Source organism: Sceloporus occidentalis, unplaced genomic scaffold, assembly GCF_023333645.1.
Source record: "Sceloporus occidentalis isolate IW3139 unplaced genomic scaffold, rSceOcc1.0.p SCAF_34, whole genome shotgun sequence".
In the NCBI taxonomy this organism is placed as follows: Eukaryota; Metazoa; Chordata; class Lepidosauria; order Squamata; family Phrynosomatidae; genus Sceloporus; species Sceloporus occidentalis.
In genome coordinates, this window is record NW_028317014.1 from 9,011,703 (window position 1) to 9,083,791 (window position 72,089).

The 72,089-nt window shown below is 37.1% G+C and overlaps 1 protein-coding gene across 2 annotated transcripts; it reads right to left on the minus strand.

Moving 5' to 3' along the window:
• Nucleotides 1-5,593: 5,593 nt before the first annotated feature.
• Nucleotides 5,594-39,834, minus strand: LOC149298233 (5-hydroxytryptamine receptor 2A-like). 2 transcript variants are annotated; one of them, XM_089487750.1, is made up of 4 exons: nucleotides 39,804-39,834; nucleotides 37,941-38,129; nucleotides 10,929-11,129; nucleotides 5,594-6,429 (listed from the first exon to the last, which is right to left on the minus strand). In XM_089487750.1, exons 1-4 carry the CDS (start codon nucleotides 39,820-39,822, stop codon nucleotides 5,594-5,596), a joined length of 1,245 nt encoding a protein of 414 aa, XP_089343876.1. In that variant the 5' UTR covers nucleotides 39,823-39,834. The 2 variants fall into 2 exon arrangements, with proteins under 2 accessions (XP_089343876.1, XP_089343875.1); XM_089487749.1 differs by lacking the exon at nucleotides 39,804-39,834 and having other exon boundaries at nucleotides 37,941-38,322.
• Nucleotides 39,835-72,089: the final 32,255 nt, after the last annotated feature.

A 72,089-nucleotide genomic window follows, 5' to 3' on the forward strand; every position in this document is an offset into this window, starting at 1 on the left:
AGAAGCATTAGCGATTTGCTATGCTTGGAGATTTCGAATGGGGAACATTGGATTGGAAAGATCCGAGGCAATTCTAAGAGACATATAGCAAGCTATCAAACTTTGTTCTCCGTGAAGATGTTTTCAGACACACAAAAACTGATGTGGCCTTAACAGAAATTGAGGGTGAGACTAACTCAGCTAAGAAAACACTCCAGTAGCTCGCCTTACTCCAAACCCTTTGTTAGGAGAATCTCAAAATGTAGTTCCAAATAACAATGGTCTAGATCTGAAATACAAAGGTGTTACAGCAGCATCAGATAATTAATATTATTATTGTTATTTATATAGCGCCAACAATTTACACAGCGCCAATTACAGTCCATACATTCAAAAGGTGTGGCAAAACTAGAATTGACAGACTAAAGAGTTAAGAGGACCCTGATCTCAAGTTTACAATGTCATATTATTATACACTGTTTTACTCATTTGTGATTTAAGTTGAAACCCTTAAATCTCTTGTTTCTTCTGTCGCACTCCAGGAAGAGGTATGTAGCCCCTTCCCTCCCTGGCATCAACCAAGGGAGAGCCCCATCTTCTTATTCCTCCTCTGAAAAGCAGAGCCAGTAAAGTCTTCTATGAGACATGGGATCCAAAAGGTAAATTAATGCACAGCTTTCATTACAGACACTGAAATGATTAAATTTGCATATTAATCATGTGCTGTTAGATAGTATTTATAAGATTATTTTTATAAGACTTGCTCCCCTGCCCATAAAGCGTATGTTTAGCTTAAATAGTGTTATGGAAAGACGTGGCTACCTGGAGGCCAGGTCAGTGATTTGAGTAGCTTCCTAGGTTTCCTTTGTCATGGGACTGGCTTTGGACTTAACAAATGCAATAGATTTTCAAGAAATAGGGATTATTAGTGTAAATGCATATATTCAATATACATGTAATCTTTCAAGGTTAACTAATGGAAGAAAAAGGTTATTTGCTACAATAGATTGTTTTTTTCAATTACTGCTTAAAAATAATCTATGTGTGCTAATGAATGCAAGAGCTGATTTTACAATCGATTTATTTGGTGACTAATTATACTGTATTTCTTATTTAAAGTCATGTTTGTTTGGTTTATTTCCAATGAAAAATAAAACACCATATTTGCAGCCCTTATAACTGAGTATAGAAAACTGAGTTAGTAGTCCAGGTGAGTGCAAGCTCACATGAGATGGACAAAATCCCATATTTATTCAACTAAGCTCAAACTCAACTCACATCAGCTCGACTGAGCAACTCGGAGATCTGTTAACCCCTAAACTACTGCCTAGTTGCCGTCAAGATGAAACAACAATATCTAACCTGATTCAATAAATAAAGTAACGGAAAAAAATCCAGAGACTACTGAAAACACAGGGAGAGAGCGACTTGGTACACCCCTCTTCCCCAATGCCATGTGAATAAAAGTGAAAATGAACCCTATGAAGGCCATGCTTCCAAAGTCATGTTTCCTACCTCCAACCTTGTGGAGGGGGTTCAAATGGTCTTAAGAGGCCATGGGTGCATCTTACTTGAAGGAACTAAGAACCCCTAGGTGCATATGCATCCCTTGATTAGCCTCACAGTCGGAGGATGCTTTTTGATTCTTAGAAACAGCCCCTAGATTCTTAAAAACCGCAAATAATTATCAACTAAGCTCCTAAGCTATCATTTTCGCTTCTTAAACAAAAAGTTCGGTCCCTCTTTAAAAAATAAAGGGAATCGAGGCATTGACTTACATCCTTTAGGTGGACTGTGTCTGCACATTGCTGATATGTTCTATAAAGGGTTAATTGCGTATATGAGGTTCCTGCAGTACCAGCTCAGAATACTCAATTGCTCTGGTTTTGTCACAACATCACTATATATATTATTAATGTCAAAAGTGCCAACTGGACTGCATACAGACTGATCATTTCTGGATGAAATGTACATATAGTATATTTATTACCTCCTTCTCTGTAATAAGACTTTAGGCTCAAAGTATCTAGTGGTTAGCTCACATTTTCTTGTATTGTAGATGTAAAGCTTGTATTCTTCAATGCAGGAAAATGAGCATATTTCAATTAAAAGTAGCCCAGTTCTGGAAGAGCATTCTATGGACAAATGAAACTAAGATCAACCTGTACCAGAATGATGGAAAGAAAAAAAGTATGGATAAGGCTTAGAACGGCTCATGACCCCGAACCTGATCTCTACCCAATAAATCATGCATTTCACTTACTGAGGACAAAACTTAAGGCAGAAAGTCCCACAAACAAACAACAATCAAGAACAGATGCAGTAAAGGCCTGGCAAAACACCACAAAGGAGGAAACCCAGCGTTTGGTGGTGTCCATGTGTTCCAGACTTCAAGCAGGCATTGCCTGCAAAGGATTCTCAACCAAACATTAACGATGAAAATTTGTGTTGATTTATCCATTTACATTTGAGCCCTTCAAATAAGGGGATTGTGTATGAAAACGATTGCAATTCCTAAATGTGTCATATGATATTTTTGTTCAACCCCTTAAATTAAAGCTGAAAGTCTGTACTTCAATAGCATCTCGGTTGTTTCATTTCAATCCATTGTGGTGGCATACAAAGCCAAAATTATGAAAATAGTGTCAGTGTCCAAATATTTGTGGACCCAACTGTATATATATATATATATCATTCACACATCAATAATTCTAAGCATTGTAAGTTGTTCTTTACTTTACATTCTGTTATTATTGGATTTCTTGTACATCCATATATTTGAATAAATGTTACCCCCTCCACAGCATAAAAATAATTGCGCACCCAGATATATGTCCTTTCTTCAAAACTGTGAATGTCGGAAGATTGCTTTGGTCCTTGAGATCCGGAGACACTGTTATTATTAATTTGCAGATTCTCTTCTCTTAGAGGATATGTGTAGATTATACGAGAAGTGGTCTGACATGTGTCACTGTGGTGCAATGAATACATTCACATAAACACATAAATAACATTGTATTTGATTATGTTAGATAGCAAGTGATAGCTGAGACCTGTGGTGCTTTCAATCTTTTTTTTTCTCACACCATTCAATTGCTTACACGGCATCTTCTTCAACTAAAATACTTCTATTTATCTTTGGACTAAGTGACATTTTGAAGTCCATATTGGTAAAAATACTATCCCAATTAAAACAATGATACATACATCACATCTTTGTGAGATGACCAGGTATATCAAAAGCAAGCCAGTGAAGTACACCACATTTTGACCCCCTAGAGGGTCAGATCTATCACAGACCTCCAGCTATAGTATCTCAGTATTAAGGTGAAAGGAACAGGTATTTCACCGATGTAAACGCGAGGGTAAACTATACTATTGTACGCCCATGGTGGCCACTGGGTTTAAAGTCTTCATTTTCAAAGTCACGCCCTTTCCTTGCCTCCTTGGCCAAAATACCAGGACATTCTGAAATCTTCCAGGACCTATCTGCCACAGTTACCAGTGCATACTTTTTGAAAAAAACATTAAACTAGAAATAGGGAAAGGTACATGTAAAAGGGTACTTGGTACTACTGATGAACTTATCTGTTCCAGTTTGTGTAGAAGGCACCAATACTATATCACACTCTGGCTGTCGCTTCCTTAAATTTTAAGATCAGGATTATTTCATTTTTTCTTTTTATAAGGATATCTCAGGTTTCCTTGCACCTTCAGCCTGAATCACCCACCTAAGTGATCCAGAGCTGGACTACCCTGTTACCATTAGGGAAAAATGTGCGCACTAAATATGTCTTTCATGTCTAACCAAGCGGAGAAAACCAAGACATTGTGGAGAGCCAGGTCTCACTTCTTTATCTTCTGAATTTGAAGGAGGTTCTTCAATGGGTCATTTTTTGCTTGATTTTGCTTAGTGTGAGGCTAGTTATCCTTGAGGAATGTTTACAGTGTTTACACACTCCTCAACAACATAACCAATGAATGTTCAATGTGTGTATAGATAATCATAACAACAGTACATCTAAACATATGTAAGCCCCGTACTAAGAAGCAGCACAGCACGAACAACTGAGCGTATATTCACACAAGACTCAGAACATGGAAGCAAAAGTAACAGTAAAATGTTGAACAGTTCCAGGAGCTCAAATATGTGGGTTCACTGCAGGAATGACACCTGGGGATGAGGAAAAGGTGAAGGGGTTACAATAAAAGTCCAAGGGCTGTTCTTCCTCTACTTGTCAAGAGACCAAAAAGACAGCTGGAGCATCAACTTCTCACTGAAGTGGAAGGTCACTGACATCTTCTTCTTCTTTTAGCAAGAGTGGCAGTCTGAAGGTCAGCTCCCACTACGAAGGCATGGGGAAAATTCATGGTAACGGGCTACACTGTTATAGTCTTCTGCAAACTCTCCACAATGAACGAGAATCATGCACTACATTTCTTAAATAAGAAACTATATGTTATGGGAAGGAAGTGTATTAGCAGTGGACCATTGAAAATATTTCTTGCAAGCTCTATAAAAAAAAAAAAAAAAAATTGATGAAAAATTAATGATCTGCAGCCCAACAGGACACTAAAAAAAAGTTTTAAAAATGTTCAGGCTATGTGGTTTAACGTATGTTTACCAGTGACTAGTTGAAGTTTTGCCAAGATACAGATGTAAAGTTACATAAACTTCCCCAGAGATCTTTTTCGAGGCTGATTTTATAAAAGACCCAACCTTTTTTTAAGGCACTTCCTACATCGAATACTGGGAAAAGCGAGACGAGAGAGAGAGAGAGAGAGAGAGAGAAGAGAGAAAGAGGAGAGAGAGAGAAGAGAGAAAGAGGAGAGAGAGAGAAGAGAGAGATCAGAGAATTGTTCTCACTACAAAAGAAAACCTTTTATTAGAATAACAGTCGAATCCCATTGACAACTGCTTTCCTGAAATGAAGTGCATTCTTTGTCTGAATGTGCAACCTTGATGTAGAATCCACAACTACCTATAAATCCTAAAAAATGCAAATGACTACAAACTATCTTATAAAGAGAGAGCCCTTTGAAAATGCTTTGTTTACTTGTCATATTAAACTGATCATAAATGTAGTGTAGCAGGTGTTTTTACAAATACTTCTGACCACTCACAGCTTCATTCACAATCCACCCAATTTAATTCATACGCACACTCATTTGTTGGCTGTAGGTTTTGTACCTATGGGTGCTGGGTGGGTTATTCTGCCCCTCCTTGTGCATGCATGGAATCCAACCAATCAGTGGATATCATCAATTTCAACAGTAACAGTCTTCATTTCATATGCTTTAATGTACCAATATAATTTATGAATAGTTGCAACATTTCGGTGTCTTTCAAACATCACCCGATGATGTAATCAGAGCAGCACGTCATGCATTTGAAGAGAAAGCTAAACATTCCGTCCATTTTGTTACCAAAATAATCTCTACTTTGTCTATTACAACAAGAAATATTTTCTTAACAATATTATTTTAAGCAATGGACTGCTGAGATGTCATATAAAATGTCTTTGTTCTGATAAATATTTACATTATTTTTTTGACATAACTTATTTATTTCATACTCGACCTAGGGTTTAAAAAGGCCCATTTGGCCTTTTTTTTAAACACTGCTCACTCTTTCGCTTACAACATTAGAACTGTTTATTGATAATTCTGAAGTCCCTGGCTGCATTTCAATTGCTTCTTCTGTCTCGTCCATATCCATGCTGGTTAGTTCATTGCCATTTCGGAAACTGTTCAGATTAAGGTCCTTTCCGTACATTGCTGTTGGTGCAGCATTATGATGGCACTGATTCTGTTGCAAGATCGTTTTTCTGCTGTTGTTATACTGACAGCGGATGTAATTGGAAAAGGCTCTGCGATATGTTCTGTTAAAAAGTGTATAGACCAAAGGGTTGATCCCTGAAGAAACATATCCGACCCAGACAAACACATTCAAAAGTTCTACCATAAGGTCTTTGTCACATGTCTCTTTACATAATACAGCCATAATGTTTGTGATGAAGAAAGGACACCACATAATGAGAAACAAGAAGAAGACAATCCCAAGGACTTTTGAGGCTCTACGCTCATTGTTTATAGACTGCATGGTCCCTTTACGGAACAGAGCCGCCTCTTTATTGATAGGGGAGTTTAGGTGGGAGGATGCCTCATGATTCTGGATCATTGAAATATTTTCAGTGTTGCTGTCTTTCTTGAGACCGCTAGCGCTACTTCGTCTTTGCTTTGGCACTTCTTCATACATGAATACGGTGGCTTGCTTCTGGAGCACCTGGATAGTCAGGCAGTAAGTAAACACCATAATAATGAGCGGGATAAAAAACGCCACAAAAGATCCAAGTAGTACAAAATTATCATCGTTTAATACGCAACTTCCATTTACAAATACTCTAGAATCATCTTGGAGGCCAATCACAGGAATAGGCATTGAAATACCTAGAAAAAAAAGAGCGATAAAATTAAAATAAATTTACATTCTAAATATATTCGCAAAAAGAAATACTTCAACTATACTCAATTTGCTGGACAACTCACAAAACTATATATACATTAAAAGGTGTCTTTCTAATCCTTTATTTAATTGCGTATGATGTCACCATATTATAATTTCTTTAAATTAAATACGAAATGGCTAATTTACCTATGGGGCCTATTTACTAAAGTCATTTGGCAAAGTTTCAGACGTTGGATTTATCTCTAAGCTACTTGTCAATACTCTACTAAGTAAGCTAAACAATTTGTCTGTTCATGAAAACTCAAAGTAATTGTTGAGCTGAACTGGTGCTCTCAACGTTGACACTCTGAGTCTCCATTTGAGTTCTGTCAAGTTGCTGTTGAAGTGGACAAAACTGATATGGATCTTAAGTCAAACTCTACTGGTGTCCATTTGATTCTTCGGTCTGTCAGTGGAGTTTGTGAAGTAGGTTCATCAGCCAAGGTAGCTGCCTAGTCAATCTTCACAACTTCTTTTTATTTTATCTGGACTAAATTGAATTGAATCAAGTCAAATTGAACCACAGTTCCTTGTCGAGTTTGCATTTGTGAATATGTGAAGTAGATATTTTGCCCAATTTGAGCGGATTTGCCATTGCAAACCCAGTTTAACTGAACTCCTTCTTATAGGAATTTATCCATGAAATGAAACCTAAGCTGAAGGTACATATTCATTTTAGCATATGGACCAATTATCCAAATTGCATAGTGATTGATGCCAACTTGCACATTCAACAGCATCTCATCTTGACTCAACTGACTGCATTACATGACAACAGTATGTGCAACTACCGTATGTGTTAATATGTAACACCGTGGACTGGTGCACAAACCCGGTGATTCACATGCTGTTTGTCTTATGTACTTAATGACCTGATCCGAGCATAAAAAATGGCTATGTTTGTACATATGTAGCAGTTTGGTTTAAAGTAAGCTTTATTAAAAAAAAGTTACTTAGAATTAATAGATTTTCCTGTATTCTCTGTACTTCAAACATTAATAAATTAAGCAGCAAGTCACATGCAAACCATCAGCCATTGCATATCGTTTAATGTGTTCACTGTAGGAACAAAACTATTGCATTAATGAAAGGAAAAAGGAATGTATGTTTAAACTGTGTTTTGTATCAAAAATTAGCACAATTTGCAAAGCTAAATCAAACCTGGAAATGAAAGCTTGCGAGCAGGGCCCTCTCCACCTAATGTATCGGTTTGTCTTAGTCTGTCAATTCTCGTCTTTCCATACCCCTTTAATATATGTATTGTAAGACTCGCTGCGTAAATAATAATAATAATAATAATAATAATAATAATAGTAATAAATAGTTCTTTACAAATAAGGTGCATTCCAACTATATCTGTTTTGCTGTTTTAGCTGTTGATTTTCAAGCTACGGAATTTCTCTACAAATAAACTGGAGTGGTTCGATAAGAATAATAATAATAATAAGCACCGTTGACTAAGGGACAGGGCTTTACCACTGTGTCTTTTGTGACCTCTTTATAGCTAGTTGCACAAATAGTTGCTTCCTGTGCTTTACCGGAGGAAGGCACTGAGAAGAAGAATAATATATTTTATTTCACAGTTTGGTTTATAAATATATTTTCTGTTGTTTCTAGACACATTCTTGGATTTATAGGGCTGTAGAACACGATATGTCCATAACAACAAACATTCTGGGCTCCTTGAAAAGGCATGTCTGCCTCGTTAACTTCAGGTATAATGTATAATTTATCATACTTTGTTACATGCTAGATATGAAACCAACATGTCATCATTTGCTGGGTGTGTGCTGATCCCTGCTTTGCTGTAAAATTGTGTAAAGAACATAGTCATACTAACATGTATCTGCCTTATAGCTCCTAAAATCTGAGTTTCATGAGAATATCATGCTCAAGGATCTTTTATCCAAGAACATCCCTGTGACACTTCCCGAGCCTTTGGATCTTGAAGTTCATTTTTGCTTTTATTTAGTAAAGATTACGGCCCCCACTCATAAGGCATAGATCACCTCTATATCACCAGTAGCAAAACTATCCTCAAAGACTTAAAATTCTTGGTTTTAGTCTATTTTAATTGTATGGCGCACAAGTGGTTTTCTCTAGAGCTGTGCGTGATATATGGCAGCTGCAGATTCAATAAATCTATGGTAGAATTCCAACTGCATTAAGAAGTGATAAACTTTACAACAGAACCGCAAACTTGCAATCAAAACCTAGGAAAGCAAAATAAATGAGAACTCTCACCAAGCAAGAAACAATTAGCTTCCTCGTGTCCTGGGTCAATTTGAAATTGATTATCATTCAGACTGGCTCAGTAACAATTAGCTCTGAGTGTCTTCTGTATGGCCAGAATTTAAATTATTTTGTTGTCTGTGTACCCAAAAAGTAAAATATTACTATGTGTTAGTAAATATAATTCATGTTGTACTTAAGCAGCCAACTTTTAAATAGGAAATCATAATAAGATTTGTTTTTCTTTGAAACAAAGGCACATCAGTTTTCTTTAAAGTGGAATATACCTAGGTACAGGCATAGTCCTATGTGTTCTTCAGGGTGTGAAGTAGAGGTATGTTTTATAAAAGTTTGAATAGTTCCATAAACCAAATAAGTGGAAGTTGACCCCTACAATCTGTTTTTGTGAAAGTAAGAAATAATTGAGTATTTTGCCAATTTCTACTAATTACAGAAATTACAGTTTACTGTCCGTGACAAAGAAGAATGCATATTAAAGTACTTTAACCTGAATTCTTTACAAATGAATAAATTAAACTTAGTACCTATCTAAGATGCAGCTCTCCACCTCCTCCATGGTCTAGGAAGACACCACCCATGGAAAGGGTTAACCAAGCCAGCCCTACAGTTGATTGGTGGCAAGTATATAATGTGACAGGATATGCCGTATACATCTCCTACATGGAAAATAGCTTTGGGGGAGGTCAAAGGCGAAAATGCATATAGGGGGATTCTGCAGAATTCCCTATGCATTTGAAAGGGGGACACCACTCAACTTTTATATGCATAAATTTATAAAGCATTAAGCAATTTTGTGGTTTATTATGAGAATTGGTTTTCATCTATTTATGGCTCTTGCTCTACTGTGCTTAGGAAGCAAAAAAAGCAGAAAACATGTATTTAGTAGACTTGTGCAAATGGAACAAAAACAATTTGGGCACATTTTCCGTTTCATTTTTGGTCCATTCGTTCTCGGACCACACATTTAGTTTCCTCCCCTTTCGGTTCAAATGAAATTTGGAGGGAGTTTTCCATCTGGAAATTAAATTGATTGTCACTCACCTTTATTCACTCTCTCATACCTTCTCGTGCTCTCTCACACTCTCTCACACTCTCATTCACCTTTTTCCACACTCTCATGCACTCTGGCAGGAAAACCAAATTCTTCTGGTTTCAGCAAATACATTTGCAAAATATATCATTTCAGTAAAGCAAAATGATGAAAAAAAGAATGACGTGATACATAGATTGTCATTAGTAGTCTTGTAATATTTGTTTTTCCTGATTTTATATTTGCTAAAACACTTAAGAAACAGTGAAACCAGCCTCCTGTTTAGCAAAATAAACTTCAGCCCATCTTGTTTTCAAAGCAGCCAAATCCTATTCTCGAGGACAGTTCACACATCATTAGTCTTGTCATTATATTGTCGTTAGTTGTGTATCAAGGATTTAAGAATCTATTTTTAAGTACTCATCTATATACAAATACTGTTAGATGGGAAATTCCATGTCCGGTGTTGTTCCTATTAAAATGACTATTTTGCTACAAATGTACTTTATTTCTAAGCAGAAACAATAGGTTATAACAGGAGGAAATGCTCATTTTTAATACTCTTTAGTATGGGATCAAGGTTCTTAATACATTTACAACAGTTTAACAAAACTACATGTAGGGTTTATGTTAGGTGGACAGCAATGGTATTTTATCTACAGTATATATGTCCCTGTCACTTAAACTCAGGATTTCCTAAATTATGTTTTATGAGCTGCTGTTTTTTGTAGAAAATTCTAATTTTCAATATTAATATTTAATGACTACTGTCAGACTCGGACTGGACATCTGGAACACCAGGCAAATGCCCAATGGGCAACACACTGGAGCAGCAGATCAGGTACCGTAATGCTCTGCTGGCGGATGAATATGCCCAGCTGCACATGCATATCCATCCGCCGGCCGCCGTTACATCATCAGGCGCCCGTTGGCCTTAAAGTGCCCTGGCCGCCCTGTCACTGTCAATCATCACGGTCATCTAGTGTTACCAAATTTATTAGTGCATTTTTTATGTTTTAGGGTTGCAACCCTTTTCTCAATGCACAAGTCCTGTGGAGAGAGAAACACCTTGCAGGTTAATGAATTAAGAATTAGGATTGAGAATGAACTGTAAAGTAACAGCTCTCCCTTCAACCAAGGACCGTACTTCTCGCTTACCCATTGATATAGTCCAAACAGCAGCAATTTTCATCATAGCTTTCGTGCGGGAGTTGAAGCGGCTGTGCTCTATGGGGTTTCGTATTGCTACATACCGATCGAGAGAGATTGCACAAAGATGCATAATAGATGCAGTAGAAAACAGTACATCCAATGAAATCCATATAGGACATAGTTTCTGTGGCAAAGGCCAAGCGTAATCTACAATGGAGAAAAAAATAAAAATAAAACAATCGTTATCATGGTACTTATTCAAAACCATGAATCATATTATTTATCACCCTGTATTTTCCTTCCGGCATCCAATCTAATCATGTACTAGCTCACCCAGAGATACATCATAATATTTTTTTTTATTTGTGCTTATCATTAACTCATACAAGATGAAAATGTAGCCGGTATAGAAAATATGCAGCTTTTCACTATTTTATAACTAAAACGTCCTCAACAACAATAAAAAAGTACGTACAATCACAACAACATACAACTATAGGTCATATAAAACATGAATATATTGGGCTGTGTAGCAATAGTGGATAGACGGTGAAAAACAGTATTTTTCTCATTGAGAATAAAATCCAATGCCGTATACAGTAATGTAGTTATGACAGAAACCTGATTTTTTCTCCTTTGTGCCAATAAACTTCCTTTATCTGCAAACATGGAGGCAGCCATAGTTGTCTGTTATGTGATATTTTGGGTGGATTGTTCCTGTTCAAACACATCACTGAGCTGATCTATAATCGACAGACTAGATGGGGTGAATGTTTCTTATTTGCTGTCAAATGCTATGTTGCTATGTTTGTGGCAATGTTAGTGAAGTCTGTTCCTCTACAGACTTTCATTAGTCAGGGTGTCCTGCTGGGTGATTAAGTATGAGCCATTCTATTCTTTACCACAAGGCTGTATGATAACTACTCAGGTTATTTATCCAGGAGACTAAAATAACAGAGCGAGAACACATTCAGCACAAATGGCTAGTGTGCAGCTACCTAAACATTCTGTTTTGCAAAATCTAGAACTTTTTTTTAGAAAACCACACAATATTTATGAAAATAGATTCTTAATCTGATATTGGTAATTTTATGTCCAGTGACATATAAATAAATCATAGCCACTTTCTTGTTATCTAGAAAAGATTTTGCAGAGTAGTGATACAAGCTAAAGGAGTTCACTGGCCCCTCGAGCAAATACAGGTAAGCTCTGTCAGGCATCGGCTCACCTGGCATTTGCCTGTTTGGCCATATGGCAGGGCCAGTCTGGCAATGTCGATGACATAATAGCAGCTGACGGCTGGATACATGTGGCTGCATCCTACACTTTTATGCTTATATAACATGCGGCCGGCCATCTTCAGCCACTAGTCACACGCCAGTGTGTGGTAGTGTCTGCCACCGGCCCACCGGGCATTTGCCTTATGTGCCAGATGGCCAGTCTGGGCCTGAATTCAGGTCTAATGGGTAGTCTTCAAAATAATTCACTAGTTCTTTTTATCATTCATTTTATCATTCATTACATTTTTATCAGCCAATCATTAGGAAGTGTCCAGCTGTAATGTAAAGTAATGAAATTTCCAGATTGTGACTATTAAATATTTTAAAAAGAAGATGACCAGTTTGTATTATGTTAACACAATGCTCAGACTGTTTTATGCTTTGGTAAATGTCTTTACCTAATGTCTTTAGGAGACAGATCTAAAATAAGTGTCTGTAAAAATGCAATATAGATGTCTAAAATAAAATAGACGTTTAGAAACATTAGTAACTTAAACGAATAGAAGCAGAAAATTGAGTAAATAATTCAATAGGGAATAATATTCTACCATCACTTTTTTTCTAAACTGGAGATTAAAAGATTTAAAATTACACAGTCTAATCAGTAAATCCTACGGATTGAGACTGGTCCAGTGACATATTGTATAACAATAACAGCCTCTCCATATCGCAGAGGTTTCATTTCGTATTATTTCGACGAGGAAAGTCAGATGAAAAATGGAGCTTCCCAGCTGTGAAAGCTGGTTTATGAAAATATGCCAAACGCAAATCCTCTGGTTGTGATTAAAACCATTCTATACAGATTGTCTCAAAGATGGACATTTTAATTCACTTTATCAAAATGAAGGGTAAATGAATGAGAAGACATAAGAGGATAACAGTCATTGGCAGAATGCTAATTGGGCAGATAAGTGACAGACATGTTGACTATAGCCAGGTAACTCTAAAATACTGGTCTTGAATATAAAAAAAGAGAATCAAATGGGTCTGTTTCAAAAGCACATTTACATTTTTAATTTATTAAACTTTATTTCTCCTCATTTTACATAAACATGCATTTGTATTTCCTTGTTATTTTTAATAAATGTAGTTCCCAATAAATCCAAATTAATATGTTGATGCTAATGTACTATATTGACGTGGAATTGAGAACATCAAGCATATTCAAGTGTTTATAATATCGTCATAGAGCAATGTTTAGACTGGGCATAGGGCAGGGTACCAAGCCAACCCATTAGACAGATGAATATAATGTTGTAAATCCATAACAAGGCTGCATATATAATGTGTATAACAAGAAGAACTATGTAGGTACTGTCCATACAAAGAACACACAGAATGCTGATGTTGCTGACAGCCTTTACTACTTTAGATACGTTGGGCTCATTCAATATCCCATCTTAAAACTAGACATTTGCTGTTAAAACAGATAACACACTCCCAGGTGCAAATCCAATAACCTGTGTACACATTTAGCGAGTCTATCTCATAATCACAGCTCAGCTAGTGCTGAAGTCTAAACCCATGAAGTCTAACAAGATCAAAGCAAGCCTCTGTGCAGCCATTGAGATAAAAGTTATTGACAAATTAAATTCAAATCAGTTAAACTTCTATGTCTGGGTATAATCAAAATGTGTTAAGATTCTTTAAAAAAAAAAAAAGCCTTATTTGCTAAAACAGTAATGTGAAAAAGATGTAATTATACTAATTACTGACATTTCTCTAATGCAGGGGTATCCATGATTTCATTTTTCTTACTAATGAATTATATTCCAGCATTTAAAGGTTCAATCATAAAACATTGTTTACTGGGTTTGAATACGTATTTCCCCCAATATGGTTAATTAATAGCGCTTTAATAGGTTTGTGGGCGTTATGCCAAATAGTATCGCTGTCAATTATAATAACCCCATCAGGGGAATTTGATTGAACTGCATACTACAAATGTAACAATTTCAAGTGTCTTGGAATAAGCCCATGTATGTTTTCTTTTGAAGTCTGCTTTCAGACTGTATTGTACTTCACTCTGTGAGTACGCTAATATAAATTCTTCCAAAACAAAACAAAGAAAATGAAAAACAAAGCACTTACTTACACACAATTTACTGCCATGCAGCAAAATCTTTATTTCTCCACCATGGTCTGATATTTCTAGCCCCTGATTGGCTGCTTAAAGCTGTCTATCAGTGGCAGCAAATGAATTCCATTGAAATCAATGCCGCTCTCTTGTCACTGATTGACATCCTAAGCAGCCAATCAGTGGCAGAAAAGTGAATACGGTACACTAGGGTTTAAACAGACATTTAACTGGTGTGTGGGGAAAGGGGCAAATGCATTTGGATGATTAAAGTGCATATAATGGCTGAACTGTCCCTTTAAAATTGTGATGTTTGTAGCAAAGCAGTTCAATTATATACCCTTGATGTGGTGAGATGTTAAATTTAAAAAAACCCAAATCATATGAAATCATATTAAGGAAAAATAAATTTAATATGACATGATTTTAAACACATGAATACTGAAGTGAGAAGAGGTAATGATGGTAGAAGAGAGAAGCAGTTCATTAGAGGAACAAAGAGGGCGGTTAGAGGATATGAGGGTAGAGATGTAAGGGGTGCAGAGATGGGCTCTGTAGGCCAGGGTCAGATGCTTACATTTGATTCTGGAGGCTATGGGAAGCCAATGGAGACATTGACACAGTGGGGCAGCAGATGAGGAACGATGAGGAAAGATTAGTCTAACTACACTGTTGAGTATGGATTGGAGCGCTGAATGCAGGAGAGGGAGAGATCAGTTAGTAGGAGTTGCAATAATCCAGAAGGGAGTAGATTAATAGTTTGGTCGGTTGAATGGCCAAATTCAATGGATGCAATGCCATCCATGATGCAATTCCAGGAAGACAGTGGGCGAGGCGTGTTAGAAGAGAGGGTGAAAGGTCAGCAGAAGAAATGTAGATTAGGGTGTTGTCGCGTATAGGTGATATTAGAAGCCAAAAGAAAATATGAGCTGTCCAAGGGAAGAGGTTGTAAATGGAGAAGAGTAGAGGCCCAAGAACTGAACCATGGGGAACACCAACAGATAGCGGTAGGGGAGAGAAACAAGTTCCAGCAAACTAAAGGTACGGCCAGAGAAGTAAGATTTGAGCCAGGAAGAGTTATGTCACAGATGCCACAAGCGTGAAGGGTTTGTATGAGAAAGGGGTGGTCAACTCTGTTAAAGAGGTCCAAGAGTCTAAGTAGGTTGTTCGTATAAACAAGACTCCGTTTATGTTCCAGAATTCTTGCATTAGCCAAGAGGATATTAGAATTTTTGTCCCACCTTTCCGGCACTCCATCAGTTTCTACATTAATTTTATAGAATATAGTGAGCTCTGGAATTTCTGGACTACCTCTTAGTGGGTCAACTTAAGATCAAATCATTCTTTTAAAATAAATTGGAGAAATAACATTTTATTAGCAGCAGTCTGTGTAAAGCCTTTGAAGTAAACAAACATGCTTTAAATGCCTCTCTTTGTTACAGTTTTATGTGTAATATATATATACTTGTTTGCTTTTGTCTCCGTGCTGCTTTCACAAAATTGTAAGTGATCATCCTTGCCTTGTACTCAGCTTATATGTCTGACTTAGCTATATATATATATATACAGTATGCGCTAATCAGGTTTAACAAGAGTGTCAGGGCTACTCTGCTCGATCAACCATGACAACAACACTGCTCTCAGTATATTTGACTTCAGAAAAACTAAGTGGTTGTGACAGAATCCATGTATTGATTCAGTGAACCTCCTTTAAGCCTCTTTATTGTTTGCCTATATAGATTACATATAAGAAAAGGAAAAAAGTAAATTGAGGACATCATTGAGATTTAACAATGTAGCAATTGAGGTGTTTGTTAGATATAAATCAAAAACAGTGAGATGAATTAATCCATATTGTGTAATAAAAGATTAAAAGATGTCCCTCTTTGGGACCAAAATCCCTGTTTCCTCCCCGCTGTCCCTCTCATGAAGAAGCTCAGAATGCTTGCTTCATTTTAGTATATCACAGGGTTCTATAACCCTAACATATAAAATGATGTGTATTGGAACAACAGAAAATGTGGTTTTGCTCATCCAGCTACAACTTAAAAGAAAACCGCCCCTCTTTGGCCCTTGTAAACACTATTTTTTTGCCTATTTTTGTGTATATGGCTGGCATTTTACTAGATCAATAGATGTATAATGTGTCCAAACTTGTGGACCCTGACAGTGGACCCTGACATTCACACTGTTTGTATCACAGGTCTACTCTAAAACAATTTTATTTTAAACTTGTTATTCTCTTTGACATGAAATGCAACATAATTATTATATGATCAAAAAATCAATTTGTCCTACTCTTTAACTTGTGTCTAGATTCCATAAAACAGGTCGATGTATCTTCAACCATGCTCTCTACTTTAATGATGAAATCAATTCTTATATTTTTTATACGTCTTATTGACGTTACAAAATAATATCTGTGACAAACTGTAATGCAAGACCTTTCATTTCGTTTAGAGTCTTAATGAGTATTGGAGCAGAATCAGTCAATGAAAAATCTTATTCATAAGTGAGATAAAAATGTCCTGTTTTATAGGACATTTGAACATCTGTAGACTATGCAAATGTCAATAATCCTTTAACTTAAAGCATGACATGTGACATTTTACCATAACATACTTGGGAACCCTTAAGTTTGACTCAGAGTCTCCAAGTGAAGTTCTGCTTCCCCAGGTCTCCAGGTCACTTGTCTCTTTCTCCAGGCTGTAGGAGAGGCATTTAGCCACGACCACTCTCCTTTCTAGCCAAGTCTCTCTGGGGCTAACCCCCTCTAAACCCCCTAGCAAAGCCACTTTCCCGGGAAGAGCTTTGGGTAGCCTGACCTTAGTAGTTTCCAGGTATGACCATGATAACCAATTCTTTTTCATCACCCCATCACAAAGCTGCTAAGTTTAAAGTGTATTATACATACTACTTACACAGATTACAGTCTATACAGACAAAAATAACAAGAATCATGGCAACTTAGGTAAATTGACCACATTTTTTAAATTAAAATCCAGGGACATTAAAAACGCTATACTTCTAAGACAGTAAACCCATACAAATAGAACAGAAAATGAAATAAATTAATAGAGTCTCCACATTAGATAAATAAGCTCAATATGAGGTTTCTATGGAAATGTTGTAATGCATTATAGCAGCAATGGAAAATGGAGCAAATATTTTTACTTGTTTTGGGGGTTTTCAATTAAAATAAGAAAGCTTTAATGGTCCTTAAAAACAGCAACTAATTTCCATCCATTTACCCTATTTATGAATTTCATGCTGACATCTAATTAAACATCTCCTGCTGTGTTCTAGCTTAGTTTTTACATTTCACAGGACATGCCATATTAAAGTATAAATCAAATATTTTATATTTTCGCATGCACTGGGGCCCTGGTCTGAGAGGGGTTTACCTCTTCTCTGTGCCCAAGTGGGGCATTTATTAACGACACTATGGACTAATGTGCTGCTAATGGCTTCTGTATGTATTTCTCGGAGATGCACAAAATGTGCCATATTTTTTCTGTTTAAAAATGTGCATTTGCTCCATAATACAATCAAATACAAAATGTACAAATGCAAAGAACATATTCCAAAATCCAGCTGCTTAGTTCCAATCCAAAAAAATAAATAAAATGTAGAAAAAACCTTCATTACCACTGGCAGAAGGGAGGGACAGCATTTTGCGTTGTTTTATAAAAACCCTGGTTCATATATCGTATCCTAAAGGTGAGAAGTGCAAGCATGATGTGCTTGAAGCATGAAGGAAGTGTACAGATCACAGGTTGGAATGTATCGTGTACCGTTCTAGACACCTTATCTGTTAAATGATATTCTAGAGCAAGTCCGAAGAAATGGTTCCCAGTTTACCAAATGAAACCCACTAGGAAAATCTAAGTGATGTCAATCGCCCCAAATGATAGGGCAGGTACTGGGGCTATTTGGGTTTACTTCTACCAAAAAGTTTCCTTGATATGTTATCTTTAGCATACCAAGACATTTTGGACAATGCTCTGCTTCCAACTTTCTGGGAACAGTTTGGGGAAGGCCCTTTTCTATTCCAGCATGACTGTGCACCAGTTCACAAAGCAAGGTCCATAAAGACACGGTTGGACGAGTTTGGAATGGAAGACCTTGACTGGCTGCACAGAGCCCTGACCTCAACCCCATCAAACACCTTTGGGATGAACTGGAACAGAGATTGCGAGCCAGGCCTTCTCGTCCAACATCAGTGCCTGACCTCACAAATGCTCTACTGGATGAATACATTCCGCTTTCAAATAGATGTTCCCTACAAATATTCAAATATTCCCTATATTTTAATAGGAAAGAAAATGTACATATTGTAAGAAGCACATTGAAAATCACAACATACCTAGACACCTTTAGGGTGCAAGGTGTCTGGTCAGCTGTTTTTAACAGTCTATTAGACTAAGTGCATAATTGCTGCTAATTTTACTTGCTACACCTGTTCAGTTAATTAAGCAATACATTGTTCATATTAGCCAACGCAAAACATTTTTACTGAAAACAATCAAAGACCCGGAGAGCCTTAATTAATGAAAGAATAAATATACCTGCATAGTTTTAAAGATTACATGTGTAAGAAAAAAAAACAAAAAAACCCTACATCACATTTTTCACTTTAATTAGAAATCACTATGACAAGATAATTATTTCTTTAACTTGAAATATGACAGATTGTAACAAAGGCAGATTCATTAATTAAGTGTAGTTTACTCATGGAGATTGGCAACAATAGGTGGCACAACTGTCCTGAAAAGGCGCTACACTCTTATGTGGTGATGCTAGCCAAATGGCCAGTCCGGGACTAGTATTACGCAATGGTGCAGAGCCACTTCGGTATGGATTACCTGTGATTATTTTCATATTAAATGTCTGGCCGAATGCAGTATATGCCATTACATGAAAAATACAAACTGTAGACATTGAATAGTTAAGAAAAGAAAAAAAATGTATGACAATTTTTGGAAAATACAAAACAATTCTGATGTAAAATACAGAATGATGATCTGTAATGATACTTTTAAGGGTCCCTTTGGATCTGCGCTGAATTTGCTGCTGCACAGGAATAGTAACGCATCACTTTGTGCAGTTTTTAAATGCGGAATTAAATACCAGACTCCACTGGGTACCATATTATTAAAGAAATAAATAAGTAAAACTTTGTATGATGATGTTTTCTGTTTTCATTTAGTTCCAAGAAAGAAATCGATGTGTTTAATTTTTATTTTCACTTATATATAATTTAAGCTATTGCTTACTGTAACTAGTGAATGGTTTGCATAAAATATCTTACTTTGTGCTCTGCTAACGGTTTTGTTTCAGTGAAATGAGCAGTGCATCACAATTTAACTTCCAGAAACCCCCGAACATCCGGGTTTTGCCTGGAGACTTGCGGTAAAGCACTGCTTTTTCGGGTCACAGAGAGGAAACTCTGGGACGACGAGCGTCGTTGAGGAGCGCCCCACTCCCCTTCCACTTCCCCTTAACAAAAGCATATGTCCCGCCCATATCTCGCAAGGGAACGCATAACATACCATCACACTGACAGGAGTGATGGTGCTCTGCAGAGTGTTTCTGTGCTAAATTATACAACTGTTCTTTTAAACCATAATGGAGTGGAACCTGCAGCCTGCTTGCAAAATTGTAGTTTCTCTATGCAGTAGTGATAGTTCTTATTTGGGGCTAAAATTATTCTGTCCCTCTTTTCTACCTTAATGTCCTTCAAGGAGCTCAGAATGGGTTTGCTGGGTTTAATTGTTGGCAGTGGTCTCCGTCCTTAAAAGTCACGGTAACGTATAGACTTGTGCATTCGAATTTGTACAAATTTTATTTTTACTGAATCTGCCAATTTCGTTTATTTGTACGAATGTCTCAAAACAAGTAAGGACCCCCCAATTAAATGAAAGAAAATGAAGCAGAGAGTTCTGAATTTTGCATTTAGTTGCTCTTACACGCTCATTCACTCTCTCTCACTCACTACTCCCTTCTCAATGTCTCCCTACCTTCTCTGCTAAACAATTGTCCTTGTCTCCTGTTCGGCAGCCCCGCTTTGCCTCTTGCCTTTTCTTGATATTCTGTCTCCTTTCTTCGATTGCATATCCTCGGTATCAGGTACTAATGAAAAAAGGCAGATCCTCGGCGCACACCCTCTACTCCAATTGGCGCTCCGTGACTCCGACATTTTGTGAAAGTACTTCAAGACGCCAGAATATTCCAGATAGTTTCACGGAAAAAGAAGCATTTCTGCACCTCTCTTTCACATTCCCATCTAAACTATTCTGCCATCTTGGAGGTTGTATGCAGAAGCTTTATCCTTTGTGGAAGTACCCAGATAATGAAGCCGACGAACAAAGAAGACAGAAGAACAAGAAAAGACAAGAGAAGTGGAGCTCCAGAAAAAAGAAATTTTCTAATGGAAAAACCCCTCTAAATTTCATCCAAACTGGAAGTCAAGGAAACAAAATTTGTTATGTGAAAACGACCGGACCAAAACCAAAATGAAACATTTGTGCGAATCGCTTTTGTACAAGTCTAATAATATGTATAAAAACAGCAGAAATGCATTTATACAGTACATTTTGTAATAAAAATAAATGTCGTATTCTCCAAAATGCCTCACTCTTTACTGGTAAAGTAAAAGTCACATAAAAATTTGGGTTAATTCTCTACTCTTAACCCCACCATTAAAAGCGAAAGCATTTCTTTTTTGGCCATTTTAAACGTTGGGAGATTTAAAAGTGTGTTCCTTAATATGTGCATTCACAATAATTGTGTAACTGTATGGAAATTGTATGTTTCGGTTTTACGCACATATTTGTGGAAGAATACTTAAAGGATATGTTTTATAATGTGTCTTCTGTTGCCGATAAAAGTAAAATGTGGCTGCGAGCATAAACAGTCTCTTTTGATAGTTGTCGTACATAAATAAAATCTGTTGTACACAATTTTGATTTCCAATTATAATAAGGGGCCTCGTTCTCCTTGAGAATTTACTGCGAGGACCTCAATTTTGCCTGACTCTGTAACCTTGCAAGATTTCGAAGTGTCAAATATACGTCTCCAGCTGAGTCTGTTATTGTAAATGCAAAAGCCTTGGTGACCATTGTGCAGCCTGGCCAATAATTCATCGCATCCATGAGACTTTTTAAAGATGAAAAGCCAACAGATTATTTGATTTGCTATTTATCTTCCGCTAATGCATTTTCCTGAGGGTCATTTTGTACATATTACACAGCAACAAACTTTTACGAGGCCAGAAAAAAAAAAACATATCACGGAACCAGCTCAAAGCTTAATAGCATGAAACAAATTCTGACATGTAGCTGAAAATCAAAAACCCTGTCAAATTATTATGTGGAATGTCTTAAATGGTGAACGGTGTTCAGGTTGTACAGAGAAGTACTAACTAGGGATCACTTGTGATCAGATAATTGACTTTTTTTACTAAAAGTAAAGATGGGAATGTAAAATAACTATAATACAAATTTGCTAAAATAACAATTTTGGAAGAGATGGATTATGAACTGGGTAAGGTACAAAGATTTAGCCCCAATGCTTGTACCCTTACACTTAGCTTGGGTAACATGCTTTCAGGTATGTTTACATGCTCAGAGATCATAGACATGAGATGTGAAAAGGAGATCTGTTACTTGTCCCCAGGCAGAGCCACCATTAGGCAGGGGCAAACATAGCTTCTGCCCCAGGTCCCACACTTAAGAGGGACCCACAGTGTCTCTGATTACTGCTTCTTTCCCTCATGTTTGTCTTACTAATGCACAATTCTGATATATGATGTAATATCCCAGCATTCTGCTTGTCTCATGCAGAGAGCACAAGGGTAAGAGAGAGCCTGCTCTTGCCCCTTCCTACAGACAAAGTGACCCCACAAACCTTTCTTGCCTTAGATCCTTAAACAACTAAGCAATGAAGCCTATGGACTTATTGTTTGTTTACAAGGTGCTCCTTTCCACATCTGCCTTCAAGTCAGTCTTGTAGCTCATGAAGGACCTCTCGATGCATTCATGGGTCAGTGGCTTTATTATGTTTATTATCTGCGTCACTGTACAATTTAGCAAATAATATTATTTGTGACATGTACTTTCTCTGCTCTTTTTTTGGAAGGATAAGGTTAACATACATGTCAGTTATAGACACAATAATCAATATCTCTTGCCTCTATTCCATCTGTGCTGCGAGTCTACGAGAGTCATTCATCTGTCTACCTGCCGTATTACGCTAATTTAAGGATAAAAATAATCTGTTCTCGTCTATAGCCCAAACCACCTTCATCTATAGTCTAAGGCCACCTTCAACATTATCAAGAACTATGTATCCTTCTAAATGTGTTATAGATAAAATAAACTAAAATAGAAATATGTAAGGCATTTCCATCTTCAAGTAACTAGCAATAAACAAATGCGTTTTCACTCTGCTCCATGCTTGCTCTGTTTTTCAACCCTCAGTACAAGCCACAAAGCCTCCCATGCATAGCAAAATGCTAACAAATTACAATAAAACATATCATTAAATAAAGAAGCTTAGAAGGGATAATGAAAAAACCAGCAGAGTAAAACAAAATCATTAAATTATACCATATCACCAATATGAATTGTCAATACAAACATATACATGTTGTTAGGATGAGTAAACAAAATCAATAGGTTTTCACTGTCAGAATTGTCAAAAGGGTAAATCCAAGATAACTGGCAGTTTTTGGCTCATCAGATTCAAGTGTTTGATCAATACTAAAAATCTCAGGTGCACAATCCATGCCTGATACAAAATGGTGCAAATAAGTAGTATTTCTAAGTGTATTATACAATTATAGTTGGGTAAGATAGCTTGGTTTGGCCTACCAAAGGTCAATGGCTCAGGATGTCAAATAGTAAGGCCTCATCTTGGCTTGTATGCAGAGCCGGCCTTAGGCGTTGTGGCACCCTGTGCGGAGTACTCCTCTGGCGCTCCCCCTCACTACCCCCCTCTCTGCCCCTTCAAACTACACCCCCGCCCCTTCAAACTACACCCCCCTTCTGCCCCTTCAAACTACACCCCCCCTTCTGCCCCTTCAAACTACACCCCCCTCTGCCCCTTCAAACTACACCCTACCCTCTGCCCCTTCAAACTACACCCCCCTTCTGCCCCTTCAAACTACACCCCCTTCTGCCCCTTCAAACTACACCCCTCTCTGCCCCTTCAAACTACACCCCCCCTTCTGCCCCTTCAAACTACACCCCCCTCTGCCCCTTCAAACTACACCCCCCCTGCCTCTTAAAACTACACCACCCCCCCTCTGCCCCTTCAAACTACACCCCCGCCCCTTCAAACTACACCCCCCTTCTGCCCCTTCAAACTACACCCCCCCTTCTGCCCCTTCAAACTACACCCCCCTCTGCCCCTTCAAACTACACCCTACCCTCTGCCCCTTCAAACTACACCCCCCTTCTGCCCCTTCAAACTACACCCCCTTCTGCCCCTTCAAACTACACCCCTCTCTGCCCCTTCAAACTACACCCCCCCTTCTGCCCCTTCAAACTACACCCCCCTCTGCCCCTTCAAACTACACCCCCCCTGCCTCTTAAAACTACATCACCCCCCCTCTGCCCCTTCAAACTACACCCCCCCACTCCCCCACTCCCCTTGTTGCCGGAGTCCTGCGGTGAGAGCGGGAGGCATCCGTCTTCTCGCTCTGCCGCGGTGCTGGCATTTCATGTTGAGTGCCGGAATAGTCCGGCGCCCAACATGAGATGCTGGCACCGTGACGGAGTCACGGAGAGTAAGGGGCGCCGAGAGGTTGCTTAGAACTTCACGAGCAACCGCTTGGCGCCCCTGCCCGGGACTTAGATTAAAGCATCGTTTTTTTAAAAAACTTTATTTAACATGAATGTTAAATAAATTTTTAAAAAAAACAAAACGATGTTTTAAGTTAAGTCCCGGGCAGGCGCACAGGTCGCACACCCCTAAGGCCGGCCCTGCTTGTATGGTTCTCAAAAAGTTGGAATATATTTTATTGTACACCCCACCAGATTAATGGCATTGGTTAAAATACTTTAAAGAAGGGTATGAATTAAAGAGGATATATTATTTGTTGCTAATTTATACACAGAAGAAATTATTAGTCTGAATAAATTATCTTGGAATAAATCATTATTTTTTCAGTCTAAAACTGTACTACAATTCATTACTGAAAACGTATTGATGAACTTGATTACTCGTCTGAGTTAATATAATCAGTAATGCCAACAGATCGATAGTGTTTTTCTGTGTGCATTTTAGTTCTCATCTAGTTTTTAATTAGAAATTAGGGGGTAAGCTTTTAGCCATTATTTAAAGTTTGGTTTATCTGCAAGATACAGCCGGAGTACTTAAAGAATATATTTTCTCGTCCTACGGCATCAGCATATCCAGCCAGTCAGCAGACAGAGCCGTTACTGTGAGCAATCTTAGTGATTAGCGACCTAGTGAAACATTTCTCATTTTTACTGTAGATCAGTATGGGAATCTAGTTAAGATGCAATCTTTCATTTTATTATAAGACCAGGTCACCCAATGCAGAAAGAATTCTGGAGCAAAATAAACCATGACATCATGCTGTTTCTGCCTACATAAAATGGACCATGAGTGTCATAACAGCAAACCACCACCCACACATAGTGACCCTTATATGAGGCACCTTCAGTTATCCCAGGATAGGGAACTCAAATATTGTTTTTTTTCTTTAAATTCGTAAGCCTTTGATGGGCACTGTGCTCCTTTACTCCTGTTTTTTTTTAAGCCCAAGGTACTCATGCTTCTCTGTTATCAGCTAAAGAAGGGAAAAAAAAACTCTGCTGCAGTGCTAAGGCCACACTGGCAACCGAGTCCCCAATGCAAATGGGAATATGTGGTCTCTTCATTCACTCCCAAGTCAGAGCAAGGGAGGGCTGGATCTTCTAGGGTTCTCCCGCAAAGGAGAATCCACCAAAGTCTTGAAAAGGAGTAGTGGCCATAAGCCACAACACCCCCCTCCCCCGCATCCAAAAAATGGGTCTTTGAGGCTCAGCTCCAAAAAAAAAAAATGATGTACGCACATATTCAAGCACTAGATATATACTGTATGTATTGATTCCTTCTGTGCCAGGTTCAACAATAAAACTTTGCCACCTAGCCAGTCTATTGTCTATGCCACCAGGCTGGCTAGGATACCATCACCATCAAAGAGGAGAGTCTTAACATATTCCATGCCGAATGACTAGGGGGTTCAATTTTTTAAAATAATTAATAAACATAACTCCTCATGTAGATTGTAGCAGTTGTGTTCATTTTGGGGATGTGTAAAATATCTAATATTTCCATTTTTAAAGTTTTGGGAAATATTGTTTTCTGTGTTTTTAGGGTTACTATTTTTTTTAAACTGATGTATAGGTATACTAGAACAAACAACTCCAACCTTATTCTCTGACACATTATGTTTTTAAATCCATCACAGTAACAAGATACAGTACATGATGCCTATTCATCACACTGTCACTTGTTTGCTCCTTTGACCGCATAGTGTTCAGTTATATTATTGTTCTAGCTATTTTTCTGATATACTCTTGGATCAGGATGTTTTATGAAATACGTGCTCTCTCAGCGTGTATATGCCTTTCAAAGTTCTTGAACAAGTCAGTTATTCACAAGTTGTGACATTTTATTGGATCGACCTATCCATCTTAAGGATTATTTCAGTGAATGTCCATACAGAGCACATATGGCAAAATTGATATATAATTCCACACATTCTAAAACCCGCAAAGAAGCCCAAAATCAACAGATCTTATGGATATCCATGCTTGGTACCAGATGTACATTTTGTAATTGACCCATCCTTAGTCCTTAAACAAATTTTTGTTCATGATATCTCAATTGAAACTTAGAAACATAGAATTTGACAGCAGATATGAACTATTCAGCCTATCTAGTCTGCCCATTAAAGATTGATTTAAGAATCTTTGCGCAAGCAGGATAACTTGTAACACAGGAAAGTTATAATTCCTTAATTTGCATATAACCCGGGGCTCTTCAACTGGAAAAGTGCTGGCTTAATGTAATTTTTTAAAAGGGCTTCAATACTCCTCTGTCAATCCAAAAACGCCCCATAAATCATTACACGAAATCACAGTCAGCCAACCAAATAAAGGTCTAAAAGAGATAATGTGAGAACTACAATATAAAAGTTTTGACATCTTTTCTTTTTATTCTTAAAATAAAGGTTCTTGTAGAATAAGGGATACACTTAGAAAGTTGGAAATCATCCAAAGACCTTCTCCAGAAAAACACTCCCTTCACTGATAGAACAGGCTATTGAAAAAGAGAATTCCATGTGTAGTGATGATGGTGAAATAAATTGTGTTCTGAAACAGCTTTGTGAGAAAAGTTGAGCCTGCAGGTGTACAGAATGTTCTATGCAGAATATGTACACAATAACCTTGTATATTTGGATTTTTTACAGATTTTAATTTCAACAAAATTTGCCAATTGTCCACAAATTTGTTAATTCATACAAATGTCGGAAAACGAGGAGGGACCCCGATGAAACAAACAAAAACAAAGCAGAGAGCTTTGAATTTTTCGTTTGCATTCAGGTTTTTTTCCACTCTCTTTCACTCATTGGAGAGAGAACACAGAATAAAAAAACAAAAAGATACAAGAAGCAGAACTGTGGGAAAGGAGAGGGGGACATGGAATCGTTTGCCGGAGAAGGGAATGAGGGAGAGAGAGTGTGAGAGAATGAATGAGGATGAGTGGCAATTAATTTATTTTCCAAATAGAAAAAGCCCTCCAAATTTCATCTGAAATGAAAAGGGCAGGAAACAAAATGTTTTGCCCAAAAATGAATAGACCAAAAATGAAAAATGTTGTTGGTTGATGAGCACAAGTGTATTACATAATGTCCTTAGAAATGTATTATTACAATAAAAACATATATAACACATACAAATGTTAATGAAACATAAAGACACTGTTTAGGTTATCTTGCCTAATTATTTTCACGGGTGTGCGCTTGTAGACATATAAATCCATGGTTTATTATGCAACATTAATTCTAAAACTCCACTACATTTTTAGAATGCAAAGCTTCTACATTTAAGTAATCACAATATTATGTGTTAGACTCTATAAAGTCATAAAAGGTAATGGATTGCTTACACTGTAAGAGATCAATTACTTCTTACGACTTTGCAGAAGCCATTTGTTGATTGCTACTGTATACTGTAACTTATAACACACAAGAATCCTGTAACACCTTCCACAGATAGCATGACCTTACAAATATTGGGGTGTATATAAGGATCTCATCCTACAAAACAGGGAAACTCCTATAAACTTGTATACCTTGTATAAAAAGAGTTCTACACAAGCCCTTATAAAAATATATTGTTTAATTATACAAAAGAATATAAAAAATCAAGACATAAATGATATTTCATAATATAGACAACAGAGGTTTCTAGGAAACTAATCAGAGCATATGGAGGAAATATGGTTTTATATATATATATATATATAAAGTGTCTCAAATGCATGTAAACAGTAAGTGAATCATAAAGTGCTAAATCATTTGAATAATAGTGCCAGTTGCTCACTATGGAGTGCACCTATTGATTCTGTAGACATGTAAAGGACTAATAGCTTCAATAAATATATAAATAGTCCGGACAATCAAAGAATACATCTTTAAAAAGTAATCTTGAAAGTGCTGTAGTGCTTACCCATATTAACCTCCACTTCCCCTACGCCGTTTCCCCGTCCCCTTGCCATGCAGTGAATGAGAGAGTGAGAGTCTGAGAGAGTGTGAAAGAGCCTGAGAGAGAAAAAATAATTTTATTTCTAAATGTAAAACACCCTCTGATTTTCATCTGAACCAAAAGGACTGGAAACAAATTTAGTTGTCTAAAACCGAATGGACCACAAACAAAACAAAAAAGTCTCCTGAATCGTTTTTGGTCCATTTGCACAAATCTAATAGCTTTATGCCTATCCCATGCATGTTTAAATTCCCTCATATTTTATCTTACCTCCATCTGAAAGGGTGCAATACAATCTCTGATTTGGCACTGTGTACTGTTTTTTTATGATTTACAGAAGTAAATAATTAAAACTACAATGTAATATCCTTAACGGCAACCATTTATTTTATTAGTAGTACTTTAGAAACTACTTGGAAGAGGCTTGGATATTTTCCCGTGCCAAATTTTGTTACACTCTCTGCAATAGAAGAATTGACAAAAATGAGACAGGGAATAGAGAGTATGGGAAAGAGATGAATTGTGGTTCAGAGGGGAAAGCAATGATAATAACAACAATATTAATTATTGGAAACAGAAATTACAGAAAAGGGAACAACAATACATAATAGACTTGTGCACAATGTTTCCGAGGTTTAAAGAACCCCTGAGATTTTTATTTTCCTCATCTTTGCACTCTCTATTATAAGTTGGTGTTCTGATTGAATTTTTTATTTCATATTATTAATAAGTTTAATTTTAAAGTGATCTGCGGTCATTTTTTTTTATATAACTAGAGATATCTCTGGCATTCCAAAAGTGAACTTTAGCCTATTTTTTCTTTAGCTGTATGTAACCTCTTGCACCCTGTCCTTTATTGCGTTCTGGGGAGTTTGCATTTGCTAATACTTAATAAGCAGCACCTATTAGATTTATTCGACTCATGAATGGTGTAGCCACTTTGGACCTTAACCAGATTTTCTTGGAATGCTGCCAGAAATGCTAATCATAGCTTGTTTAAGCCTGTACGAAAAGTAACAACTTGTAATTACTGGCAACCTTCCCAAAAAATGTGGGAGCGGGAGACATGACTATTCTCTAGCAGAGAAAGGAATTAACCAAATTTTCAGTTTGTTTGTTTTGTTGGGGTCCCTCCTTATTATCAGAGATTTGTACAAAAGCACAATTCTGAAGGCAAAAGTGTAATAGATAATAAAGGATAGAAAATAGGAGAGAAAGATAAGCATAATCAAGCACCCTAGGCAACTCCCCAAAATTAAATGTATTAGATAAGGTTCTATTTCATACACGATAAACGCATGCTGTATTTCTTTTATAAGTTTAAACTCAATTGCTGAGTAGATAGAATTTCCTTCTTAAAGTACCATATTATTCATTGCCACAGGCATGAAGGAATGTTTAGGTTTCAGTAGATATGTAGAAAACAGACTCTCTGTCCCATGAGACGACTTTCAAACACAAGCTTTACAATTCATTAAGCTAGTAAATTCTCCAGCAAACCATCAAATCTGCTATGCTTTAAACTAAAAAAGCAGCATATCCCAGGGGAAATAAATGATGCAGCAGGTTTCTAGAAACTGACACATAACTTTAGGGTGCAGTAAATCTAATGTTAAGGTTATTTTTTTTTACATATTTTTTGTGCCTTATACAACTGAGTTTTGTATTTATAACAAATATTCTGAAGTCTTAAGCATCCTTTTTGATCAGTTCACAAAAGTGAAATATGTTCCGTTGCAAATGAGCACATAGCAAATCCTTTACAAATATTTGACCTTCATTGACAATTATAAAGTAACATGTTGAAATTAATCACAGATTGCAACAACATTATCTAGCCTACAGCTCTACTGTAGATATATTGTTGCAGATTTCCTAGAATGGTTATCTATCTATCTATCTATCTATCTATCTATCTATCTATCTTTAACTTTTTTTCTCAAAATAGTGAGATGTGTACAAGCAAAACCAGACCAGGTATCAAAGAGCAGGTAGATGGAACATGTACCAAATTAAACATATTACAGCCAGTCTGTCTGGAGTCCACACAAAATATATCTCCAAATATTTAATCAACAGAGATCTGGAAAATGGAATGTCCAATGTTTGAGAAGGTAATATGGAATCTTAGTTAATATGAGTAAGACTTATTGCCCACTATCATCTACTTTGAACCTCAATATCACAAGTGTGCTTGCACTTGTGGAATCAGTATTAGTTAGTCTAGTTGGGCACTTTCATTTCTCCTCATTTGTAAAATATTCAACCCCCTAAATTATAATATAATTGGTCAGCCTCAAACCATGTTCATACCAAGCAGCAGGAGCATATTTAGAGAGAGTTGTCCCCAAACTAGATCAGAAGGTACTGAGGTTGCATGTGTTTTTTTTTATAGTGCATTTCTGTTTATTTTCTGTGTTCTAATGCTAAGTATAAATTTGTCCCAGCGCAGCCGAACTATCAATATGTCGCTGACCAGGCTGATGTTTTATTGGCTTTTCTGTATCGCAATGTTTTCGATGGATTTGCTTTCTTGTAAATTATCATAATTGAACTATATACAATATGAATACTGATGCCTTTGAAACCACAGCATCCTTTTAGTAAATGTATCAAGGATATGTTTATAAGGACAAATTGCAATAGAACCAGTATGGATATGTATTTGGTGTTACATTATACATTGCATGAAATGCTTATGTATAGAGAAATATGTCATTGCAAAAGTCAAATGAACAACAGCTTTATTTCTTTTATAAACTGATATTTACTTGTATTTGTCAAAGTAATTCCTAGATATTATCCATTGATACTGTTGCATTTACAGTCCAAACCTGCCCACAAAAATATGCTCCAGGTATGAGAAGAAGACATGGTCAAGTTGGTTAAAGTTAGGTAAAAAAAAAAAAAAGCAACAACAAAAATGCACGTGGGACTAACATTTAAAAATTCATGAAAGCAAAAGCCCGGTCTGGTTATTTGGAGTTTTATCAATGTTGTATTTGTGTGCCTATCTCAAGCTATTTCATTTTTCTATATGTTTTACCAAAATGTATTATTTTGACTAAAGGGGGGCTGAATATGAGTTTAACATATGTGTGTAAGGTCATTTTTTGTCCTATAAGTTTACTGATCATTACTTCATTGTCATGAGAAACTGCCTGGCATTTAGCAGTGTACTATGGTCTACAGAAAAACAGCGATAGAGCTGTTATTGACCATATTTCCATCTAATAAGACAGACATCACATATATTAGCCCAATCATGAAAGAATATTTAATATATGTCTAGCCCTTCATATTAACCGAATTCCAGAATTATACTAAAAACTAAAATTCATGATCCTACCATGAAAACTATGACGGCCACCATCGGAAGACATGTGTGGTAGCATGCAGTTGTATGGCTTTTGAAATTGATTGAATCATGAACATTAAAATTAATTCACAAGAGAACAAGAGTCATTGAATTTGGCTTTTGCATGCTGTTGGGGTCATAACTGGTTGGACAGATTGACAACTGATTTGTAAAATCATCACAAAAGTGTGCTGCTTGGGGCACATGAAATGCTTTAGGGTATGCAAGAGTGCCCAGGGTTACCACAATCCCCATTCTCTTTACCTCCACTAGAACTCCAGGGTGGTGCCCAGTCTACTTTATGGATCACCATGCAGTCTACTTCAGTTAGAATATGCTGTAATGGTTAGGAGGTGAATACAACGATGCCTTGTCCTTCAACAGAAAAAGACTCATGGGCATATAAAAGAAAACAAAATTGAGAAAATTTTATTTATTTCCCTTGGGTTATAACACATACAGGGCCAGCTAAAAGCTCCAATGTGCCATAGACAAATTGTGATATTAGTGACCACATCCACCTCCCAGCTATGCTGCTTGTTAGTCGAAAAGTTTGTGCTTCTGGCTAGGTCTGACTATAAATCCATCCGTTAACAACAGAAATATGCGCAGGCACATAAAAACTAGTAAAAAAAAAAGTCACAGTCAGAATCAATATTAGAAATACACTGAGATCATTCAACTGCAATGGCCATTTTTTATTGACTATTTTTATGTGTGCAAGCTATGATCATAGTTCAGAAAGTTACTAAAGATGAAACAGTCTATAAACAATGAATCATTCTTCCGGTATCTTGATAAGATGTGTGATTGCTTTTTTTAACTATTTTACTTAATTTCAAGAATGTTAGGACAATCAGATTTTGCAGATGCGGTATGCCTTGAAAAAAAATGTTAATTGTTAGAACCAGTATGGCTACTGTCTTATGTGTTTTTGGATGTATTTGGATTTTTTTTATGTTTGGGTTCTATTTATATTTTCTTTTCTTTCTATGCTTCGTCTGATAAAAAAATGTATGAATATAAATAAAATAACAGGAATGTGCCCTTTTTTAACATAGCTAAACCTAAATGTTAGTATGCAGCGTATCCTTTGGCTTTTTTGGCAAGGCATCTTTTTTTGCTGTTGTGCCGAAGAGCAAAATGTTCCTCGAAAGCGTTTGATTCTGTCAGTCACCGTTGACAGTTTTCTTCTGACAGTATCTTGGGGAGGTGATGCCACGTCTGGGCGCAGCGGGGATTCAGGCTGAATATTTTCTAAAAAGGAAGTTTAACTTTGAGAGATAAGTCTGTTAAGAGGTCTTGTGATGCATAAATGCTAAGAAACAAATACATCAGGAAGGGGTGCCAAAAAAATAAAGCTGCCTAACAATAAAAAAGAGGGGAGAATATATGACATAGCTTTTTTTTTTTTTTTTTTTAAGAATTGGCAGAACAGTATGATATTAAAAGGTATTTCACAGTGGCATTACATATAGTTTTAATTAGAAGAGGAGTTTTAATTAGCTTTTTAAAGAGGTTTAATTTTTGACTTTTTTTTTGAATTTGCTTCTGTTTTATTTTTTAATACTATAATGATAACAGTTAAGGAGGCAATCTACTACCATAATCAAGCAGAAATGCACATTAAAGCACTAAGTAAGTATGTTTGACTTTTGATATAAAAATATAAAAACCTTATAAAATATAAAATATAAAAACCTTACCTGGTGGAATTCCTGGAGCTCCAGAGCTAGGTTCTTCCATCCAGTGATTGACTGCTTCCAGGTAGAAAAGAGCTCCCATTAAAACCAATGGGAGCACCAATGGATCTTATTAGACCACATGGCTTTCTCACATGAACAATTGCTAGAGCCAGTTGGATGTGAATATTCTTGCAAGATACTGGAAGTGGGTGCAGTGAAACATGCCAAATATATAGAGATTTTATGGAATCCCTCTACGCATTTGGATGAAAAAGGGTAATTAAAAGGTAGAATTTAGCTGCCATATGCACTTAAGTGTATATGAAGGCTGGGGTCTACCTTTAGCTTTTACTATAGGGTTCCTAGTATAAGCACTCACGGGTATACAGTGCCCGTTTATCATCTCCATTTCTTGGGTTTCTATTGTTAAGTATATTATATGCAAATTATACTCAAGACTTTTGGCCAGTTGTCCATGGAGTCCCGCTAAAATCTCATTTGTCTATGGAATTACATGTAAGAATGCCTCAGAAGAGCACATTTTTAAAATGTAGGATTAGGAAAAGCAACAAATCTGCTTTAAAAATGACTCATCTCTCCAGCATCCTGCCACGATCTAGTCAGGTATTAAACGCCATGAGAAATTTATTGCAGGTCCTTCAATCCATGAAGAGTTTAACAAAGTGTAGAGGGTGAGTTATTAATATGTATTGGGTATGTCTACTGAATTATATTCTGTCAAAATTAAGTAGCGTTTGAATTATTTCTCAGACTCATGATTAGGTCCTAAAGCAGCACTTAGCAAGATATATTGATGAGATAACGGAGGAAAGGTAATCTACATTCGATATGCTTGAAAAATGCTGTAAGTGTGTTTTAAGTGTTATTCACCAAGACATGGCTAAAAGAATCGGACCAAATGCCAGGCTTTTATTTAATCCTTTCATTGGGGCCCTTGCACATAATACATCTGTATCAACAATGCTATTGTACATGGTCACAGAAATTATTACAGGGATGGCCAGTAAAATAGATCCCCAGAACTTATGGCAACATAGAATGTGATGGCAGATAAGAACCATTTGGTCTATCTAGTCTGCCCATTTTCTGATGTAGAGACCCAGACTTTAATTAGTGACTTAAACCCCTTAAAGTATTTAAATGTTTCTATTACATCTCCCCTCTATCTCCTTTCCTCTATATTGGCAACCTTAGTGGTTTCCCAACTATCTGTTCTAATTTTAAATTACCCCAGATACTCTTTACTATGCAATCCCCTTTGGTGACTGGTGGTATGTATATCGTGTATGGAAATGCAAAATCTGGGTGGTCTTCACCAAAGAAACCAATGGAATATTATATCGATTGGACCATTACATAAGGCAATGAGACCACGTTTCAAACCTGGCACCAGAATCATATTTTATACATATTTTTCATAAGATATAGTGAACCGAGTGTTCGTCACGTTAACTGCTTCATTGGAACCTTTGACGTGTCTGCTTACTGAGGTCACGTCAAAGTCAAGATCAGCCATATTCTCTTGTTTTGTTTCATTTAAGGTATTAAGGCGTTATTTTGTCACTTTCATTTCTCTTATTGTTTGAATTGCTGATGGTGGAAATAATGCATTGAAGCTTTTTTATATTTTACTTGGCTTTCAAGAAATTCAATATATTTTTTTCAATCATCTGTAACGTCTACACTGTTTATATCTGTCAACATCTGTGTACTGTGTTTGAGTTGTATTTTTTATTTAGATTTTCATGGCACCTGTGAAGTCAAGCAGTTTTTCTTATTTAGCAAGTCCCAGACATTTCTCTCAATCCCTATATTTACCATCGTAGAATTTACTGTTATCACCATTTTATCTCTGTACGATAGCTGGGTCTGTAGATTGTTGAGACTTCTTCACATTTATATCACATTTTGTGCTCTAAATGTATATTTAAAAATTGTGTTTCTTTAACTCCAATTAAAACTTCAAGAATGGAATGAAATAGTAATATTTTTTTAAAAAATGGTAGATTACATATTTTGATCAATAAATCTAACATTTTTATAAATTCATACTTTTTTTCCTGAATCATTTTGTTTTCCAGAAGAAAGATGTTTGTGGGTGATTTTCCTCAGGACTAGCCCTTCCTTAGCAGTATTTTATTTTCCTCACTTGTAGATTTTAATGTCTTTCCACGTTCAATCTGTTGAAGTCATAAGTGCCCATTTTTCATTTTTGTAAGAATTGATCCTGAGACTGCATAATATACCTCAGAACAGTGCTAGTCTTTTGTAAAGAACCATTTCTTGGAATGGTAGGCTTACTGCATAGAGGTGAGAACTGGGTTTCTGGAGTTGGATGAAATGGATCAAGTTGTCTATTCACTAATTGCCAACTCAACCCATTTTTAACCTGGCTTGGCTTAGTTCAATTTTACTTAACACTGTTTCTCAATGGAAAACAGAGTAGCTTGTCTATTTACGGTAATTTGAATTTAGCCAGCATAGGAGCTATTTAATAAAAGGGATAATAAAAAGATAATATTAGCCTGACTTGTCTGGGGGGAATTGTCCCACAAATGACAAAGAACCCTTAATGTATAAAACCCACACATTTTTAATTGCAAAAAGATTTGAGAATGTCTTGTGTTTCAGTTCCATACTGTTTGTGTAAGATCAGAGATTGTTCGTGTAGGATCAGGGATTGTTCCTCTGGGGTGAGCTAAGATTTGAGATGCAGAACTGTAGGGTAGGCTATTAAGTGTCTTTTTTTAACTGAGTTGTTCTCAAACCTTTTCGACTTATCAGTCAGAACAACAATTAGCTTAACAGACAACACGGCTGGTGTACAGCTTCTTGTGAAATAACAGGTGGACAGCTGTTGGATGCAACCTGATATAAATCCATGAGAGAATCTTGCAACTTCAAACTCAATGGCACTCAGCTCAACAACATTTAAAGTTTTTTTTTTAAGTGAATACTGAGTTGCTGTATGAGTTTGACTTGTCCAAGGCTCGTCATCTTTTGTTAGTCTTGTTACATCTGTAACTAAACCAACAACTAAATGCAAACTTATATTACCAAATCACCAATAAAAAAACAAAAACGAACAGCATATAAACGTGATAAGATTTGAAAAACATATGTAATTTTAAGGATTATTTCAATAAAAATGTTTCTTATAAATCTTTTGTCCTTTATGAGTGCTGGCATTTCCTAAAACAAAAGTGAGCGTCTCATCAGATGTAACAAATATCTTAACATATGAAGCAATAATAAAACATTAACAATATGCAGACAGCTGTATTCATTAGCAGTGGCAGGCTGATGATGTCCAGTGGCCGTCTGATGATGTAGGTGCAGGCTATGTCCAGTTAAATTCTGTGTTTTTAGCTCACACAGTGCGTGGCCAGGCACCTCCAGCCGCTAGTCACACACCGTAGCACCTGCTGTGCCAGATGGCCAGTCCGGCCAGTTCATTAATGTTAACTCTTATGTTGGTGAGGGCTCCATGAAATCATGCTTGTAATCAAGGTGATGTTTAGAAAGATACATCATATTTGATATTGTAGAAAACAGATAATAAAACCAGATTTTTTTAAGATTTATAACTTAATAAGTTATGAACCATAAAGCTCATTACTGACGTTTATATTCTAAAATAAGTCTTATTTTGTATATAATTATATGTACATCTTTTTTTGCGAATAGGTTATGTTGCTTACATTTGCACATAGATTCATTGAATATGTGCGAGCAATAAGATAAAGAGCTAATCTCCCAAAGAGCTGATTTTGTTTTGCACCTTCGATGTACATAGGATTCAGGTAAAGTGAGTTCTTCCAGTTATCTATTAACGTACTTTGCTCTGTTTATTCAGTAAATATTATTTTTTGGGCAAAAAAAAGGAAAGATGTTGGAATATTTTATTCTGGACTCTCTCAAGGTCACCATAATGATTTAGTAGTTAATATGATCCTATTACTAGCTCCAGGAAACATAGAGATCATTATTTAGTTCATATTTGTTTCCAGCATATACAGAAAACGCTAGTTGCATATAGTAAGCAAGCTACATTCGATTTAAGCTGTGCATTTAATTAAGGAATGCATGGTATTGGAAATAAATTAATTGTGATGAACTGTACTGTAACCAGAGCAGAAGATGAATTCCGATGCATAAATCCTGGAATAATATTTATTATCCCATACATTACATTGAAGTTGGTGTTAGAGAGAATATGCCACTGGATATGCTCCGGACTAGATAACGCAAAGGGGAACCTAGGTCTCAGGATGCTTGGGGGGCCCAGTTGTTAAATTATCAATTAAGTGGGAGAGGACCTAAAATTTGTATTTTCTATAAGACCCCATGGAATGCTAATTTGGCTCTGTGTATGTTCAGATTTAGGCTTCTACATGTACGTAAGGACATGTAAATGCAAAGTTTCAATAATAAAAAGGTTAATGTTATGAGTCTTTTCAGTTTAACAACATTAACCATTCAGCAAACTCACACCCACAGGTAATGAAGTACAAGACGTTACTACTTTTAAAGGAATAAGGTAACACAATGATGTCATTTGTGGTTTTAAGTAGATGTTGATGATAAAGACTCTTATTATTCTTTCTCTGTGATAAAGAATTTTCCATTAAATCCTACTTACCATTACCAAAATAAATTCTAATGATAACATTACTAATGATTATCTACAACATTTAGGAAAATACATGGCTGTTAAAATAAAATCTTTTCATGGAAATTGACATTTGGTGCTCATTTCTTGAACCACCTATAGCATTGGACGACATAAAACAAAATTGCATAGGTTACTTACCATAAAGAATAGTAACAAGGGAAACTGGCATTACTAAAATCCCAACCAGCATATCGGCAACGGCTAGGGACATCAGGAAGAAATTGGTGGCATTTTGAAGCTTCTTCTCCAGAGACACAGCCATAATGACAAGAATGTTCCCACCTATTGTCAGAATTATAATAAGCAGAGTAAGCAGGGCAGACCAATTTTTGTCTGCAAATGACAGGTGAGTGTAATTCTGATCAGATCCGTTGACAGGTGGAGAAGTTGGCATGCTCTGATTCAGAGTCACAGTACTGTTCCTGTGCCAGGCCATCAGTCCATTGTGTATACTGATGTCTAGAGTAACGGATACTGTTGTTAGACTGATTAACATGCCAGTGCCACTAAAAGTGCTCATTATTTGAAGGTAGGTTCTTCTTGTTGTGCTTCAGTGTTACATATAAATGAATGTGTATTATCAGAGATGCAGAATATAGCTCACTCCTCCAGACCTGAACAATGCTATGATATTCCATAATGTTCTTTGTTTTATTGCAGAAGTCTTCTGGTTTTGCTCTGAGATGCGACTTGATGATAACCGATTTGTGACCCAGAAGAACAGACGTTTTTGCAAAGTCCACCTCATTTTCTCGTCAAGCATTCTATAAAGAGAAGGAACATCTTTTATTTTTTTTGTTTACTAAACTTATAGAAGTACATTACTTCTAATTAGTGCTACTAATACGTAGTGCTGTGCAGGCGAAGATGTAACAAGAAGAAAAGTTAACTAAACATTGACCACTCTATGAAGATATGGATGAAGAATCCAGTGATACACAGGGAGATTTTTAATAGATGCCAAAAGGGGCAACTGTGGACCCACCATACAGAAAAACACAAATTTTCTAAATGTAAATTTAATGAGACAAAAATCTTAAAAGGTGAAAGGCCTCTAGAGTTTAAAACTGTGTCATTAACTCAGTCTTTCTCGATACCGTCAATCAAAAAAATCTTTAAAAGCTTTGTTACTGGGTTTGAGACTTTGGACTGATGCAATGACATACAAAAATGTATGGGTTATTATGCAATCTGTTTATTTCTGGTCTACGGATAATTAGTCCCCTAAGGTATTTAAACATATACAGACATAATTCAGGGAATAACCTGAAAAGATTTCAAAGGAAAAGAAAGAAATTTATAATTCAAAGTACAAAATCCAAACCAATTATTATTTCTCATTCTGACTCATGCTGTCTTGTTTTATTAGGACTAGTTCCATACACTTTTCATCAAATTTTTATTTTAGCATTACAAAAACTATGTTGAAGATGACAGTGGAACTTGTTTTGTAACAAGACATATGGATTATTCAACGTAGGGAAATTATTGATTTCTTATATAGTACAATCTGAAACTGTCACAAGATCCCTTACTGTGATACTACATTAAAAATCACTTGAAAATCACACTTAGTTTATAAAAAAAATATCTCCAGACTCTACACGCATCTGTTTCAATTTTTCATTTGTTCTCAGGATTTCTGAAACATTTTGTTCCTCAATCTACAGGAGATTTTAGAATTTAATATATGCAACTTGGTTTTGGTTACAGAGCAAGAAGAACCATCCTTTCAGACAAACAACGGATAATATAATTCACTACATTATAAATCAAATAACCAGTTATTAATGTTTAATGTTGAGCAAAGCAACACAAAATGTAACACTAGTCAAAAATTAGAGCATGGCATACTTCAGGAAAGTATCTCACAGAGTATGGGGGATAAGTATCAGCAGACGGAATTGAGGTAAATACATTAAGGGGATATCAGTATGCATGGGACGACCATAAGCATACTTGGTGGTAGTTCATTGGGTATGTTCAGAGGTTATGGCCATCATAGTTGATTACCCTGCATATCCACCAGCCACTGAAGTCCAGGTGAGGAGAAGTAGATAAGTAACTTTCCATCTGCCTGACTTATTCAGGCTATTCATAGTTGGCCATGTCATGCTTGACCATGCCCACCACTTCCAGCCCAGTGCTTGTCCCTCCAGACTCCTATCTAGAGCAGGATGAGAAACATCTCCAGGGGAAGCATACCTTTGATTCTGCTAATTATGGGGATAAGGCTATCCTTAAATCAGAATTTGGGAATACTGACAGAACCACTTTAAATTTAGAAGACTGCATAATCAATTATTATAAATGGATGTTGCTGGTGATATTGTGCAGTGCTTCTAAAGTCATTTACCAAATTCAAGGCCAGAATGTATTTAATTAGATATCACTGATAGGACGCTTTCAATACAAAGTAATTATTCTACGGCTGTTCCGAATTCTATAGTTGATAGAAAGGATGCTTTCAACAGACAAAATAAATCTGCTGTATTGCTGGACAAGTGCAAAAGCACTGGAAGGGACCTCTTTAGGTTACTTTTTGGAAGCTGCAACAATAATGACAAGCTTAATTTGTTTTAATCCTTTATAATGTAAAAACACAAACTGTACCTCGTGATGGGCCATTAAAGTGAACACAAGAGTATAATGTCAAAGTCTAAAAATCATCCTCTAAATACAGAGTTGCCAAGGTTCCAAAGCTCCTTATACTCTAAGTCCTAGGCAGAGATTTTTGCATATTACTGCTACTTTGTATGTATCTTTGAGAACAGGACAGGTTTGGAATTGCACAGGGCCGAAAGTTCTACCATTTATATAGTGGTTGTGATCTTGTTACATCTCTTCTCTCTCTCTCCCCCCTTGCCCCCTCTCCCTATCTCCTCTCTCACTCCTGTCCATACACCATTTTTATCTGAGTAGGAACAGGATAGCTTCCTCACCTCTTGATCTCAATTCTTCTGTGTAGAACAAAAAAGTGATTTATGTCGAATTGTAAAATTTAAACATAACAAATTTAAGGAAATAGATTACTTCCATTTTCCGTCTACTTGACTTTGGACATAAACAGTCTAGGCTTGAAAGGAATGGGTAATTTAAAATATTTTACACAGTACTTTTTAACTAGTTTTGGAAACCACATTTATCGTCCTACATTATTAATTCATCCAACACTTACAGAAATAATGCCTTTACATTTCTACATTCCATTTTCCACTAGCACAAGAAATTAAACATTTTCTCCTACAATGGAACAACAGTGAGAGAAACTTGAACCTTTCATGCTACAGGACAATTGTTATAAATTGGTCAAAGCCACATTTAATGATTCCCAAAGAATGTATGAAAACTAACTAAAACTCATTAAATACTACGGAAAATGCTTTGTACAGAACAAATGAGTCTGTAAAAGGCTTTTTCAAGAGGAATGTGTGCTTATATTTACTAAATGTGGATGACAGTGACTTCACTGAAAACAAAAGCATACAAGTGTATATTCTTGGGTTGCTTCTAGGCAGTTGTGTATTGTGGCCAATTGTAGGGTTGCAGGCCCAGGGTGGACAACAGATGCTCTGCTTAAAAACAGGGATCCTATTGCTCTCTTGGGCATATAGTTATTATGTATAGTTATCTATAGTTATCTATAGTTATTTTGTTTTGTTACTTGCTGAAAGGGAATGGCTTTACCTTAACTTTTTTCCAACTCATGCCAACTTAACTCTCTTGAATTCAAGGGTTAATTATTAGTTAGAATAGGGCGTTCAACCTGATGTTTAACTCAGTGGTGTATAACTCCAATAATCGAGGGCCACAAATATTTGGTAATCCCACCTGAGCACAGATATCTCAAACTATTTGTGTACATTATATACTGTATACATACACATATATATATATATATATATATATATATATATATATATATATATATAGATAGATATATATATAGATATCTTGCATTTTCTATTTTTTCTTCTCGTGCCTTGCTTTCTACTTTCAACATTTCACATAAAACTCCAAGAAGTGCTTTATCATCTACAAAGTTAGAAATATGCCATTGTTGTCTTCCAGTGCTATACGTTCTCAGACTTGCTCAGATTTATAATAAGCTTGGCGCACTATCTGAGGAGAACATTTCCCTTAAGGATTTCCACAATGATTTATCCAGGAAGTGATCTCATGGTTACAATGCAGTCTAAGTGTGTGCTTTGAATTGAGTTAGGCACACCACAGCAGCGGATACATTTCAGCCACCTCCTTTAATTAGAAATAACAGCTCAACTTGACAAGCTTATGTATACTTTTCTTTTCTTTCTACCATACAGCATATTTTTGTAACTTCATTTTTGGAAGGGTGGCAGTTATTGACTAGAAATTATTGATTATAAATAAAATGCTTAACAGGGGAACTATAAAGTTTTAGCACGATTCAATTAATTTATTAAAACTACCCATACTTTGTACTTTTTGTACTTTATATTGTGTATATTTAGTTAATAAGTAAGAGGGTAGATTACATCAGAGAAGCTAAAGTCTGCAGCAGCATGTAGCAGAGCCGACATTTTTGTTGTTGTTTTTCTTAGAGCTCTCTCTCTGCGGTTCCTTCTTATCTTTTTTGTCTGTTCTTTCTCTGCCTTCTCCTTCTTTGGCCTCATACTATACGATAGTCACACAAAGGCTAAAATTGGGCTATTTTCCATAGCTGCATGCACATGCTAACACACATATTGTGCTCGTGAATCTTGAGCTATTGTCCAATTAGAATCCAGTTCCGCCGTCATCATCCTGTTCAGAGTATTAGAGTTGCACAGTTGTTAAGTTGTTGTGCGCAGTGTACTTTCCATCATTGGTGTTGGCTGAGGCTGACATGAGCTTTCCCTACGTTGCCCAAGAAACCCAAATCTAAGTATATGCTCTTTTCTTCTCCTTGATTTAATAAACTGCATTTGTTCTTGAAGAACCTGTGTTGGTGTTTTTTCAAGATCTGAACTAGGTTGCTGACATAAGGTATTTACTGTCAGCTTACAGTATGTGTATGTATGTATTATCCTGAATAATAATTTTCCGTACGTTTATTTGGTGTACCGAATTGTAAATGGAAGGACAAGCTATAGCCACATTTTCTAGTACAACATCAGAAATATTGGGGCTCAGTACAAACCTAAAGACCTGCCCTGCCCTTCCATTAAAGGTCCGTACGTACGAACGATAGAGTCACTCGTATGGACCTTTAACTCTTGGAGCGGGGAGACCATGGTCTCCCCAGGCCAAGTTCCGCCATCAGGAGTTAAAGGACCGTACGAGTGAGTCTATTGGTCAGTCGCTTCCACGGCCCTTTAACTACTGACTGGGAACTTGGCCTGTCTCCCCACTGCAAGAGTTAAAGGTCTTTAACTCCTGAAGGCGAACCTACAGATTTCCGCTCCCGTTAACCCCTGCGATGCTGCGTAGATATGGTAGACTAGATGGGGAAGGGACCAGGGAAATTAGTAAACAAAGACGAACACAAAAATTCTTCACGTTGTGTGTCTTCATCTTCGTATACGTTTTGCCGCCGGCATGTTCGTATGTTCTTTATTCGGGCTGAACAATGAAAACATACACTTCGTGTTCGTTTTCATGTTCGCCCAAATACGAATGCACAAGTTTAATATAGTAGTGTATATCGTGCAGTATTTCTCCTCATATTTTGTCAGTTACCAGTTGATGTCAAGATAAAAATAAGTACAAAGTTTGTACAAAATGAGTACATGAAAATTAGGTAATTGTTGCTTTAGAAATTAATAAGTAAGGTTGGCAAAGAGGTCACCACACGTAATAATGTGTTGATCTAACAACAATAATAATGATTGATGAAGATAACGCAGCAGATAGCGGAGAGAAATGGACCAACTGGAATTTGTCCAAAAATGAATGGAATTTGAATTTGTCCGAAAACGAAAACAAAAATTTGTCTGAACTGTTTTGGCTCCAAAAGCACAAGTCTAAAAATGATATAGAAAGCTAAATAAATACTATTTTTAAAATAGTTAATTAGCAAGCAAATAAAAAATATAGTTATAATTACAGGTATAAAATGCACTCTGCCAAATGCTGAAAACCTGAAAATCCAACAGGGGTGCAAGAAAACCATAGGTTTTAAAATGCAAATAAAACAGAATAATAAAGTGCAGAGTTAGAGTGATGCCCACGGGGGGAGGCAGAATGGGCTATAGTGGGCCCTGGCTGTTGTGCGGAAAAGGGGTAGGCTTTTGGCCTGTGCTTAGGGGATGGAGTTGGGGGTAGTTTATTTAAGCTGCTGGTTTCCCGTGCTTGGGAGCCATTTTTGTGATCAGTTTACCTGGCTGCGTGTCCCACCCTCCCCTTATCTGTGGGGCGGCAGCTTGCCAGGCATTCAGGAGGCTAATGTAGTGGTAAGAGAATTGTTGGTAACAACTGGTGGGAGGTTCTTGGCTGTCTTAAGTGGTATTTGGCTCTGGTACCTCGATTTTGTGGCACGCTTAGTGTGTTTATTGTATATATTTATATTTTGTGTTTTTAATCATTGTCCCTCTTAACGCACCTATGCTTATTGTTTCAGGTTTTGGCGTGACAATGAAAATTGTCTGTGGCCTTTTCTTATCCATATACAATTGTGTGTGTGTCATTATTGGGGGTTAAAAGGGAGTCAAGCCTAACCTGGAAGTCAAGGCTACAACAGTAAATAAAATACAAGTTTAATGTCGTTCTAGGTAAAGCCACAAAGGAAAATAACTTACACTTTTTGTTATTTTAGGAGCATTTAACATCTTTTTTTGTTTAAAACATGTGTATAATATGCTTTGGACAGTATAAGGTGTTTCACATAAATTCTTCTGTGTGATATTTTACTTGTCCTGTCTTAAAAAGCATTGTTACGTTCCAACAACCATCTAACGCTTCCCTTGTCTAAAATCTGTAGTGGAATTCTTACAAATGGCACTTGCTAGAACAGGGCTGATATACAGCAAAGCCCCTTTAACATAATACTGAAGTATCTGTGTCTGTTAACAAAGCTTATGAATACTTATCATTTATAGCAATGCTTATCTTCATAGAAAATGATTCTGCTTGAATTTAATTTCTATTGATCTGTTTAAAGATAAATTAAACATGGTTATATAGGCTGAAAAAAGACATGCGTCCATCATCCATTATACGTGGATTATTATATTAATCCGCCTGACAGTCAACGTGACAGATACATTACTGTGGTTTAAGTACATTAAGGGCTATCCATATTTCAATATATATTATAATGAACATTTAGAATTCAGGTGGAATGCGGAATCCACTGGAGAGGGAACCAGGGGGGATACTATGGAAGGGTAGGTGAATGAAGGTAAAATTAAATAAAAAAGGTTATAAAGGGAGCGGTTTATTCATTTGCCCCCCCCCACATGGAAATGTTTCTTTGGATGTCTATATCAATAAAAAAAACCTGAGGCTGAATGTTTCTCATCTGCCATCAAATTCTTTGTTTCAGTATTTGTAGGTACTATATATATATATATATATATATATATATATATATATATATATAAAATTAAATAAATGTAGTTATTACTTTCACGTTCACTTTGATTAACATACAGTGTGTGATGTGGTATTTCAGCTATAGTTGAGATTATGTGAACACAGCCTGTGCGCATCTAGGAAATATATTATTTAATTAAGTTATTATGTTTTCTCCTGATGACTCCGAGGCAATACTCCTATGTACATTTCTGGCACACAAGAAAACACTTTAATACCTTCATTTAGCACTTTATGATCTTCAAATAGTTTCAGAAAATAATACAGTGAACTACAGTATCACCAAATATTGGCAATGTAAACAGGTTTCTTAAAATCAAATTACAGAAAACCATGAACTTACTGTGACAGTTAGTTCCCCTGTGGAAATATAATAGTGGTTATGATTGCTTTGTGTTTACTGAAAAAAATGGATATAGCCGTACTAGCCCAAGAGAAAATGGAGTCTTTAGTCAAAGTTGATGCATTTTATTGAGACAGAGACATAAGTTACATACGCTTTCTTAACCTTGAAGGTCTCTTCTTTTATCTAGTTAAGGATGGTTCATCACCCTTATCACACCACACAGCTACGAAATACCATATCTTCAGCAGTGGCGTCGGCAGGGGGGGGCCAGAGGGGGCCATGGCCCCCCCTACATCATGCTGTGCCCCCCGGTGTGCCCCCCCAATTGAAACGCCGGCTTTTTTTTTTTTTAATAGACCCGGAGGAGAGAGTGAGAGGCGCCGAGCGGTTGCTGAGGAATAAGTTCTCAGCAACCGTTCGGCGCCTCTCACTCTTCTCCGCGACCGCGAGGCCTCTTCCTGGTTCGCAGTGCCGGCATTTCAAGCCGAGCGCCGGTATATGTCGTCATATCCGGCGCCCAGCAGTGAAGCCGGCAGAACCAGGGATACAGAGACCTCGCGATCTCACCGCTGGACAAGCCCAAGGTAAGTGAACTTCAAAGGGGGGGTTAGAAAGTTAGGAGGGGGTTAGAGAGAAGAGGTAGATAGGAAGTGAGAAGGGGTAGATAAGGATAGATTGGGAGGGAGAGGGGGTAGATTGGGAGGGAGATGGGGGTGGATGGGATACATTGGGAGGGAGAGGGGATAGTTAGGATTGATTGGGAGGGAGAGGGGGTAGATAGGATTGATTGGGAGGGAGAGGGGGTAGATAGGATAGATTGGGAGGGAGAGGGGGGTACATAGGATAGATTGGGAGGGAGAGGGGGGTATATAGGATAGATTGGGAGGCAGATGTGGTAGATAGAGAGGCAGATGTGGTAGATAGGGAGGGAGATGTGGTAGATAGGGAGGGAGAGGGGGTAGATAGGAAAGATTGGGAGGGAGAGGGGGTAGATAGGATAGATTGGGAGGGAGAGGTCTTTATGGGACAAAAACGGCGTACGTTCAGCTGTTTGGGGACAAAGTTGACATAATGTGTAACTTAGGTGCTGGTCAGGTTCTATATGGGCAGTGTGGACACCAGGGCTGGCTTTGGGGTGTGTGACCAGTGATCTATGCCTGTAATTTAGGGGGGTTTATCTATACCTTTAATGCAGAGTTTATATGTAATTTCCAATTGATTTATATCTGCAAAGCTGGGTTTTGTGTCATTCTGTTCATCTGTATCGGCTATATTTCCATACATTATTAATGTTTACCTGCAAATATAGGATTTGCATGTCTTATTCAGTTGATCAATACCTGGAGTGCTGTTTCCATGTGTTGATTATTTGATCTAAACCTTCAGTGCTGAGTGTACATGTGATTTCCAGTTGATCTATACCTGCAATGCTGGGTTTGTGTGTTCTGTTGGTTTATACCTGCAATGCTATGTTTCCATACATTATTTATGTATACCTGCAAATACAAGGTTTTTTTTAATCTCATTCAGTTGCGTGTGCTGTTTCCATGTGTTGTTTATTTGATCTATACCTGAACTACAGGGTGTAAGTAAAAGAGCGCTATGGTTTAGTGAATGAGGGGACTCTGGGGATGATTACAGGGGAGAGGACCTCTCAATGTCACGGTGCAGTCAGAAGGAGGGAACACTGCACTGACTCTCACTGTCTTCCCCTGATCTGCAGTCAGTGTGGCAAATATATTGGCAGCAGGGTCTAATATTAATATATATTGGCTGCAGGGGCTAATATTAATATATATCGGAAGCTGGGACTAATGTTTATATATATCGGCTGCAGGGCCTATTATCAATAAATATTGGCTGCAGGGGCTAATATTTATATATATTGGCTGCAGGGACTAATAATATATATCGGCAGTAGGGGCTAATATTAATATATGTTGGCAGCAGGGTATAATTTCTATGTATATCGGCAGCAGGGTATAATATAAGTATGTATCCGCAGCAGGGGCTAATATTAATATATATCCGCAGCAGGGGTTAATATTAATATATATCTGCAGCAGGGTCTAATATTTCTATATATCTGCAGCAGGGTCTAATATTTATATATATTGTCAGCAGGGGCTAATATTAAATAATGAAAAATAACTGTCACTTTAGCTGTTATTTTGAAATCATATTTTAATCACAGTCTTTACTTCAAAGAGATAAGTGCACATTATGTAGTTAAAAATGCACGTCTAACGTGTGTGTGTGTGTGTATATATATATATATATATATATATATATATATATAGTGTATATGTACCGTTTTATAATTGGCCCCCCTACTTTGGTCCCTGGCCCCCCATGTGCCCCCCTAAATATGAAACCTGGAGACGCCACTGATCTTCAGGGGGAACTTCTTTATCAATGGTTAAAAATAATACCCGGATAAAGAATTCTCCTTACATAAAGTGCAATGCTATGAGAGTGGACATAATGAAGGAAGGAAAGGAAGGATCTCACTTCATTCCTCCTGGGGTCACATGGGACGAGGATGACTTTGTCCCCTGCAAGTCCGATCCTGGTCACAGCTACATCCCCATAACCTGGTTCTTTCCAGGTCTCTTCTCCAGAACACTCTTCCCATCCTACTTAAAAAAAAAGCTGAATGGATAGTACCAGAACTAGATAATGCAGGTCACTATAGAAGGGCTACTATATGTCATGGGACTCAGATTTGGAATCAATACCCTGTCTCTTATTTTTTTTTTTTATTTATGTACAGTGTGGTGCACACTACTTACAGCATAGTATGATCATAGAAATATAGAAGTTGAGAACTGATAAGAACCAACCTGGCCCAACTAGGCTGTCCATTTTTCCTGATGTAAAGACTCTGACCACAATCAGTCCTTGGTCTAGTCTTGGATCCTGGAAAGCTTTATGTCTGTCCCATTCATGTTTACATTCCCTCACTTCTGATGGGAGTCTGTTCTATTTATCGTCCACCCTTTTGGTAAAATATAAGTACATTTTATATCTGTACCAAGGATCTTCCCATTAATGCCCCCCCAGAGCTCTAACCTTCATTCACCACATAAAAGGCAGGAGAGGGTGCAGTGGGTCTGGAGAGGTAGGGCTAGCTGTGCACACAAATGGGGCTAGGAGGGGAACTAAGGTAGATAAGATGGGTTAATTGTTTCTTGTTGGCTAGGCTATTGTATGTTGTAAATAGGATGAGGTTGGATGGGACATGATAATATTGTCTGCTGCCCAGGGATCAAAGGATTGTCCTAGGTTCATCGATAGGCTTAGAACTTCTAAATGTTTACATCAAATTAGCATAATGTATATCAATCTTTCTGTCTTTTCTCTACTCTGTCATGTGTATGCACATTAAACAAAAACGGCTGTATAATATTTACTAAAAGCAACAAAGTGCACATAACTAAAGATCTATAACTTGAGGCCACTTTATGCTTAACCTTGGCCATTCCTTTCAGTGTAATGTACTTTGAAAACAGTTCCTGCTATACAATTACATGTTCATATTGAATTAACCTTGATTTTTTTTTAAATAGAGTCCAAGCTAATGATAGAAGGCACTGCATTCCTGTATCTATTCACTTCTTTTCTCTGTAGAGTGTTAGGATAGATGTCGCTTCAGGATTTATCTGTGGTTGGGAACTTAATTATCACTTGTCAGTTATATGATGGTTAGGTCAGTCTGTCACTTAGTAGCTGAGAGTCATTGCGCCTTTCTCAATTTATCTAGAACATAAATTAAGGCGTAAATAATGATATATATATAATATATATATGTATAATATATATATATATGTATAATATATATATATGTATGTATACATATATATATGTATAATATATATATATATATATATATATATATATATACGGTATATATAATATAGAATAAAAGTCATCACTATGGCAAAGAAAAGGTTAATACAGCAATGAAGCAGTATTAGTTAGATGCTCGTAATGTTATTTTTTCCTCCAGCTACAACCTCACTTTGTGCTTTGCAATCTGCTTCCAGCATCACAAATGCCAACACTGAGCTAAACCAATGGGACTTGTAAATTGAAGGATTTGTTTGCAGGTGCAAGTATTATACTGGGTTCTCCGCATTTCCATTTTTACCTTTGTATTCAGTTCAGGAGGCTGAATGGTAGGTAAATCCCTAGGAGAGACCAATAGATATTTGTATGATTTAAGTAGATTTATACGCTTAAGCTTTTCGTTTAAAACTGTATATCTAGGCAATAACTGGGTATATATGCACAGTGGAGTCTAGCTAAAATGCCTAGATTCTAAAATATTAAATATTTTTTTTGCGTTCCCTAAAACTTTAGAAAATTATACCTGTTTTGGAAAATATTTGTATTATTTTATTAATTACACTTCACACAGAGCTACAAACAATAGTGCTGAACAGTATTTAGAGGCAATGCAGTTACTTTTAGTAACTTAGTATCACACAGCATCTCATAGAGAAGTATCAATGGTTTCACCATCTTTAGGGAGACATGATCCTTCCTGACATGCCAAAACTGCACATCTTCCCTCATGTCAAACAGGCAATTGGAAAGTATGGAAAAGTTACTTTTTTGTTCCCTCTGCACTGCTCTGCTCAAGAAACTTCAGAAAAATGATACATTATTTTAAAGCAATAATACATTTGTGTAAAATGTATACAAGAGTAGTACATAATAGTTTAAGTTTTTATAAATGTTGTGTAAAATAAAACAGCACGGTTAACCCTTCCTAATTTTTATTGGTTATTTTGATGTCCTTAATTGTAGATATTTTAATTATTTACTTTCAGGTCTCCTTGCCAAAATGTAAGCTTAATGCAAAGCTTCACTTCAGCTTATTACATAAACATTTTAACATAGTTTACTCTTTCATTCACATTCCCAAATACATTTATACCCGCTTTTGCAAGTACATTTCTGAATGGCATCTAAACTCTAATGCATTTCAGATTATCCTGGGATATTACAATATTATGTTTACATTTGATACTAAATGCATTATTAGAAGTATTATACTATTCCCTTGGATGTAATATTTGGCTATATAAATGAGTCGAAAATTGAATGTCTTGTCTATCGATGGTGATGTCCTAAATTTGTACAAAATAGCATAACATTTGCCTGGATTGGTTTATAATAGGCTTATATTATCCACTCATCTTGAATTGCCATGTGTTTATCAACGACCCTTTGCATTCTGGAATGTTATTTTGTGACTTTGTTTCAGTGGTGTACTTAGAGGGGGCAGGGGGCAGTCATCAGAGGGGAGACACACTGGCTCCCAGAGGTCCCAAGTCTCCCGGAAACTCCCTCTCTCTCTCTCTCAATGTCTCCCTAACTTCCCTGCCCTGTCTTCTTTACCCCAGCTCTGCTTCTTCAATCTTCTTTTTTTATCCGCTTCTCCCCAGTATGAACACCGTTGAACAGGCCTTCCAGAGTACTTCACAAAAGGGTGGTGCCACGGAGCACAACACATGGACAGCCTCTCCCCTCATTCCTTCAATCAAGGGACAGGGTGTACATGGATGCTCTGCTCTTTTGAGGAAGCGCTCCATGAGGCCTAGTAAGCAGAGCTGATACCAGGGAGAAGCTGACAAAGAAAGAAGACATGAGAAGAAGAGGCAAGATAAGAAGAGGCACTAAAGGAAAGGAGACAGGGACACAAAAGTGGTAAGTGGAGAAGGTAGAGAGACATTGAGAGAGAGCATGAGAGAGTTTGAGAGGGTGAGTAAGATTGAGTGAGATTGTGCATAAGAGTGAGAGAGCACATGAGTTAGAGTGAGAGTGTGAGTGAAAGTGATTGAGAGGCAAATATAGGATCCACCCCAGGTGTCAAATACTCTAAAGCCCCTGGTTCGATTTTGATTGACAATATGAGAATTGTAATGGACATTTGGAAAGAACTATATCCCTAGTATTACTCCACAAAGAACCACTTAACAAAAACACAAACATTATCATTTCCAGTGAGATTTAAATGTTGTTTAGCAGGGCATCAGATACAGTCCACAATAGAATGACATTTGTGATATCACTCAGAAGGTCCATCACTTAAGTTCAGACAGTAAAAGAACAAAATGAACAATGCACAATAAAAATGTTTCGAGTAATGGGCATGTATGAGATATCTTACCAGGTTTATTTTATAGTATTGCACATGCAATGGACATAAAAGATACAGCAAGTTTACCAAACTAGTGTACTATAGATTCTGAATAGTGACATTGCAATAAAATGGTAGCCAACTTACATATCAGGAGGTGGAAATTAATGGACCCCAGCAGTCATCCCACAGAATCAATGGAAGAAGCCATTCTTCAGCAGCAGCAGTTCAGTGTTTATCATAGTTTTAAGACCACATTTTATATGTAACCCCATTTCTGTTAAACAATTAGGCTCACATAGGTTATTGTGAGAGGTTCACATAAACCTACTATTTTTTCCATTCCAAATTTAGAATATTTGGAGGTTTTTAAGAATTGCATTAATATTTATATAATTGGTAAAACAAAATTTCTTTTAGTTCCATTGGAATATAAGAATTTAAGGGATAAGCAAGTAAATTACATAAATAGTTTGATGATTAAGAAGCACTTTCGAGATTTCTGGAAAATACAAATATTACAATAGTTAAATGAAAAAGGTTGAATAAATGAGGGACCTGTAGTTCCTTATTATCTATTATCTTTTATTAACATCTACTAGAATTTAGAAATGTCTAAATCAGCCTTGTCCTTGCCATAACTGTGTCACCCTAACTCAAAGCATATAAAAGTGCTAAATTGCACAGTAATAAACTGATGGAACAAGATTAAATTTTAAAATGCCAGTCTCCCATTAAATAAGGGAAAATGACTAAATGTTAATACAGCATGAAATCACATTTTTTTTTACTTAAAATACACCGAACAATTCGATATCATTCCAACAAAGAACAAGACTTCATGACTGGTTTTGTTCTAACTTGTATTAGCAACTGAATTGCTTGGCATGTGTGGTACCTTAATATTCTGTGAAGTTCTATCTAAATGTTTAATGTGAGACAAAAGGGGCAGGTTCCCTGGGCTTAAGCTAACCTTATAGGCCCCTGGCAGCTGTCCCTTGGGCCCCCAAAATGGCTACTATAATCTGGGGGTAGAGGTCTGTGTAACTGTGTAACTCTCTACTAACACACTTTCTCTCTCTTCCTTTCTCTCTCTCTTATGGCTTACATATCACCTGCTGGTGTGGAATAGTGAAATATGACATCATATCCAGTCTCGCAGCAGCAGAAGGTATATAGACTGCGAAGGAGAAAGTTTTAAAGCAGGTGAAATCGGAGGGGGTACTATGGAGGGAGCCTTGCCCCAGGGTCAATTAGATCTAACGACAGCCTTGCATTTTAAAGGAATTACCAAAAAAACACAAGACATTTACTCAGTATTGTCTGTTACCACTTGTCTTGTCTGGCCGGTGGAACGGAAAAAAAATGAATATATAAAAGTTGGTATGTTTAACAGGTAGATTCAAAAGGAATAATCAAAATGATTCGAACCATGCCAGCTGGAAGCCACTGAAGCAAACTGGACATTGGCCAACAATGTGCAATTTTGGCCGTAGCTTGTGTGATTCTGTCACTAACCGCAACTTTGGACAGTGTGATTAAGATTATGATTTTATATAGTTGTTTATTGCTTTGCCTCAATTTACAAAAAAGTATGATTTTAAGTATCAAAAACAGTATGATATTAGTTTTTAGGGCATGCTTCAACTCATTATCATAATTGGCTATTCATCTTTGGTAAAATCTGCAATGTATTAAGGCTTTTACTAAAGGTCATATGCATTCCCCAGTATAAAAAACATTTTTATTTGAATTCTTGATCCCATGTATAATACGTAGGATAAGAATAAATAAAGCTGTTTTTCACTCTTTTGTTGTCATGTAGAATTCTTCCTATGGATGCAGTGTTTTGTACGATACCATGGGAGATTATTTGGTCAACTTTGTGTATTATACCATGGGAGATTATTTGGTCAACTTTGTGTATTTCGATACAACAAATGTATCTGCAATTAAAACACTGATTGGCTGCTTGAAGAAACTCATAAAAGAAATTATATAGGCCGGTCCAATTTCTTCAAACAGGACCGGTCGAACTTTGGGCTGGTCCGCACTCGGTAGAGTCATGTAATGGAACATTATGTCACCTGGTGTATTTGCACAGCAGCTCGCACCAAGCGGTTCTGAAGACAAGCCCGGGTCCTACAAGGTAAGTGTTTATGTCTGTGTGTTATGTGGGGGGAGGGGGTCTACTTGGCTTTATGTGCAACATGTGACTCCTTCAAGCAGCATTCCTTGGACGTAGATATTCCTATTAGTAGTCTGGTGATATGAGTCTCTGGAGCTTTTAGTTTGTAAATACAGTGATAAATCATGGTATTATAGCCTTGCTGTAAAGCTACATAGCCAAGACCCACATACTACAATTTTTTTCTCGGCTGTTGACAAGATTGAGCTTTAAACACTTTTTCCGCTTGACAGATCTGGCTCCAAATAAACAGAATGTGTCATAATGTTTAGGGACAAAGTAATGTTTTCAGACAGGAGAGCATATGGCGTTGGGCTGGTGGGATGCAGTCTGGTGCAGAAAGCATTTCATAAATGGTTGTAATGAGGAGTATGCATTGCAATCAGTTTTAAAGCACACATATAAATCATTACAGAATTCAATTAATGTCTGTATGATCTTTGAAGCTCGTATACAAGAGGTAACAAGGGTGAAAGAGCGGAATATAGCATGGACTGTAATCATAACAGATGAATCCAGTGTGCCCTTGTCCAAATGCAATTTTCTTGCTTACTTTAGCAATAGTGGGAAATCTATCCATAGAAACGTCACTAAGGCAACGCAACCATCTCCTACATCTGTGTGCTCTCTTTGAAAAATTATATATTAACTAAACAGTGAGTTTGCAGACATTTCAAAGCACTGACCTCATTGTGCAAAATGAATGGTCAACAACTGCTAGTGTCCCCTGGAAGAAGGACTATTTGGCTTTGCATCATGCAGGGTTCTCTAAGATGACATTAAAGTCATCTCGCTATTACTTGTGAATTATGCAGGGCCAGCGTAGCCATTTAATAGGAGAAGTTTGGATTGCTTTTTATTTTGTGATCTTTCAGCAATTGCAAATACATAAATGTATTATTATGCTCCATGTTCTCACAGCTTAGTCAACTCAAAGAGCCTCTTTGCAGCTGTATTTTTAAGAATCCTTTCAGTAAGGAACACTGCGCAGCTGGTCATGTTATCTACACCCTGTTAAGACTTCATGAGTATGAATAATCACATCTGCTACATTAGGACTGGCTCAATAACATACCCTCCAGCATCCAGACAGAGATATTCCGAAACCCTGATAGTCTCTCCTAAACAGAACACTTAAGATAAGAATCAACTATTATGAAGAGGATTTGATTTTAGTTCTACAAAGTACATTCCTATATACTCACCCTTCATATTGAGAACGGAATTGTGTTTATCATATGATAAACATATACTATGTTACATGTATACATTTATTAATCAAGAAATCTGCAAACTGAAAGTTGCATGTTCTTACCTGAAACTAACGAAATGTAACGCAAAGGACGCCTACAACCTTACACCTTAACGCTCTTCCTTCCATATTCCTTAAGCTTGCGAGCAGGGCTCTCTCCACCAAATGTATCGGTTTGTCTTAGTCTGTCAATTCTTGTCTTGTCATATCCCTTGAATTTATGTATTGTATTAAGCGCTGCGTAAACTGTTGGCGCTATATAAATAAAGGATAATAATAATAATAATAATAATAACTTAACATGGATGGTATTAAAATCACTGTCTACTATCTGTGCACTCAAAGGGCACACAATCTGTGGTGGTGATGGTGGTGGACACTAACCTTTTTAGTGTCTTTACAGTGTTGATCATCAAAGCTATCAATCCTTATTTTCATCCCAGTGTCATCCAAATAAGAAAATGAAGGTTGATGAAAAAGGTAAAAACTGACACCCTCCCAAAAAATGGAGTAATTCATTCTGCCTGCAGAATCTAAAACGACCGCCTGTTGTGTAGGAGTATGTATATATACGCCCATGCACCAGCAGGCCCTGGTGGTTGGAGGACGGCTTGCATCTTGGAATAGTGTCTGTAAAATTGAATAACTCTTGTTCAAGTAAAAGAAGATGCAATGCATTGAATGGAGTCTATGCCTTTTTTAAAGTAGGCATGGGCATACCGCCAAAGGATGGGGGAAGATGGGGAAAATATTTGCCCCTACTGTGGTTATTAAGGGTCCTGGAGAGCACCCTTTTCCTTTTAAATATTAATATGTTCGTGTAGCCCATACATACAAGTGGACTGAATAAGATTAGGATTTCTATACAGATTTACACATATATACATTTGACACCAAGTAACTCTAAAGTTATGATTAGACTTGCAGTCGGATGACAGACTAATCACGTACCCTACTGGTAAACTCTCTTATCAATTATATGCAGTAATAAAGTTTCTATTTCATTTTTTTTAATATAAAAAATAATGTAATTTATTTTAGGATTAAGAAATCTATACATCTAAAAAAAGGTATGATTGTATCCAAAAATGCAGACTCCAAGAATAATTCTGCAAAATCCTACAGTAAAAAAAGAATTATAAAAGAAAAAAATTGAAAGTCATTTTCAGCTAAATCATGTTATATCTGTGCCTACCTCATGCAGCTTGCAGACTTTTAAAAATATAATCCTCTTAGTGGGATTTTCGGGTAGCAGGTATCCTTAGCCTCTCATGCATGTTATGGCCTAGCTACTCTCTCTAGGATGGGAACCAACCACATATTTTAAGATTACGATAGGAAACCCAATATGTGCAAAAGATCAGGGCAGCGAAAAATAATTTCCAATTAAGAGAAAATCAATGCAACGGGAAGAGGTTCTGCATCTATGTACTACTGTCACGTGATATCAAGCAACAGCAACCACTATGAAAATGTACATAAACACACCAAACAGTATTTTGTTTTCACTTATGTTAACAATTACACACTGATTAGCAGCCATAAGTGTATAATATATACAGGACTGAACCGAGGAAGAAAAGTCCTGGCACTTTGAGGTTGCTAAGTAATTTATCGAGCCGACAGCCACACACCATGCATGCGTCCAGCTGCTGGTCACACACCAAAGCACCCAATCCGCCTCTGGAGCGGCAGTAATGTAATGGCTGGCCCCCGATATTTGCCTGGTTTATCAGATGGCCGGTCCAGTCTGAATGTATATACTAATAGACATTAATATATGGTTCCGTGTTAAACACTAGCAAACTGTAAATATGCATTCTTCTAGAAGGACCCTAAGAATGTTACAATCAAATGCTGAACTGAACACATTTATGATTAATAATATCTCGTTATTTATTAAGAAGCACATGAAGCATGACCTAAAATAGGAAGAAAAGTTTTGGTCCGTATCCTGCAGACTTTAGGCAACGTCCTTCCTATGCTCTGTTTACGTTCTTCTTAATTTTACTGGATGTGAAAGCGTTTTTTGAGTTAGAACATATGGTTCTTAAGATGTCAGCCCTGCCTTCATTACTATCATGTCTCTTTTATTATAGATGTAGATAACAGAATAATTTTTAGGATTAATTTGCTCCCCTATGTAAGTGCCATATGTTGTCTTTTTTTCAATCTTCATATGTTTAGTGGTTAGTTACATTACTTTCCTCAACAATATTATCTAACATTAAAAACACAGAAGTCTTTGCAAGTTTTCTTATGTATGAATAATATTGGAAGAAGAAGGTCCTGCTGTGAGTGCTTACTAACTACTGAAGCATATGGCTACATCGATACGAACACACAGAGAATACAAGCAGGAATAATTACTGAAACATCATACCGACGAAATCAAGGAAGAAATCACTGATTGCTTATCGGCCCAGAGCACATTACACATCGAGGATTAATTCCGGCAGCACTCAAGATGGCAATTAATAAACGTGCATTATTAATTGGAGTCATGACTTCTACTGAGATTTGCCTTGGAAGTAAGACACGGAAACCATAATGAATAGTTAGAGAAAGCAATACATTTGATTTTTTTCCTGGTTTGCCTTAACCAGAGGCATGTGCCTAATCACCACACCGCAGCTGAGTATGCAAAATAATTTCATTATTAATCTATTTTATATGATAGACTTTAAGTATATCAAAAAAAATAGAAACTGAGTTAACAGAGAAACAGAATAGATTGTATAAAGCCACCCCCTCAAACCATTGATGTAATTGAACAGCAGTAGCGTAATCGGAGTTATGGTTGCCCAGAGAAGAATAAAAAATGGGTGCAGTTGTAAGCTACAGCCTCATACCTATACATACACAGATACATATTCACTGCCATAACACACGCCTACCCATACTCACACACACACATACACTGCCCTTACACACACCCCTGCCCATACATACACACATACAGTATGTTGCCCTTAGCACTACCCATATACACACATACACTTCCCGTATACACATTTGCCCATACACACATACATACTTGCTTACCCTTTCTCATCAGCACCTATGCCCCCTTTCTCCCCATTATCTACCTTCCTCACTATCCCCTACCCCCTTTTCTCAGTATCCCATAGCTAAGAAAAGTAAAAAGAAATAAAATTAAAATATAATAAATAATTCACCTCTTTAATACTGGAGTGCAAACATTTGTGAGTGTGAGATTGCCTATGGGTGGTTGTCTGGCCCAATGGCTACTTTTTTTTTACTGTTTTGAACTCGCCAGTCCTAGGCTAAGCAGGCCTGAGTGCAGGAAATATCAACTTCTCAGGTCATCAGTGTTTAACGACAAAGAACATGAAACCATGACCTGCGAGGTGGTGTGTTCTCATTGACTGGGCTCATTTCCAATTACCATCTGCCCCAGGGAGGAAGACACAATAAAAGAGAAAAGAAGATAGGCAGTTTTCACAAAAAATATAAAGTGACATGAAGTGGGTGATGAAACTAATGATAGAGGAAAAAAGGGAAAGAAGAGTGTATGAATGAGCACTGGAGAGCTGGGAACTCTATGAGGTGGATGCATTAATGTTATAAGAGTTATGGAACATTGCACAAGTAGCATATGTCTATTAAAGCTCTCAGCAGTTGCTTTATATTCTAGACACATACGCTCTTGGAAGTTCATTTAATTTTAACACAAGAGTAAAAGCCAAGGACAGGTGGATATGATACCGCCAACTCCTTCAGGACAATTTAGAAGTTTTATAAGCTTTGAGGAAACATGTCTAGTCTGGAGGAAGAGATAAACTCGCGAGACTGCCAATCTATTATGCACATGGTGTTAAGTGCGTCCTGAAGGACTTGTTTTCTAGCTTAAGATACAGAAACAAAGGCTTACTATTAAGGAAAGCCTCTGATTACATTTAAATCTTGATAATAAATGCATACATATGTTATATTATGATAGAAAATATCGCAAACAAACACGCATGCAAAAGGGAATGAAACTAACTAAAAATTACTGGATCTGATATAAGAATAATAAACTCAATCTGAAAGCAGAATTCATATTTTCAGTATTTTTGCCAACTTTTGTAATTCCACCTTTTTAAAGGTGTATGGATATGAACTAACAACAACTAAATTAGGAAAAAGGGCATATAACTTGTTCGTATTAAGCACTATAAAAAATATATATACGTGCAATGGTGGACTGGGGTCATCTGTACAAGAGTCAGGATAAGAAATCATTATCTTTATCACCTATGATGAAGTTTACAATTTAAGGCTGATTATAGTATATTTACCGCTGTATCATCCATACTGCAGTCACGGTGTTTGCAAATACAAATTGAGAATGATGAAAAATGTACAATATTTAGTTATAAGGATTTAAAAGCCTGATTCTGCTGTCATTTATTTTATAGACCTTTTTTATTATAATTACGCACATTGTTTATGAAATGTAATGCAAAAATAGAATAATAATAAGCTTAGGCTGATAAATTATTTCTATACAATCCAAGTTTTTTCCTGTTGCCCTTAGGCAGAGGCAGGGCATTGATGCAGAGCGGGGGAATGATGTCATATCCCGGCGCTAGGCATCGGCGCATAGTGATTAGGGAGCACTAAAGCAGAGGCCTCTGGTGACAGACCTTGCGCTCCCACGACAGGATGGAGGATGGAAGATGAAAGATGAGAAAGGTAAGAGATGGGGAGAAAGGGGTGTAAGGGGAGTGTATGAATAAGGAGCTAGCTACGGCTCTGTGTGGGGACAAACAATGACACTCTCCAGAGTCCAGTTAGCTTGCAGTACACTTGAATGACAAACTGCAGAGCAGTGAGTGCTAAGCGCCCTGGGTAACATGCTGAGCACCAGTGATGTCACGCGCGCGAGCTCAGCACTTACTGCTCTGCAGCGTCAGCACAGACATGCCACACAGACGAAGCTCAGCACTCTGCAGAGGACGCATAGAGATCTGTGAGTCTATGATGCAACAGCACGACTGAAGGTCATCGTCTCGAGGCTGGAGACAGGGGCGTAACTAGAAACCAAAGGGCACCTGTGGAAAAATTGCCCTGAGTTCTCCTGACTTTGCCAAGAGTCTTTGCCAACATGTCCCAGAGTGCCACCTTTGCTCCAAACATCTTATTACTGCTATGTTTGTCTCGAAACTCCTTTTCAGTTACATCTTCACCCTTATCCAGCTTTTCAGTGACATCTATACTCCCAAACAGCTTCTCTCTACCCCAAAGAGCTGACATGTGCCATCTTTGCGCCCAAACAGCCTGCCTGTGCCACTGCTTACCGCACATATGTGCAAAACTGGTTTGTCTCTCTCTCTCTCTTGCTGTGTGCAGAATGATTCAGCATGCAGAAGTGTAGGTGTGATGTCAGCTCCTGTCTGCTGGATCAGTCGGGTAGGAGTTGCAGGGAAAAATTGTGAGAGACCTACTCGGATCTACTTTGCACTCTCTGTACCATTAGAGGCAGGTATTACCAACACCTAGCGGCGTAAAAGAGCCAGAGAAGTGGTCACAGCGGTTGCCTGGGTCCCCAAGAGTGGCTGCGTCGTTCGCAGCTGCAACCCTGATTGTTACACCTCGGGCTGGCACCCCTAGATGAGTGGCACCCAAAGCGGCCCCCCTATAGGCTACTGCCCTTTGTAATTTGTTATATATTGTAAAGTGAAGCAATGACTGTTAACAATACTAGGAAAGTATTGGGGCAAAGTTCGGTCTTTCTCACTCCCCATCCTGGTTGCTCCTACTCCCACCTATGTTCCATCTACTGTTTGCACACTTACTATGTCTCAAAATCTAACTGGGGATAGTGCCCCTATGTAGGTATCCATGTCCTCTTGTTTTGGCCATGATCCCGCCACTGGAAATTCTTAGGTATAATTATTAATAAATCTTATATAAGGCTATATTTGAATGAATGTATTTAAGTGAATGAAGTATCACTTAAACATATTTAGCGCTTTGCAGTGTATCAAAGTTAAACCTATCCATGGATGCCTGACGTTCCATGTATAAGGATAACACAGGATGGGAATGAGTAGTAATGGTGGCGTCTCAAAATATTTTCAGCAAATTAGGCCCTGGAGTTTGCAGCTGCCAGCCGGATATGCGCTTCTGAATGCCATGAGAGCATAAAAACATAACGTGCAGCTGTACATATCTAGCAGGCAGGCTCGCTCATTTACATCACTTGGTGGGTGCTGGCCTTAAAGTGCCAGTACTGCTTACTCATCCCAATTCTGGCCTTCCCTCGCTCCTGTGAGTCGCTCTTCACACATTATTTGTGTTTGCCCTAAATACTGTATTTTACTTTTCTGATCCACTTAACCTTGTTGTAGAAAACTTAATTTTTTTATTTCACATCCATAATTTGCCAAATACAGAGTCAGTGAAAGACAACTGTATGCTAATTAAACATATTTTATTTAGAATATTGGCATTCTGACATAGATAGACAGATGGAATTTATGTAAATATTTTGCTATTTTGTTTAGTTTTTTGGTATCTGTGCTATTCAGTTCTTTTTTGCTGCATAAATTATGAACATACGTGTTTTTGGAGCTTGTGATCTAATTTAAGGATTTTGCATTAATGGGATGGGTGCTTAAGTGCCTTCTAATGTAAATTTCATCCCGTCTTCCGTGATATTACACATTATGATTAAATAAGTTATAAGAATTTTGGAAAATTACTTTTAGAGCAGACTTGAAAAGAATTTGAGAGCATGGGCTTCAGAGGTTTTCAAGAGATATATTGCAAATCCTTCCTCTGTAATTTAGCTGTTACCAAGATGAGGCTTTTGAACTTCATGGAACATAGAATTGCAGTGAAAAAAATAATAAGTAATACATTTATTGAAGGACCTTACTTAAGTTTATATTTTTAGATTTTAGTGTTTTGGACACTTCCAGATTTCAAATATTTCTTTGATATAGCATTTTCTGTATTTTGGCGAATCTTCAAATGCTGAAAATGCTGAAATTATGCTGAAAGTGGCATAATCCTTACAGCACAGCAATGCCTTCTTGTCTCCAGGGGGACGTCAATTTTGCTTTCTACAGGCTCCTGTGTGCCATGTAGGCCTAATAACGGAAAATGTACCATATCTTATTTCTGTCGGCCCAAACAGCATACCCATAACTGGGAACTTGTGGGCTCTGGCTACCGGGAGCCTTCCCTTGAGGGACGTGGCCAGGATTTCCTACTGATGTCAGCGGGCCCGCTGATGTCGGGGACATTCCTGCTGATGTCAGTGGGCATTCCCGCTGACATCACAGGAAACACCCCCTTTTAAAGGAGAAATGGTCGGGGAGCAGGGCATGTCATGACCCCACGACCCGGAGAAGCAGTACTTCACCTGGAGATCTCAAACCCGGAGAGTTCCCAGGTATGAGCATAGCACAAGGACAAAAGAAAAGAGATCTATGCTTCAATACACTGTACCCTTTGGGAAAATATATAGCATAGAAGAAGCTTCCAGAAATCTGAATGAACCCTATCAATTGCAATCTGGCAACCTTCAGGCCATTGAGCAATAGGCAGTAGGGCTAGGAAAGGGTCATTGAGAGGGATACAGTGGACCATTAATGGAGATGCACATACACAATGTCATTATAGTGTATCAATATGTACAACTGAATGTCTATGAAAGAACTCAGGATACATATAACTACCTGAGGAAAAAAAGATGATTAAAGAGATTTCCTGAAAAGCTTTTTGCAGACTAAAATTCAGTATACTTTACAGTCTTTTTTGGCTTTCAACCCAGATAAATATATAGCTCACCACTCAAATTATAAATACTCAGGTGCTTTTTTGTAAACTGCATTCAGATGTTTTACAGCCTTCACATTAGACTATTCAAAAAACGAAGAACCAACAACAATAAAAAAAACATTTGTAAAGAATGAATTGTGAAGTATTGCATCTAGTACTTTGCAAGAAAACATTTGTAGATATTGCTGAGTGATCTGAGACTGCGGCACCTGCTCTCTTTAGTGCTATTTGAAAGCTATCAGAATGGCTATATGTATAATATTTACAAAGTTATGTCAAATGATTTCAATATTTATAAGGCAATAAATGTTTTTGCCTTTTGATACGCAAGTATTATTACGCCATAGAGCAAGCTACAGCAAAAATGTAAACATTATTTTACCTTAAATTTTATTGTCTCCCTGTCCCTCCTGTTATACCTTTTTCTGTCCCATTATTCCAAACATATTTCCTTGTTTTCCTAATTTTTTAGCCTTTTTGTGCTCATTAATGCCATGGTTAAACCATTTTAAATATATTTTATTATAATTCTATCTACTTTGTTGATGTCCAGCTGGAATCTCACCAGCTGATGTATTATATAGACCCGCCATGAAAGATCTTACTTAACTGTTTTAACAGCTTTAGGCCACCAAGCCTGAACTTCTCAATGATAACCAGCCTTTTATTTTGTGCCAACTCTAGTTTGTACTATGTGTATATTATAAAATTAAAAAAAAAGAAAAATTACCAAATAATGAATTAAAATTAAAGTAAAATAAAATATAGCAAAAAGCAATAACAAACTACAAACAAACATCAAAATGATGTGCAAAGGTGTTATAAGCCAAAGATAATTAGATTTTTTTTATATTGTATTCATATGAAAACTTTTTTTTTACCTATCTTTCCATTTGTCATCTCATTATAGTGGGCTGTCAGTGTATTAATCTTTTTTTGTTTTTTTTTCTAATCATGTCTGTCAAGCATGAACTCTGAACTGATAAATCTTGTATTTCCTAATACAAATATGTTTTATATGCTTATAAATAAAAATCATACTTTGTAATCATTCTGCTCCTAAATTGGTTAGTTCTCATGACAACAATTTTCAACAGTTATTTAATGCGTTATTGTTCAGGCAGAATTATGTTACTGCCCACTGATATTGAGGAACTTTCAAAATATTGCGTATGCTACATTTATCATAAGACGCAAGTTTACAAAGCTTGGCACATTGCTTAAAGTCATACCTCCCAAATGTCCCTTTTTAGGAGGAACAGTCCCTCTTTGGGACTGGCCACTGATTTCTCTCTGTAGCATTTGAGGCACCTTGATGCAATAGCGGGGCTGTGTGTGAGTCAAGTGACCAGGCTGATCGTTTTACTCTGCATAATTTCAATGCGTTCATATCCTCAGCATACCTATAAAAAAATAAAATTGGAAATATTTTATGTTATTGAGTACATAAGATATCCAAAATAATACTAGGAATGGCTGCTTCTCGTCCATCTTTACCACCCTTTGCCCTCTAAACATCATCAATTTTGCTAGATGAGCCACCACACAGTTTTTCAAAGGAACTCGGTATATAGGATGTTCTACATCTTTCAGAACTAACCACAATCTTAGGCAGCTTCAGTTCCCATGAAATAATTCCATAACATACAAAGTGTTTGGTTTGTCTGCAATCAACAGTTATCATCGATGAATATATTGGTGCTATCAGCTATCTGCTATAGATTTATTAAAAGCAAAAATCCTTCTGCTAGATTTCAAACACAAGAAATGGAATTTTAAACTTAATCCACAAAGTTTGTAAAGACATCTGTCCATCATTTCTAAGTGGTTAAAACTCGTAATTTGCCTCATATATGAAGTCACGGATTATGGTTTCTATAGGCAAAATTGGCATGTGCATAATACACAAAGCTACAAGAAATTGCTGACACAGAGATAAACCAACAATTACAGTTAAAACCAGATTTATTAGCAATAAAAGTATCTTAAAATAAAAAAATATATAATAAAAATAGATATCCTCCCCAAATGAGTTTTGTGCATGGCACACAGTTGTCATAGTGTAGGTTAGCTCATAACCAGCTACATGCAATAAATGGCACAAACTAAATTAACCAATTAATCAAGGGTAATAAATGGCCCCCAAAACTCCCCTCAAATAGTAGTAATAATAACAAATAAAAATGTAGGTACTGGTGCAATGATTTCAATTACAAAAAAAACAATAAATAATTAACAGATCAATAACACCATTACAAACAAATAAGACTCCATATAAAACCACAAAATTGGATGTACACTATATGGACAAAAGTATTGGGACACCTGACCATTGCACCAACATAGACTTTTATGACATTGTACTCTAAATATGTAGACAATAATATGTAGTTGATCCCCTCTTTGCAGCTTTAACGGGTGTTCGATGGGGTTGAGGTCAGGGCTCTTCGCGGCCGGTCAAGATCTTCCACACCAAACTCACCCAACCATGTCTTTATGGACCTTGGTTTGTACACTGGCACAGAAAAGGGCCTTCCCCAAACTGTTTGCACAAAGTTGGAACCCCTGAAAAACAGCCCCAGGATGTGGAATATATAGCATGCATGAAAATTCACTAATTGACTTATTGCAAAGGTGGCATCTTATTACAGTGTTATTACACACATTCACTGAGCTCTGCAGAATGCAGACTGCATGGCTCGGTTATTGATTTTATACACCTGTGGCAATGGGTCTGATTGAAACACCTGAATTCAATAATTAAGAGGTGTGTTCCAGATAGTTGATAGAAATTCAGATATTCTTTTTAAGAGATTTTTATATTGAAAATGCGATCCTTTCTTGTTACTTTCACCTTTGATTACACATGAGAATTATTACTTCTTTATAAAATTACATTGGCTATTAAATTACATTTATTTTTTCCTTGTATAACTACCTGTATTTAATAAATATGTCATTGCAGGCAAGGGTATAGGCATTCGGGACTGTTACATTTGTATCACAATGTATATATATAGTCTAATCACATAGGCCAGTAATAACCAAGATCACTTTGTATTCCATTTGTGTCCAGATACATTGCTGTATTTTACATCCATTTGTTTGATGATTAGCTCTGTAGTGAAATTCCTTTGTTCTCAAGGGCATCCCGACATAACATGCTCTGAAACAGCTGTGAGCGCATAATAAAACAGTATACAGGCTTGTGACCGGGATGGCATCATTTATACGACTGGATATCATTTTTCTATAATGAATAAATAGCATTTCATTTCACCCAGTTTCCCAGCTTGATAGTAAAGTGCACACACGATAGACACACAGATAAATCCATGATTTGTTTTCTTAATAACATGATAATGTTTGATTAGACTGCAGACTAAATATATATAGGGCATAATTGCGATTAAAAAAAAATAATCAACAGCTATTCTTTTAGGAATATCTGAGGAGAAAAATCTTCTGACCGGTTGTTGAAATTTTTAGTTTGTTTCCAGAACATTTACTGCATTACTGGAAACGCTTATGTAGATGACTCAAATTACAAAATATGACGTACTTTTTGGGGGTCTACCCTGTGTGTGCAAGCTTTACGGTTATACTTTTAAGTGTAATTACTGAAAGTGTATTTATTAATCTGATGTTTCTTATTTAGAGTCTGCTTACTAAAACACGTTCAGCATCAACGTTGGAAGAGCTTCAGAGGCATCACACCTCATCTGAATTGGTAACTGGATACGAAGGGAAGGGCTACTAGGTCATGGTGAGGACTAGAGTGAGATATGAAACAGACCATTGCACTTTACCCTTACGAAAAATTACTGCAGTTTTTCTGAAGTAATACTGCAGTTTTTTTGGACATGAAAAAACTGCAATACTGCACTTTTAATGCAGTATTACTGCACATTTACTGCACTTTTACTGCATTTGTACTTCACTGTACTACAGTATTACTGCACATTTACGGCACTTTTTTTTTTATATTGCAAACCTACAGTTGTGCTTCAATGTACTGTAGCTTTATTGCATTTGTACTTCCGTACAAAAATAACTGCAGTAAAACTGCAGTACAGTGAAGTACAAATGCAGTAAAACTGAAGTAAAAGTGCAGTATTGCATTTTTTCATGTCCAAAAAACTGCAGTATTACTTCAGAAAAACTGCAGTAATTTTTTCGTAAGGGTAAGGCCAGCTAGCCATTGATCACAAGTGTATGGTTGCCAGAAACGTCACTTGTGGTCATGTGTATCAATAAGTGGCTGCGTGTTATATTATCACCCTCTTCATCTGCCTTCAAGGTGGGTGGGAAGGGTCATCGGGCATTGGCCTGCCAGGCAGTAGCCCGGTGTACCTGATGACCAGTCCAGTCCAGGCTGTGGCTTATTTTTAACTAGTGTGCTAGTATGATTTAAATGTTTTAGCCCTGTGGCATGCCAGGATGGTGAAATGGGCTGTTTTTTTCGTGGCTCTGGTCTGTTCAGATTCACAGACACCACCCCTATTGTTACAAATACAAATCACCTACGTAAAATTGCTGAAAAATGCTTGACGCCACAAACATTAATCTGAATACGTTAATATTCTAAAGGAGGAAGTTGGCGCGGCTTCCACAGGATGCAGCAAAAGTTGCTGTCTGACTTTTAGACATGGAGTGCTGGGATATGGTGTCAACCAAGTGGTGTGATATATGTTCCCCCTGGACATGCGGAGCAGCTTAACCATCTGTTAGTTGATGGAATAACTAAAATGTCAATGGTGAGGTTTTCATTATGGGGAACGTCTTAAATTCTTTTCAGGGATGGTGTCTAAAGCAATTGGTAGTTCAGCTAACAAGGAAAGAAGCTGTGCTGGATTTAGTGTTTACAAATGGAGACTTGATTTCAGATGTCGCTGTTTGGACTCCAGTGGTCATCAATCAGTGTGGTTTAGTATAAGGAGAGAGGTCACATTGCACCACATTAAAACCATGGGTTTTGATTTAAGAAACATGGATTATCCTAAAATGTAGAGACTGCTAGGTGAGTCTTTGATGGTCTGGACATCTTTAGATGGAGTCCAGGAAAAATAGGACTTTTTAAGAGATGTTCTGCTAAAGGCATTAAAATTGTTAGTAAGACTAAAAGAAAAACGAAACCACTGTGGTACTCCGCAGATGTGGCAAATATATATAGTGCTAAAGGTAAATAGGTCAGTGCCTCTTGGAACAACTAGTCGCCTGTCCAGAAACTAAATTAGAAGAAAGTCTATTCACCATACAATAAAAAATATTTCTGTATAAAGAAGAGGCGCACTATCATTTTGTGTGACTACACCATTAGCAGAAGCCAAACACATATATTTGCATTTATGCCCTTAGTAAAAGAAAAAAATATAGTCAACCTATCATGAAGATATACAACCCACCATCATTACCAGTAACTGTTTGTTAAAGAATGCCTCCAGGCTGCCATGCATGTGCTATGTGTGTCTGGGATTTGAAGCTAGCCAGAACTAGATGATCCGAAAAATGAAAGTTAATGATCTGTCTGTCCTTGGGTTATAAAACAGCTTTCACAAACCTGCAGCTTTGACAAATCCCCCGCATTACCTTTTACATATATCATCTTATCTCTGTCATATTTAATTTAAATCCAATAGACCACAAAAGATACTAAACATGGGTTAATATTTTCACACCAGATATCATTTTTCCGCTATTTGAAATAGCAGGACAATTGTTTTTGTCTGTGGGAACTTTACTATCTGTTCCAGCACCCGCTTCTTGGATGGAGAGTGATGTTAGTTAGTCTTTTACGGTGTCCAAGACATCATGAGGATTTTTTCAGTCTAACGCCATTGAAATCTCTCTTATAAAGAGTATCTGTTGCTTGGATTGATGTTTCTCTATTCTGCACACAGGAGGAAATCATTTGATATAACTGATCTCCTTTCTGGCTTTCATAATTCATTTCTTTAGTTAATCAGCAGCTTACTTGAAGGTTCTTGTGATTTCTACAGTGTATAGAAAGATTGATATTCCATGATGTGACCCCCTGAGAGCAAGATTTGTTTGATAATGCAATTAATTGGGAATCAATACAGCTTTTTTTCTGAACATTTTAAGCTAACACATTGATTCTTTCAAAACATAAAACCTTTTATTTATTTATTTTTGCTTTAAAGAAAATTATAATTAAAAATTTACACACTATTACAGGAGAACAGAAGAGCTAAGTATGTTGTTAGCAAGAAAAAAAAGTTCTGGGATCATCTCATGGGGATTTGCATAAAACCGAGTAATAATGAGGTCATATGGAATTTTGCTGGAATAGACAACATTAAGAAACCCACCAGCAGATCTGCTATAAGGCGTAATTAATGGTTTATAGAGAGAGAGAGAGAAAGAAAAATAAAAAAAGGAGAAAGACATTTATTCCTTACTGTATATGTAATGTAAGGAAAGTTGGTAGATAACTAAATAAGCCTCCCAGTATAAGTGATAGAGGTTCATACAGTAAGGGAATTTAAACAACCATGTGACTATCCTGTTCCTAAAACAAAACCATGGTCTGATTCAGTTTTGAGTCTTTACAGGAAGTAAAATAGTCTAGTTTAAAATAGATTCCATTTATCTCCGTATAATTATATTACAGTTGAAGTAGCCATCCATGTGCCATTATCTCCCAGAAGAAGTTTTAAAGTGCAAAGGTGGCAATTACTTAAAGCACTTTTGTACATGTTACTTGTAATTCCACATACAACCACTGGGTCGTGCAGAGTAACAAGAAATGTAGGCAGCAGACTTGTGCATTTGGATTCATACGCATTTAATTTTAAATGGAATTTGCCGATGTCTTTAATTTGTACAAATCTCTGAAACCGAGGAGGGACAACCCAACAAAATGTCAGGGTCCATCCAGGCTGCGGAGCTGCATATCTGTTTGGAATCTCCAATTGTTATCTCATAGTCCTAGGCTAGTTCCTGTATTCATGTGCGTCTGGCTTTTATGTACCTTTACCCTCCTTCCCTGAATCATCTGAGGATTCTGGTTCCTCTCTCCTCTCCCCTTGTCTCAGTTAAGATGTCCTATCCTTGCTTAAAGGAGAAGCGTCCGAGGATTCCGGCTCCTCACTCCTTCCCCTGTGTTCCTTGCCTTGTTCCCTGTCCTTTCTTGTGCCCTGTATCATGTATGTATTGTCTGGTTATGTTCCTTGCCTGGTCTTCCTATCCCTTGCTTGTTATGTTTCTTCTATAATCTCAGCATGAATACAGGAACTAGCCTAAGACTATGAGATAGCAATTGGAGATTCCGTCACATCTTATGGCCATAGTATGCTTAGCCCACCACTACGCCAAAGTACTCCAATGACGGTGGGTCCTAACGCTAAGCCCTGCATACGAAACTAAACATGGAATCCAAACACAGAACCGAGAAGGACAAACCTTTAGACTGTAGGCTGAGTCAAACAGAACAAACGGTGGGACACACCTTATAAAGGAAACAGAGCTGAAGCAAAGAGCAGAACTAGAATCCAGGAATCAGAGGTACAGAACAGAGCATACGGAAATCCAGGAATAGATCACAGCAAAACATGGGAACTGAGGCAAAGCAGGGAAAAACAGATATGCAGCTCCGCAGCCTGGATGGACCCTGACACAAAACAAACAAAAAGAAACACCCTCTCAGGCTCTTTCTCAGCCCCCTACCTTCTCTAGAATAAGGAAGACAGATTCGCTGAGAAAGAGCAGTGTTTCTGCACCTCTCTTTCTCCACACATTTTTCTGCATCATTCTGGCCTCTTGGTGCACATCCACAAAAGGGCAGAGCCATGGAGATAACCTCTCCCTCGTTCCTCCAAACGCTGAAAGCGTGTGCCTGGAAGCTCCATCCTTTTGTGGAAGTTCACCAGGAGGCCAGGTTCACAGAGAAGCTGACAAAGAAAGAAGCCAGAAGAATGAGAAGATGCAAGAGAAGAAGTGAGAGCTGTGGGAAAGGAGACAGGACACGGATGTGGCCGATGGAGAAATATTGAGTGTGAATGAGAGGGTGAGAGATAATGTGAGAGTATGAGAAAGTAAATGAGAGTGTGAGAAAGTAAATGAGGGTGGTATCTGAATTGAATGTGTACCAAAAGGCAGGAAATGAAATTTGTTGCTTGAAAATAAAAGGAACAAAATAAAAAATCTAAATTTGTTTTGGTCCATTTGTACATGTTTAGCATGCAGCATTTACATGCAGAGTTGATTCTTTCTGTGCTCAATTTACATTTTCCATTTGGTTCATTGTTGTTAAAGTGTATTGGAAAAGGTCGGACAGCACATAACAAGTGTGTTTCTACTAAATGTCATCTGGGCGGTTTTATTACTGGCCACCTGGATAGACTCCCCCTTCCCTGGCTAAATTGTATCAGTTCTCACCTGGCATAAGATGTTATTACTAGCTTGATCAACACCTGATTTCCTTCTGTGTGTCTTTCTTGCATTGCCCCTATGATGTTATCTCATACCTGACTGTGTATGTTTATAATCCCTACACCTGGCTCACAGTCCATGATCAGCTGCTCAGTCTGTGTACATTAAAATTTATGTTAATATGTTTTACAACTGCTGTAGAAATTCTGATATGGAAGCTATTTGGAGCACAGACATAATTAATTAGATGTGTGAAATAAATTCAGCAGGAATAATGAAATCTAAAAATGGAAATGTATGCAACCACCAAGCAGTTGCCAGTAAATCGGTTGGCCATAGTCTATGGATGAAAGGCTGTGCTTCAGGTAAAAAGGTATCTATGCATTCTGCTTACAAATGTATAGATGTAAAACAATAATCTTAATTGTACATTGTATTTTCAGTTGTTTATTGTGGGTACACGTACATTATATTAAACCACTCAATGTCCAATTTATATGGTACTCATGGGGTTAACTATACATTAATTTACTTGCTACAAATGCATCACTATCAGCGTAAAATTGCCATTATTAACACTTTCAATATACCACATATTGCTGTAACTG

Bases quoted from the DNA above. Each gene is read 5' to 3' on its own strand.
- LOC149298233 (XM_089487749.1), bottom strand. From the start codon at position 38,322: ATGAGCACTTTTAGTGGCACTGGCATGTTAATCAGTCTAACAACAGTA. The intron at 11,130-37,940 runs GTAAGTAACCTA...TCTCCATTGTAG, and splicing joins CCTTGTTACTATTCTTTATG to ATTACGCTTGGCCTTTGCCA. The intron at 6,430-10,928 runs GTAAGCGAGAAG...TTTTTTTTCTAG, and splicing joins TGTTTGGACTATATCAATGG to GTATTTCAATGCCTATTCCT.